The 71,312-nt window shown below is 44.9% G+C and overlaps 4 protein-coding genes across 5 annotated transcripts; 2 read left to right on the forward strand and 2 right to left on the reverse strand.

Annotated features, from left to right (window-relative positions):
* Positions 1-10,417: 10,417 nt before the first annotated feature.
* sftpbb (surfactant protein Bb) lies at positions 10,418-22,110 on the forward strand. Its single transcript, XM_061260478.1, has 11 exons — positions 10,418-10,560; positions 11,557-11,597; positions 12,970-13,044; positions 14,899-15,024; positions 15,194-15,328; positions 15,745-15,825; positions 16,233-16,416; positions 17,157-17,299; positions 18,173-18,253; positions 19,053-19,169; positions 19,691-22,110. Exons 1-11 carry the CDS (start codon positions 10,509-10,511, stop codon positions 19,724-19,726), a joined length of 1,071 nt encoding a protein of 356 aa, XP_061116462.1. The 5' UTR covers positions 10,418-10,508; the 3' UTR covers positions 19,727-22,110.
* On the reverse strand, positions 22,096-39,100 carry usp39 (ubiquitin specific peptidase 39). Its single transcript, XM_061260477.1, has 13 exons — positions 38,859-39,100; positions 38,321-38,399; positions 38,109-38,203; positions 37,493-37,629; positions 36,633-36,785; positions 35,287-35,512; positions 34,433-34,507; positions 34,265-34,332; positions 29,595-29,783; positions 25,304-25,446; positions 24,965-25,100; positions 23,090-23,176; positions 22,096-22,893 (listed from the first exon to the last, which is right to left on the reverse strand). The coding sequence occupies exons 1-13, from the start codon at positions 38,908-38,910 to the stop codon at positions 22,843-22,845; spliced, it is 1,491 nt and encodes a 496-aa protein (XP_061116461.1). The 5' UTR covers positions 38,911-39,100; the 3' UTR covers positions 22,096-22,842.
* A 926-nt stretch (positions 39,101-40,026) lies between these two features.
* On the forward strand, positions 40,027-42,898 carry c11h2orf68 (chromosome 11 C2orf68 homolog). The gene is made up of 4 exons (XM_061261390.1): positions 40,027-40,285; positions 40,710-40,825; positions 41,272-41,417; positions 41,736-42,898. The coding sequence occupies exons 1-4, from the start codon at positions 40,176-40,178 to the stop codon at positions 41,856-41,858; spliced, it is 495 nt and encodes a 164-aa protein (XP_061117374.1). The 5' UTR covers positions 40,027-40,175; the 3' UTR covers positions 41,859-42,898.
* Positions 42,899-50,326: 7,428 nt separating this feature from the next.
* mat2ab (methionine adenosyltransferase 2Ab) lies at positions 50,327-58,917 on the reverse strand. 2 transcript variants are annotated; one of them, XM_061260675.1, is made up of 9 exons: positions 58,661-58,917; positions 56,958-57,035; positions 56,600-56,722; positions 56,130-56,242; positions 55,701-55,844; positions 54,444-54,662; positions 53,821-54,003; positions 53,502-53,635; positions 50,327-52,699 (listed from the first exon to the last, which is right to left on the reverse strand). In XM_061260675.1, exons 1-9 carry the CDS (start codon positions 58,749-58,751, stop codon positions 52,597-52,599), a joined length of 1,188 nt encoding a protein of 395 aa, XP_061116659.1. In that variant the 5' UTR covers positions 58,752-58,917; the 3' UTR covers positions 50,327-52,596. The 2 variants fall into 2 exon arrangements, with proteins under 2 accessions (XP_061116659.1, XP_061116660.1); XM_061260676.1 differs by having other exon boundaries at positions 50,327-53,635; positions 58,661-58,915.
* Positions 58,918-71,312: the final 12,395 nt, after the last annotated feature.

A 71,312-nucleotide genomic window follows, 5' to 3' on the forward strand; every position in this document is an offset into this window, starting at 1 on the left:
GTTCATTAGGACTGACCTTGTATTGGCAAAAAAAAAAATACATTATACCTAATTCGCTAATATTTTAAACCTATAACCTATGTTCACTAACAGTGGTTTGAGAGCTCAAAATTGGTGTGTCATTGATCTTTCAATGTTTTCTTTCATTTACCATTTGATGTGACTAAAATGAGAAAAACAACACATCGGGTCAACTGGTAAATACAACTGAGAGAAAAAAAAATCAGTTTTAATCACTAAGCAGTGGCGAAGATTTCCCCTGACTTTCCTTCAGTATCAATACGATTAATTCAGTTCAAATATCTAGTGCCATCAGGTATAGCTAGTTCTCCCTAATTAGGCAGTTTAGTAGTCTATGCCTTATGCATTAATTTGTATTTGCATTATGAAATTGTGAAGATTGTATGCATAGACTTCACACTCACGCTCAAAATATACTGAAGTGGAAAAGATCTGCAATGTACAGATTGAAAACTATTTGAAGTGCAAGTTTTGTTATTGATGGTTATTCAGAAAGCTAACGCAGAACGAAGTTCTTCTTTGATGTGTTCACTTGGCTATTTAGCGGTTAAAGCGGATTTTAATGGATACATTGAATGTATAGTTTAATACGAAGAAGCTGTTACTTGCCAATTGATGTCATATCATTGGCACGCTTGTTAATACAGAAAAATGAATGAAAACGGCTTGAGAATAATTATTAATTTAAAGGAACGTTTTGGGACCCACCAAATTTGAGTTCAAGAGACGCCACTGTGTCCACGCCTGTGAAATTCACAAATTACGAAAACGGTGATCTCCCATCACAGACGGAATTCACACATAGTTTAGTGCGATCGACTTCCTGGACAACAGATGCTGCTTGGTTTTGCAATCATGGCCACATTGCAACAGTGGCTCCATTCCTGGTCTTACCTTTACAGAGCAATATCCCTGAAGGTTCTCTCTTCTCAAATCATTTTAGACCAAACTGATGTGAGGAGTTATGTGAAATATAACTATTGGACAAACCAAACACATTATTAACCTCCTTTAGCTGTGAAAACATACCATCTACTGCTAGACTGACCATAATTCTACCAGAGTCAAAAGGCCATTGGAGTGAAGGATGGATTGGATGAGGGCACTCATATGATTGGAAAAAAACGTCCAATTAACCTTCATATAATCTTTGGGGTCAATTTGACCCCATTCAATGTTCTAAAAAAAACAAACAGTTAACCTTCTTGTCATCTTGATACTGTCTGATTTTTCTAATTTTCTAAATTGGCGGGATTAAACAATAAACATGCTATAAACATCATGCTATATTTTCAGAAGTCCTGTACCAACTGTCGTGTGGGATTATTTTGACCCTCTGTACCTGTATAAAATGTAAGAAAATATACTATATAGATATATATATATATTTTTTTTTAATGTTTAGAAAATATTAGTAAATGTAAAAAAATAAATTAAAAAAATGTATACATTGATTAATTGTTTCCTGCATTTAGTTAAATGATTATATGTTCGGCTAAATGTTAAAAAGCACAAATTCATAAAACAATTAGCTTATATATCATTTATGGATAGCACATTTAATGGTACATGCATTATTTCAAAGAACATAACTGTTGGGAAAAGTGATTTTTTTTTTTTCATTAAAAGATAACACCAGTTAGATATTTTGATTAAATGTAGGAAACAAATGCATGGTAAAATAATAGCATTTAATGTCACATTCAGTGCCCCACAGAACCCCGCTGTGATGTGGCATGAGTGAAATAAATGAAGATTTTATATACGAGTGAGTCTCAGAGAAACAGGAAACAGACTGAAATACAGAGCTGTCCCTGGCGCCTCATTTATAAACTGATCTTATAATCATAACATATTAAATAGTGACTTACTGTATGCAGAAAATCTAAACAAAAAGTAGTTATTTATAGTTATTTATAGTTCTTTGCATAAAGTTTACACTGGACATAAGTCAAAGTTACTTAGACAAAATTTGAGAATGTACATTCGGTTTAAAGATTATGAAATACATACAGTATGTTGTTAGACTTTGGGAAAATGGAAAATAGAAAATAAGATACCCCGTCGGCTTTTGGCAATATTACCGAGAATGTTTCTGTCGATAATATCACCAGATCAATGAGACAGTTGTGCAACAGAGATGTCTGTCAGAGATTGTATACGAGTTAAAATACTTTGTGTGTTGGGAAAAGGAAACTAGGTCTGGTAAACAGAAATTGCGTTCCTACTGATTGATCTGCGGCTTCTCCAGAGGACTGCTCCCATACACTATGTACAGCATGAGGAAACTGGAGTAATTACATAGTTGTATAAAAATAATAGAAATAGAAATATATACAACAATTTAGTTTTTTTTCTCTGATTTCTTTGCGGATGATTCTGGTGATACTTTCCCACAAAGCTTACTGTACCTGAGCCTCTAAAATGAGATGTTTCTTGCAGATTTTTCATATTTATGGATAAAAGGCTAGTCATTTGGGAAACAATAAGAAGGCAACACACTGCACGTCAAAATGTTTATTATTATATAATAATATTTTTGTGTTTTTTTCTGTTGGGCTCAATCTGACCCCAAATGTAAAACCGGTCATGAAATCTGAACATAATAGGAGGGTTAACTGTATTTCTGGGATAAAAAGAGAGTCAGAAAATTTTTCAGAAAATATTAACAATTATATTAACAATTATTATTGTTTTCCCTTTGAATTCTTGCAGTAATTACAGTTTGTCTGGATGGATGCTGGATAATGAAAATGCATTAATCCTCACACACTCACAGTTGCTGCTTGCCATTATTTATTGGCAGACATTAATAACATTAATTACATTAGATTACATTATATTACAGTCTAATTGATTACATTAATTACATGATATTATGTTAGATTACAGTCTAATTGATTACATTAGATTACATTAGATTACAGTCTAATTGATTACATTTGATTGTTTTCAGGAAAATGAAATGATAGTTCCATCTGCTGTATCAAAAGCATCTTTTTCCCTCAGCTCTACATTTCATTAATCATGACATTTATACATGATGTTGGAGAAATATTTCATGCACCATCGTAATATAGACTCACCATTCTACCGAAATAAACGTTTGAAACTCATGAATATTACATTTGATTTTTGATACTCAAAATCTCAAGGTTACATGGCCCTTTATTACCTATGACATATGCACAAGAATTCAAATATTTTCAAATGAATTCAACTATTTGTGAATTAGCCATTGGCAATTTCCCTATCCTTTAATTGCACATTATGTCACATAATATAATATCTATAATATATTATAGGATATCTATCATATATTTAAAAAGGCTTTCAGGCTAAATGATCCTTGCAGGTTCCTGGTAACATTCATGAATCGTACTCATTATGTCATGTAACCTTTTCTTTATCAGTTGGGTAAACAAAATGTCAAGAAGAAACTTCAGGAATTTGGGCTATGAAACAACGAAAAGAGCCGTAAGGAAGTGGAGTTCTGAGTTCTGAGATATGCCCCACCAATACATAACTTGGCAGAATAAACAGTTTCCTCCATGACCTTTGGGACAAAGACCCAAGGTCATTATATTTCCATTTGCCACAATTTTACATTTGGAATCATACAATTAACGTGTGGTTAAAGTGCACATTCTCAGATTTTATTAAAGGGTATTTTTATACATTTTGGTTTCACCACGTAGCAATTACAGCGGTGCTTATACATAGTCTCCCCCCCCCCCATTTCAGGGCACCATAATGTTTGGGACACATGACTTCACAGATTTCTCAGGTGTGTGTATTTGCCGCCTTAATGCAGGTATAAGAGAGCTCTCAGCACCTAGTCTTTCCTCTAGTCTTTCCATGACCAAAGTTGTGCCAACGAAAGTCAAAGAAGGCATTATGAGACTGAGAGACATACTGCTAAAGCAACAAAGGAGTTTTTCAAAGCTAAAAAGTAGTTGATTTTTGAGTGGCCAAGTTAATCACCAAATCTGAACCCAATTGAGCATGCCTTTTATATGCTGAAGAGAAAACTTACGGGGATAACCCCCACAACGAGCGTCAATACAGGACTGGAGGACCAGATACAGGACCAGAGAAGACAACCCGAAACTGGCGGTGTCCATGAATTGCAGTCAATACATTCAAAGGATATGAAAAAATATATATACTAAACATGACTACTTGCATTTACATAAATGCTGTGTACCAAACATTATGGTGCCCTGAAACGGGGGGGGACTATGTACCTAAAAACACTGTGAGCATGTCCTTGATTAAAATCTGACACTTTAATCACACGTCATTTTTTTTATTAGAAATCTCAAATTGTGGCGTACGGAGCAAAATAAGTAAAAACATTATGGAAGGTACATTAACTGCCATTAGAGTCTGTGAAAATAAGAATTTTCTCACTGGCGATGGCCTATATTCGTCACTAGAGGGAGCGCTCATATTTGTCACTTGCTAAAAACGTCTTCGGACAGCAGGAATGTATTTTGCAATAATGATCGATTATACGTACCTCAGTGTTTCAATGTTTTTTGTATTAATTGTATAAAAGAGGTAACAAAGAAAATATGCAATGCAATGGATTTTTCATGAGCAATCTAGGAACAATTGTTCAGGTACCAGCATAAGCAAAAAGAAAAATTGTATAAATTCCATTTCATAGATTGTTTAATATGTATTTTCTGTGCTTATTTTGTAATGTGTGTTCATGCAGCAGCAAGATGGTATATTAACGTATACATAAAATATATATCCCGAAAAGACTGGTTATTCTTTTGTCAGTTAATGTGTAGTGAGTGAATTCAAGAAACCATATTCCTAAAAACTCTGATATCACAAACATACTTCATCATTTTCTACTCTTAATTCCACCAAATATATTATTGAGCCTAGACTAACCCTAACCCTGACCTAACCAAACCGTAATCCTAACCCTAATTCTATTTCTTTAAAGATACTGACAAACATGCACTTTTACACAAAAACAGCCTCCACCCTAAACACATTTCCAAGGGCCTGATCAAATCACAATTGCTCAGGTTCGACAGGATTTGCACACAGAATATAGATTTTGAAGAGGGCTACCTCTTCAATGCATTTAAACCAAGGGGGTATTCCAGATCTTTCCTTAGACAGGTAACACTGAAAAAACACTGGATTCTGAAACTTTAGTACTAGTACTTTATTTCCAAGAGGACTGAACAAACGCACATAAAACTCCAACACAAGAGGGACCAATTTCTTCCTACTTTAAAGGCTCCAGCAGTCTGGCCAGCGCAAAGTTTTCTTTCCCAAGGGGCCTGCATAAGGGACAACTTGGGAAAGAAAGATTTTTTTTACTAACCTAACCTTAATCCTACCCTAACCCTAACCCTAACCCTAGCCCTTAGGGTTGAAGATGGAATACAGTAAACATTGAATACAGTCCCCTCCAAAAATATTGGAACAGCAAGGCCAATTATCTTGTTTTTGCAATACACTGAATACATTTGGGGTTGAGATAAAAAGATGAACACGAGACAAGAGTTCAGAATTTCAGCTTTTATTTCCTGGTGTTTACATCAAGATGTGCTAAATGATATAGAAAATAGCACCTTTGGTATCAGACCACCCAATTTTTTTTTTTTTTTGTAAATTAAAGTACATAACTCTCTTCCATACTCTTCCTATACAACATACGGAGAATCCGCCCCTTTCTCACCCCCTACTCGACCCAGCTCCTGGTCCAAGCGATGGTTCTGTCCCGCCTGGACTACTGCAATTCCCTCTTGGCTGGCCTCCCAGCGTCCGCCATCAGACCCCTCCAACTCATCCAGAATGCAGCAGCTCGTCTGGTCTTCAACCTTCCCAAATACTCACACGTCACCCCCCTGCTTACTTCCCTCCACTGGCTGCCTGTCATGGCTCACATCAAATTCAAAACATTGGTGCTAGCCTTCCAAGCAGTTAAAGGGTCTTCCCCAGCTTATCTGCAAAAAATCATCAGACCCTACACCCCTGCCAGACCTCTTCGTTCAGCCTCCACAGGCCGCTTGGCACCTCCCCCTCTCAGAACCTCCACCTCACGCTCACGACTACTGTCTGTTCTGGCTCCATGGTGGTGGAACGAACTCCCCGTTGAGGTCAGAACTATAGAATCTCTCCCCACCTTCAAGCGCAAGCTGAAGACGCACCTCTTCAAGCAGCACCTCTCCCCATCCCTCCCTACCTCCCTGTGAACCTTAATTGTTGTCTCTGTGACTTGCTTTGTGTATCGGTATTTTTAGTTGGCTAGGTAAGCAGTGTTTGGATAGTTAACTTTGGTGACTTTTGCTCTGTTTGTTTGTTTGTTTGTTTGTTTGTTTGTTTGTTCAAAAAAAAAAAAAAGGCCCTTGTCCTTTTCTTTGTTGTACAGGTAGCAGTTGAAATTGTACTTACCTCTAGGGTCTTTCAGCAAACTTATCCCTGGTTATGGGTATGCACTTTGTTGTACGTCGCTCTGGATAAGAGCGTCTGCCAAATGCCAATAATGTAATGTAATGTAATAACACTTAATATTACTGCATCAATTACTGCATCAAGCGTTTCTTGCTCTTTTGTGATGCTTTTCCAGGCTTTTACTGCAGTTTACTACTGCTTTCCTTCCCTTCAATCTCCTCTTCAGGAGGTAAAATGCAATCTGGGGATTGACTTGGCCAGTCTAAAACCTTCCACTTTTTCTCCCTAATTAAGTCCTTTGTTGTGTTGGCAGTGTGTTTTGGGTCATTGTCTTGCAGTTTCTCCCAATTAGTTTGGACGCATTTTTCCTTAAGTTGGCAGGCAGAATGTTTTTGTAGACTTCTGAATCAATCCTGCTGCTACCATCATGAGTTACACCATCAATAAAGATTTGTGAGTCCACTCCTGAAGTAGCCATGCAAGCCCAAGCCATGGCACGTCCTCCGCCGTGCTTCACAGATGAGCTTGTGTGTTTTGGATCATGAGTAGATCCCTTCTTTCTCCACACTTTGGCCTTTCCATCACTTTGGTAGAGGTTAATCTTGGTCTCATCAGTCTATGAAACTTTGTTCCAGAACCTTTGTGGCTCATCTCTATACTTCTTTGCAAATTGCAATCTCACCTTCCTATTCGTACAACGAGTGGTTTGCATCTTGTGGTACCGCCTCTGTATTGATATGACTCTTCTTCTAATGGTTCATTGAGAAACCTTCACCCCTGCCCTGTGGAGATTGTTTGTGATGTCACTGAGTAGGGGTTTTCTTCACAGCTTTCACAATGTTTCTGTTGTTTTTCTTGGTCGATCTGTTTGATGTTCGTTGCTCAGTACACCAGTGGTTTCTTTCTTTTTCAGGACATTCCAAGTTGTTGTACATGCTTGTGCAATGGCTCTGATTTCCCCTCTTTTCTTAGTTTCAAATTGGCTTGCTTTTCTCTGGTCTTCATGTTCATTTATCTTTTCTAACACAAATGCAGTCTTCACAGGCAACCCACAAGGCTAAAACCAAGAGTAAACATTCAGAACTATTTATTGTTTAACCAATCAATCTAACAGGACACATCTGGGTAACAAGAAACATGTCCCAAAACTTTTGCTCGCCAAGAAAATGGGTGGAAGCATCTAGAATAAATTTTTGACATATTTTTTACTGCATTTCATTCTCAGTAGGTATTTGTTCACAATACAACTTCAGTACAATCTATCTTTTTTTCAAATGAAAGATGCCATTCATTCAAAACTTTGCACAGGCAAAACCTCATTTATTTCACTATTTTTGACACAAGGCTTTTGTTTTTTGTTGTTTTTGCACTGAAATAGACAATTTCAACTGAAATTGTTTCTGATAATAACATTCCCATTTGTTTATTTCATTTATTTTTGTGCTTTTTAATGAAATAAAGACATTCTTACAATTTATATTATTTTCTTTTCAATATTTCCATTCATTTCTCTTCACTGCAGTTGTTGAATAAATTTTCATCTGAATGAAAAAAAAAACATACTTTGAACATAAGACTTAAGATATTCTTTATGCTTTTTTTTCAGTGAAACAGATTCTTCTAAATTATTTCTATTATAAATTTTATTATTAATCTGCATCCATCTGAAGGAATAAATTACACATTTCACATTTTTGTATTTTATGTTTTCACAGATCTTTCATCAGAAACTATCAAAAGACAAAATCAAAAGCATTTCCATTTGATTATTTCAGTATGTTTGTGAAACAAAAAACATCCATATGAATAAAAAAATACATATTTAGATTTTTTGCATTTCACATTTTTTGTATCACATGCTTATGTATTTTGATGCAACAGGTTTTTACATGTATGTATTCATCTGTTTATTGATTGTGTATCCATCTGATTGAACAAAGAACCTATTTAGATTTTTTTTAAACTTTTTTCACATTGAAATATTCTTATGCATTTTGCTGTAGTCGCAGGGAAATATATTTTAATCCTAAATGCATTCATAAGCAATTCCATTTATTCATTTCACTGTGCTTGTTGAATGAACATGATTTAGCATCCATTTGAATGAAAAAAAATGATATGGACATAATACTATATACATTCATTCATTCATTCATTCATTATCCTAACCCGCTTATCCTGAACAGGGTCGCAGGGGGGCTGGAGCCTATCCCAGCATACATTGGGCGAAAGGCAGGAATACACCCTGGACAGGTCGCCAGTCCATCGCAGGGCACACACACCATTCACTCACACACTCATACCTACGGGCAATTTATACTCTCCAATCAGCCTAACGTGCATGTCTTTGGACTGTGGGAGGAAACCGGAGTACCCGGAGGAAACCCACACAGACACGGGGAGAACATGCACACTCCACACAGAGAGGCTCCGGCCGACGGGGATTCGAACCCAGGACCTCCTTGCTGTGAGGCGGCAGTGCTACCTACACTGCACCATCCGTGCCGCCCTATAATACTATATATAGCCTTATATATTTTGCTGTTTCTTCACATTTTCATCAGAAATGAATTCAAAAGCATTTGCATTAATTTATTTCACTGCGTTTGAATAAACGTGTTCTTGGCTGTCATCTTAAATTTGCAAGTGCTTACATCCATGACAGGTTAAACATGTAGAAACTGCGTCACTGTCCAAATACTGAGGGAATATATTTCTGTCCGTTTCATTTCTATTTTTTAATCAGAATGTGAATATAAATCTTAGAGAAAATGGCAAACAGGGCCCCCATAACATGGATGGAAAAAGTTATCACTTTACACATTTTCCAAAAACGATTATTGTAGCACTTGGCATTTGATCTGCATTTCAGGTGGACTTTAGCCCAGTAACATGAGCTGGAAGGTGGGAGGTTTAGAATCGATTAGATTACGTCAGTCCAGAGCTTTGCTGTCAGGTGGAGGGTGGCCTGGCCTTCTCTGTGGGGGGTTCCTCCGGGTAGTTCCTCCCACAGCCCAAAGACATGCAGGTTGTGTTTACTAAACAGTCTAAATTTGCCTAGGTATGAGTGTGTGTGTGTGTGTGTGTTTGTGTGTGTGTGTGTGCGTGTGTGTGTGCCCCACGATGGATTGGCAAATGGTCGAGCATGTATGCCCACCTCTTGCCCAGTGCTGCCTTAGGCTCCAGCACCCCTCGCGATCCTGACCTATTGGCTTAGATGATGGATGGATGGATGTCCTCATGAGGAGATTCAATTTTCACAGCGCGGCCAGAAACACAGGTAGGAACACTATACACTATGCATTATACATTACAAACACATGTTGACATAATTTAACATGTCAGGCATAGTGGCAGCCTATTCACAGTAAGGAATGTGGCGTGTCATTGAAAGTGGTGATGGTATGGGGCACAAAATTTGTTCAGATTTGCCAAATTTTCCTAAGAGATATTTGCTCCAGCTTAAACTGACCTGGGAGACCTGCCTTTTTTTCCATTCCGTACGGATGGTTATTGACAAGTAATTTTTGTGATATTAATCACAAATGATTCGACCGAGCACTTTTATGACGGTCCCTTATGGTTTATGGTTTATGGTTGTCCCTTCATAAATAATATCTGGATTTAAATGTCTGTCGAATATCGAATATCCAAAATGAAACTAAACAAAACTTGCTCTCAGATCCTTGTGAATCCTAAAAAGTCGTCTGAATCAGACCAAAGCCATCGGACACGTTGGTTCATATGCCCTTTGCGTTTGACACTAGTCCTGCTCTAACCAACCTTGCTCCGCTACTAGTGATGTAGAGGTACGTCATTTCTCTTTTCACCTTTTTCCCAAACGTTTGTCAATATCGTCCAGTATCGTATAGTGTATCTTATTGGTCTATTGTGAATTGATATCCCGCCCACTTGCAGGGAACTCGGTTTCGTTATTGGCTATCATATGGACAACACTTCCTGAATAAAATACATTTGTTGTTTATGTCGCCGGAAAGCGCAGTGTTTATTTTTTTAACTGGAGGAAGTGCGAGCCGCGAGGACTAACCAACATCCACACGATGACCGCCGTAGGGTTTGTCCTAGTGGCCTTACTCGTATCTCAGAGTGCAGGTAAGGATCGTTTTAAACGCCGTTTAATTTGAAGTCTTGGCCAATGTGAAGACGCTGCGAAAAACACGAAATACCAAGGGCGTGTATAATGAATGATACGCTGTGGAAGACAGGTCATTTCAGAGATAAAGTTGATAAGGATGCTAATGACAATACCAGTGTGCTGCGTTCATCTTTCTCCATCAACGGGTGATACCTTTTGGAAAAAAAAAAATTTCAGTGCATTTCCATTTGAACAGAGTTAATTCCAAATGCATTGCAGAACATTTGGCCTACATATAAATACATCTATGAAATACATTTGGCCCATATGTGCATTTAAAAAAAAAAAATTCCATATTTATTCACTAGCTGTATGTGACACGCATACTGTACATTTTTTGTTATTTTATTTTTAATTTAACAAAGCTGCTTCCTCATCTTTTTCACGATGACAAAAAAAAAAAAATTACAGGGAAAATGGTTTAACTGGCCCCCATTATTCACAACGCACTACCCCCACACGTCCGTGATATTTATATTACATCACTTAGCAGATGGCATTATCCAGAGAGATCTGCAGAAGTGGAGAATGTCAATGTCAGTCTCAGGAATACAAAACATATTGGGTCTATAAAATAGTCTGGTAAGCCAAAGATGCCAACAAATATATTTTAACTACACGTTCAACATGTAAGATTGTCCAGGATAATGTCTTCAAATAAGGATTGTCACATTCTTTTGTAGAATTGAAAAAGTAATTAAATAGGTGATCAGGATTAAGGAAAATGGTGAAGAATCCATTCTTCAGTGGATCTAAAGCTGTTACTTTATCATTTGGCTATTTAGGGCCAAGCTATCTGACTAAATAATAATATTGTGCCGGCAGCTAACTAAACATTTAAGATTTAATGTGCTGACATGTGACACACGTCATCTATATTAAACTGTGTATAAAAAGTGCTTACGAGGAAACGGCAGGTTAATGTTTGCCTTGTCTTGTGCATCTCTCTGCAGTTCTGGCCCGGGTGGAACCAGCTCGTATCGGGCCGTCTGCTGTGAGTTGCTGAACACCTCCGAGGGAAATGCTGATGATGAATTTACTGTGACAGTGGTAGCTCTGGTACTGAAGTCATCCCTGGCGTAAAATCCAGTTTGGCCATCTTGAAATGACCTGCCACCGGCTGTGTCAAAAACACAGCTTGAGCTGGTTGAACCATGTTAAGTATGGAGCTGGTGTGAACTGGTCAACCAGCTGCTTGACATTTTTTTTTTTTAAGCAGGGACTGTAGTTTTGTTAAACTGGAAACACCCTGACCATTGAGGCAATACTATACTACATACTGTCCGAGGGTAATACTATACACTGAAATCAAAGGTCCACCAACCAAAAAATCTGTACTTCTTCAATGTTGCAGTAAAACTCGGGAGTTAAACATTGCCACGTACATGGTGGATACAGACATGGGAACTTATTTCTAGAATGTTCCATTTTAAATGTGTGGCTGCTGAATCTGCATTCGCCAGCTTGCCCTTGGATTAAACGCCGAGATCGTGTCATTGTCTTATTAACAAACAAAAAGTAACAAAAAGGAATTTCAAGCGTACAAGCGATCTTCATGCCTCCGTGTGATGGAACTCATTCGTCTGAATTCATATCCCTCCTTTCATGTCCCTTCAGTCAGTTGGTCTGAGAGAGGGGCAAAAGACCTGTAATACAGCAAAAACTATATTATACATTTTAAATATATATTTCAAGAGATTATAAAAGTAGGTTTTCAAAAGACTGAGAATTGAGAAGTCTCGTGTCTGGGGGGGGTAATAGAAACCATCGGCTCATTCCGCTAGGAGAAACGTTACAGAGGGTTTCTGAAAACACTCAAAACGATTTCACTTCTGCTTCTTCACCTTGACAACAGAACGTTTTTTTTCCACCTGATTAAAGAAAGGCAGTGAAAGTGTGCGGTTTAGCCTACAGTATGCCCAAAAGAAGGCACACCTGCTCACACCTGTTAGAAACCTGCGCTCACTGTACATTTATACAGCTGGATATACTGGGGCAACCTGTGGCCTAGTGGCTAAGTTGCCCAACGGGGATCCAGAAGGTTTCTCCGGCGGGGATTGGCCCCTGCTTAGGCTAATCAGCTGTAAGTCACTTTATTTATATGCGTTAACTATATCCAAATCAGCTGTAATGAAGCAAGTAAGGTCAGTTGTCCCACTTGAACCTGCGGTCTCCGCATTATAGACTCATACGCCCTTGGTTGGTCTGAAAATTGTGTTGCAGCTTTGACAGCATTTTCCCATTATCACAATTAATAACAAGGCCATCAATTTGGTCCTAGGTCACATGAAATTCATAATAATAATTTTAATAAAAATAATATATAATGCTTTTAAACAGGCCATCTGGTTTTTCTCTTTCTACAGACCCAGGGCAGCTGCAAGGACTGCGTTCAGATCCTGCAGCTTTTCACAGAGACGGTCTCCAACCCAGACACTCAGGTACGTTACGCCTGCATGGTGTGATATAAACGCATAAACGCAGAGTCCAGCACTATACCGTTAAAATGGAGTGAATGTAAGGTAACATCAGGGTCCTGTTCAAACATCACCGTGTAAGAGTAGGTTAAGCCTACATCCTGTACCTTACAGGAGAAAAAACAGCACAAACACTAATAATCCCCCTGTGTCAGGTGTGTGTGAGGGGTGTTCATAGAAATAAAATGGGGGCGATTGTTGTCCTTGTGAGGAGACCATACCCCAAGAGTCAAGAGACAGAAATACTTTGTCACGATACCTTTATCTAATTTATTTATTATTAGTGAATGCTAAATTGTTGGCATTTATATCGCGCCTTTATCCAAAGCAATTTATGCTTCTCATTCACCCATTCATACACACACTCACATACACCAACGGCGATTGGCTGCCATGCAAGGCGCCGACCAGCTTGTTAGGAGCATTGTGGGGTTGGGTGTCTTGCTCGGGGACACTTCAACACACCCAGGGCGGGAATCGAACCGGCAACCCTCCGACTGGCGACCGCTCTTACTGCCTGAGCCATTAGGCCATGTCAGTGTAAAAAGTGGCCCAACGAGTTCCTGATGTTGATGCAGCATATTACTAGGCTTAGTCAGCGGTATGAAGCGCAGAAGGTAAACATGACGCATGTTCTGCTGTAAGCACTGATTTCTTCTGATATGACCAAAAGGCATGGAATGTGGTTTCCGGGCCAAGTGCCAGTTTGAAATTCGGGATTGTCGCTTTTGCCTTCTCCACATACAAGAATCTGTAAGAATCTTTCATTTCAAAAAGCAGGGCAAGACCGCCAAGCTGACAGTGTTTCACGTGCCATCGTACACAATACGATGTAGGGCAGTTAAGGTACATGACTGGGACCCAAAAAGGTTGGTGGTTCGATCCCCGGCGTAGCCACAATAAGATCAGCACAGCTGTTGGGCCCTTGGGCAAGGCCCTTAAACCCTGCATTGCTCCAGGGGAGGATTGTCTCCTGCTTAGTCTAATCAACTGTAAGTTGCTCTGGATAAGAGCGTCTTCCAAAATGCCAGTAATGTAATACTGTGCGCATTCATTGCCGCGGGATGCGATCGCCTACAAAAACAGATACAGCGGAGGACACATTAGTTTTGGTTTTAAAGGGACATTTTCACAGTTCTGCTTCGCATAGTGCAATCCGCCCAGCCGTGCAGGTGTGAAATTATTTGCTGGGTGACAAATGCTTCACATGATATCAACCAGGGCAGACCCACATCCCCTTTTTAATCATTGAGCCGTTGGGCCAGCTCACTTCACACACGGTGTGTTAAGAAAAAGCGGAACCAAAACAAACTGAAATAAATGAAACATTTGTCACAGCTGAGCGACAGGAATAAGAAGCTAGCCGTGGTGTCGGTGGGTGCGGCCTTCCACGTGCTGTAGGTCAGCCCAAAAAAAGGAGGCGTTGGCCCGGTCTCTTCTCCTTTCTCACAGGCTGTGTTCTGTGTTTTTCTTCCTGTTGTCCGCTGTGATCTTACCACGGCGAGAAGTGGCCAACATGCAGATGCAGTATGAATCTCACCCGCTGAATTGCTCCATCGTGTCCCACTTCTCATTTTTAATTGCCCGTTATACTGCACGGGACTGCTCGCTATTGCTATCAGTTCCAGCCTCGCACGCGCCAAACGATTTCAACATCTGGGAGTAGCGCGGCGTCAAAGAAAAGGGAACAGGAGTCCGGTGGCCCTTAAACACGCTTTCCTGGTCTTGTGTTTGTAAAACTGTGTGTCTGAAGCCAGGGATGCTGTGGACTCAAATCCAGTCAGCAGTGTGTTCTGATCCCCGTCTGCTCGTTGATAGGAGCTGTTGAGGAACACCTTGGATGACCTTTGCGCAGGTGTGCCCGGAGGAGAAGCCAGGGAAGCCTGCCTGAGTAAAACAAAGCAGTACCTGCCTATAGCCAGCCACTTCCTGGGGAAATTCATGGTAAGTGTCGAGTTACCATGCGTCAGAACTCAACTGAACAGGGGTGGGGAAATGAATATTGAATATATGGTTCCTGGTGGTTCTGTATTATTATTTTTTTATATCAGAAAAGGAAGATTCCAACCTCTCATCTTCCCTCCAATGTTCCTCTCTTGGTTATCGGTTGTAGAAGCCAAGTGAAACGTGTGTGTTCTTCGGCCTGTGTGGCAGCCTATCAGAGGGCAAGGAGGAGGAGCTGTTGACCAATCACATCGCTGATGGTGACATGGCTAGTGTGGCCCCTGTTAGAGGCACCCATCCGGTGGTGAGTATGTGTGAGTGAGTGAGTGTGTGTGTGTGAGTGTGTGTGAGTGTGTTTGAGAGTGTGTGTGTGTGTGTGTGTGTGTGTGTGAGTAAGTGGGGTGCAAATGCTGCAATTTCCAAATAGACTTGATGCAAATTTAGACCAGCCTAACTGGCTCAGAAATGTCCACCCCCTTCAGCAAAGCTAATGTGTCCTGTGCATTCTGACACAAAATGGCTGCCACATATTGGTGGTGGAGGTGAGAGATCATGAGAAACACAATATAACTGAAATCCACTGTCATGTTCATAGCTATTCAGCATTTTCCAGAACCGCGTGACGTCTCCACAGTAGACTCATCGCTGCACAGCTGGACAAAGGTCTCGCCAAGGAATGAAACTCAACTGGTGTCTTCCTGTCGGTCTGTTTGCCCTCAGGTGCAGATCTCCCCTCAGTGTACGTTTTGCATTTTTATCATCAAGAAACTGGAGGAAATGTTGCCGCAGGAGAGGACAGAGGTAGCAGGCATGCCCCCTTTCACCCTCCCATACACACACACACACACACACACACACACACTCCCATACGCTCTCACATTCACGTACACACACACGCACACTCTTGCATTCCTATAAAACCAAGAAATATATGGAGAGAAGACTTGTTACTCTAGTTTCTAGTGAAACATTATCGCATCTTAGTGTGAAGTGGTACTAAACACTAGGAATATTTACCTTATCTTAAAGTGAAGCCTATATCCAGACACATAAAAATCCTAAACTGAGACCAGATTCAAACGTCATATTTTGTTTCTCCAGAATTAGCTAGATTAACCCCCCCCCCAATATCTTTTCTCCTTTTCCATACCGCCTCACATTTGGCTCCCCCCTCCATCGTTCCCCGTCTCTTTCGACCCCCCCCCCAGGAGATCATCGTGAAGGTGCTGGACAAAGTGTGCAGCATCCTGCCCGGCCCTTACAAGGACCAGTGTGAGCACTTCATCGACAAGTACGGCAAACAGCTCATCGAGTTCCTGCTGTCCTCGGCTGCCCCCCACACCATCTGTGTGCTGCTGCACCTCTGCCTGTTCCGGGAGCCGCCTATCCCAGGTGAGTGTGTGCTGCTGCACCTCTGCCTGTTCCGGGAGCCGCCTCTCCTGGGTGAGGACCGTCCAAGCAGGGCCTACACCAGGGATCCAGCGACTCGCGCCCCTCAAGGGCCGAGAACGGCTGCCCTTTACCCGGGAGCCAGGCGTGAGGACAGTCTGGGCAATCAGTAGCGCTAATTAGGCGGCCTGTAGCGTAGTGGTTAAGGTACATGACTGGGACGCACAAGGTCGGTGGTTCGATCCCCGGTGTAGCCGCAATAAGATCCGTACAGCCGTTGGGCCCTTGAGCAAGGCCCTTAACCCTGCATTGCTCCAGGGGAGGACTGTCTCCTGCTTAGTCTAATCAACTGTACGTCTGCCAAATGCCAATAATGTAATGCAATTACCCAGGAGAAAAGAAAGCCTGGATTTGACTTCATGATCCCTGGCCTACACCATCACACAGTCTCTGTATGGCAGTCAGTGCCTCTGTCGTTTTTTTTTTTTTGTTTTTTTTCCTCCTTAGCCTTTTCACACTCTGTTATCATTCCAACTGCTGTAAGACTTGGTTTATAAAACAAAGATTTTTGTATTGAGTTCATGTTAAAATCGGAGCTGCGTGGTTTGCGTTGGTGTCTCTCATCTATGGGGATTTTATGTTGTGTCTGTAACCGCCCTCTTTCCCCTCTCTTCTGTTTCTTTAACCGTTCCTCTCCTTTCTCCCACATCCTCTTGTCCTCCACCCTTCCCTCCATCCCACAGAGACGCCCCCTCCCATGGCATGCGACTCCTGTCTGGCCCTGAGTGCCCTCTCCCGGCTGCACCTGGGCTCCAACCTCACGGACAGCCGCACCGCCTCTTTCCTGGAGTCCGTCTGCCAGCAGTACCCCCTCGCCGTCCCGAAGGTCCGCCCCACGCCACACCCTCCCCCCCCAAATCTCCCACACCGACCCCGCTCACCCTCGTCCCCTTGGGTCTAGGCCGGGGGGGGGCACAAATCCGGCCGATCTGCGTGCGGGTTTTCGTTCCAACCAATTGCCTTGTTTTTAATTTGCTGACAACTCTATAAATTACCCTGGTTCAAGCCTGTACTTGAGCACAGCAAAGTCATTAGGATACACTTGCAGTCTGCAGCTGTAGCCAGTACTCCCACACATGTCAGATAAGATATGATTGAATAATGACTGAGTAATGATTGTCTTAAATACTTAAGACCAGAAGTTTGCACAAAACCCTGAAATGGGTCGGCCCTTGCCCTGGTCTAGGCTCCACACCTCTATCCTAAACAAGCTCCTGTTCACCACTTACAATCCGTGAGCGTACGTGATGAAGGGTCCTTCTCAAGCAGTATGACAGATTACCAAAGGGCCATCTTCACAGATAAATAGTTGGCATTTATATAGTGCCTTTATCCAAAATGCTGTGCTTCTCATTCACCCATTCACACACATACTCACACACCAATGGCGATTGGCTGCCGTGCAAGGCACCAACCAGCTTGTCAGGAGCATTTGGGGGTTAGGTGTCTTGCTCAGGGACACTTCGACACACCCAGGGCAGGATCGAACTGGCAACCCGCCGACTGCTCTCACCTTCTGAGCTAATGTCGCCCACAAGATTAAGATTAAGATAGATTAAGCCTAGTCATAGACTAAATTCAATCCGGAATGGAGATTCTCCTTAACTTAGTCCAGGACCGCTGTTAGTCCACGTCTGTGACACCGGGCCTATCGGCAGAATGTGAAAGTAAAATGGCTTCAATGTTGTACGGCTTTCAGTGCGAGGTCTTCACCCAGCGCTTCGGGCCCAGGCTGCAGAGGATTCTGGGAAAGCAGGGGGATGCCCTGGACATGTGTCAGGTAAGGTGAGCCTACACTGTACACACAATGGCCAAGGATCTGGCGAGGGTCAAACGCGGGTCTCCAGGGAGAGAGGCAGCCGAACTAACCGCTGCCCTAACTATGAATTCAGTTAGTGGAGCAATTTGCTGGCCTCGTGTGCAAAACACTGGATTTATTCATCGCCATTGTTCACCATTATGCACCCGCGGTGCTCAAGGATTATAGTCAGCCAACAGACACGTCAGACCACTGGAAATTCAGCTCGATCAACAAGGGTTTTGGACTTTGGGTCTTTGTCCCATATGATTAAATCACATGTACTGGTCCACTGATTGAATAAGATTGAAAAAATTTGTATTTAATTGCCTTAAGCTTATTATCTTATAGTACTGTACTCATAACCAGCAACAGGCTATTGCTGTATATTGTGTAGCAATTAGCTAGTTTTCCCAGTAAATAGAAAAATAATCTCAAGATGGGAGTGCTTAGGATGAGATGCCATGACGGACACATAAATAAGTTTTAAATAACTTTATGGGGCACTTTTCAAGGCAACCAAGGCCAGAGTGCTTCACAAAACAACTTGAGCGAGGGAAGGCTTATCCTGATGCCACGTTCATTCTATAACGCCATCCCTTGACAAACAAAACGTAACTAAATCAAGGCTGTAATGGGGGTGGCGTTCACGGTCCAGCCGCAGTGACCTCTCTTGTAAACGAACAGTGGCGTCGTTGTTCTGGAGATGAACGACGCCGCCGCGGTCACTCCGACGGTCCTTCTCCTGGATTGACTCACAGCCGGGTGCTCTCGCTTGCAGAAAGAGGAGCTGTGCGTCCCGGCGAAGGAGGAGGAGGCGGGGCTGCTGGGGGCCGACCGCTGCACCTGGGGCAGGGACTACGTGTGCGCCGACATGAGGACGGCTCAGGAGTGTGACGTCAGTGTTCTCGTTCCCCTCCGCTTTACGTTACACTGCATTACATTACATTACATTACACTACATTACACTACATTACATTACATTATTGGCGTTTGGCGGACGCTCTTATCCAGAGCGACGTACAACAAAGCGCATACCCATAACCAGGGCTAAGTGCGCAGAAAGACCCTAGAGGGAAGTACACTTTCAATTGCTACCCGTACAGAACAAAGATAAGGACCAGGGCCTATTTCTTTTTTTTTTCCTTTTTTTTTTAAACAACAAATGAACAAACAAAGCAAAAGTGACCAAACTTAACTATCCAAATACTGCTTACCTAGCCGACTAAAAATACCAAAACACAAAGTAAATCACAAAGACAACCATTAAGGATCACAGGGAGGTAGGGAGGGACGGGGAGAGCTCCCTACCTCCCTGGTTTCAGCTCCATATCTGTGCACGCATCTTCTCAATCCGCCATGTCGAAACGATTCTGAATCGTGCGTTTGAAGCGTTGTATTTATCCCTCTACCCCACAGAGTGTGCCGTTCTGTCAGAAATACATGTGGAACTAGGAACGCCGGAGCCAGGCAAGCGGTCCTGCTCGCCGGCAGACGAGCCCCCCGGATCCGCGCTGTACTTTTGAAGACGCCAGATCCAGGTGCAGCATGGATAAGAATGATTTTGCTTCAGCAACCGTAACCGATTTACCAAAGCTCAACTCCCTGAACCAATGACTGAATAATGAGTGATGCCGGCCAATGAAAATACCAAAATATTTATGAGTTACTTTGTTAAGGATGATTGTCCTTTTAATGCATGATCATGTCGACCAAGTACAACTACCTTAAATTTGATAGCAATGTGTCACAGCACGTCCAAAAGACACGGTCCAAAACGAATTCAACTACTATATTGTGAAATTATATTGAGATTGAAATGAAAGACTTGAACTGATAACATTTCTAGTTCTCGTGAATATCCTTTTAATGAATAATAGTGCTCAACTCATTATTGAATCAGCAGACGCACCTCTGAGGAGGCGGGGGACACACCCAGGGCGTGCTTGGCTGCGCGGAGCCGTACTGAGAATACACACCGCACTGATAATTCTCACCGCGTATTATTCAGGTGTGCCCTTCCAGACCCTTCCAATGCCGTGCGTATTTCCCAGTGACTAAAAGTCGTCGCCATGTTTGGTTTTCTTTGGTTTTCACAAGCAATGCTAATTATGCTCTGCCGATTTGCACAGCGGCCTTACGTAGCCCAGCTGCCTTATTTTAAACTGCCTATTTCTGAAATGCGCACAATAATCAATATTATTGCTACATTACCAGTATGGCTAGTACTGTAAAAATAAATTACCAACGGTCCAGTTTTCCCTGAATAGCTGTAAATTCTAAAACCATGTACTGCATAATTATTCCTGAAAACAGCAGGACTGAGAAAATTCAGGACCAATAGAGTGAGAGTTATTCTCAACTGTGCAGAGCTGGATAGGACAAACTGAAAATAAAATCTCAACTCGGTTGTTTGGAGTGAAATGTACGATTTATTCCTCACTGCAGCGTTGAAAGACCCAAGAAACATGTATGGGCATGCTTTGGGCTTTCACATAGCATTCAAATGTGTGCATTCAAACGTTTATTCCCCTTTGGGAAAGACTTGAGTCGTCTATCCTGCTGATTTTAAATTATTCTGACGACAATATTTGTAATTACTGTGAACAATGTGCTTTTGTTTTTTTAACATTTAAACTGTATAAGTAAAAACCCTCTTCATGAATGTGTTGGGTGTGACCAGACGTACTGCAATAAACAATAATAAGTAATAATAATAATGCGATAATGGAGGCCTGGTGTTCCTCGCAGGTGTCATGAAGTTCCGTGATTTATAGCCGCCCCGTTTTGTGACTTTGTGACTTGTCCCCATTTTTTGCGCGTTTCCTCAGTTGTTTTGCGATTTATGTGTTTTTTTCGGCACTCGGAGCGATATCTCAACCTTAACGTGTTGCCTGCAGTGTGATGTGCATTGGCATGCGCGTGCTGGCATTCTTTAGGCCCAGTGCTGGGAAAGCAGAGAGGAAGAATGGGGTCAGGCTCGTGCCAGACTCAAGACTTCCGTCATTGTGGGTCGCTGCGGTGATGTACGAAGGACCGTCAACTATGTCGGCAAGTGAGCGACAAGAAGCAATCCATCAAAAACTAAAAAGAGCCGTGTGCAACATCGCGCTTACCCACAGCAAGATTTATAGTGAAAACAGACATACGGTATCTATTTTTAATTAATGCACTCCAAGCACGCTCTGTTCCGCCAGTTTAACGCCAACATCACGCCCTTCCTTTCCGCGACGGACCCACTGGGCTGGTCACTGTATTTCACGGTTCCTATAGCAGCTGGTTACTGTTCCTACACCTAGGTGCATGTTTTTGCAATTGTTTACAACTGCGGGGCACGAGATACGCTATATTAATTTAATTGTAAAAATGTTACTATTCACTATTTTCCATGAGAAATACCCAGCCTCAAATATAATCAGAAGCAGAAACATAATAATTACTTGCAGTAGACAATGCAGTTGTTTACAAGGAAGTAGGTTTTACTGGATGGCCTTTTGATCAAACAGTATCTCTGTATGGTTTTTCTGTAATCGAGCCAACATCACGGAAACTATCTTTTTGTAAAAATGGTTATCTGAAAATGAAATCAAAGTCTTTCATTTGTGCCGAATATGAAATGTATGTATTGATGACACCCAAATAAGAGACTGTTTTTCTGCATTTTATGCTACTTTACAGTTGTGCTGTTTATGCTGATGATGCCTTGTGAGCAATTTGAGTTCATACTAACCCAATTTTATTTTGAGATGAAATTCGAATTGAATTTTGAATAGATTTGAATTTCTTTATTGAATCATTTTTGGCTTTTTATTTTTGATTAAAAGTTTTAAAAGTTAAAAGTCTTTTATTTCTGTTTTTCTTTTTTAATATATATATACAAGACAATTTTCTCCATGATCTATACAGGTTAATGTGTTAACGCACCAGAAGACCATTTCTGAAGGGTTTCTGAATTGCCAATCCATTCAAAACATATCCATTTACTTGCTACCTCGGAACTCACTTTAAAACCTGAAATGCAGATCTTCCTACAAGTTAACTTGACAAACAAAATGAACGCGGAGTCTAAAAGGTCTTATTCCGAATTGTATTCACACATTTCCCAAAAACATCCTCTTTAAATGACGTGGACAAAAAGCAACCGTGACTACAGTCGAAAGGCGTTCAGGTCAGATATCACACAACAATTCTGAACACATCACACGCAAAAACATAAGCACCTTACAGATGAAGAAAATTTAATGGTCAGCCTTGTTCATAAAATGTGAGCAGTCCAATGTAAAAAAAAAAAAAAAAAAAAGATAAAACATATGCATAATAAAACATTAAACATCCAGGTGACAGGAACAGGGTTTAGCGGAAGGTGCACCAGCAGCAGCACTACCTGGGTCTAACCTGGCCAAACGTCTGACTCCACTTCTGAGTGCTGACCCAGAGAGGAACAAGGGGGTTTTCCAGAGTTAATCTGGTGCTGGTGGAGGAGCAGAGGGCCTGAGGGCCGGGGGGCCGGGGGGGGGGGGGGGGGGGGTGCGGTGGAGAGAACGCAGTGGCGTTAAAACACAGCGCCTCACTCACGCCCCTGTGTGGTTCTCATTGTCCTCGCTCTCTCTCCTCTTCCAAATCTATAAATAAATAAATAAATAAACATTTTAAAACGGGTAATTAGCCATAGAGGGATCAGGAGTAATATCTCTGGCTAAAAGTGAAAAGAGAGGGACATTTTTGGACTGTAGAGAGCGTTTGCACTTTTAACACATTTACTGCAAATTAGAATTCCAGTGAAAAATGGTCGTTTACCGAATGGAAAGGAAGAGCTACCTGTATATAAGCCTCAGACAGCGTGATCATCTGGGGCAGGATGTCCGTCACCTGCAGATCCTGGAGCTCGTACCACTTCCCAGTTCCCTTTAGTGAAGAAGCACACAGGCACGCGCACACGCACACACACACATACAGGCACCCACATACACACATACGCACACGCGCACACACACGCGCACACACACACGCACGCACACGCACACACACGCACACACACGCACACACACGCACACATACACACAGGCACCCACACACACATACATGCACCCACCCACACACACACACACACACATACACACAGACATACGCGCACACACACACACACCCACACAGGCACGCACACACACAGGCATACAAGCATGCAGGCATACAGGTACACACAAGTATGCACGCACGCATGCACGCACACACATACACACAGGCACGCACACACACAAATACATTGTGTGTTAATGTGCTTCTGAATTTATTTTAGGCAGGGCTGCTAATCCTTGTTCCTGGATAACTACGGTCCAGGAACTGTAGGTTTTAATTTCACACCCCTTTTTTTGGCACACCCGTTTCTCTGAATTAGTAGCTTGACAAGATCCCAAACCACTGAATGAGGTGTGCTTTGCCTGGGTTTGAGTGAGAACAGATATGATGGGTTGGTCAGGTCTGCCTTAAGGCATGAGATCATAAATAATGATGAATTATGAATATATTAGCGCTACTGTTGGATCATGTTAGCTGGGTGTGGTAAAGTTTACATTTGGCTTTATTTTCTGGCATCTGCTCAAAGTGAGGCTAAATGACACTTTTCTCTTGTGTTCTTTGCAAAATATTTATTAGCAACGCCTATTTACTTACTTTAGGAGGAACATATGTCCCTACGGTAAGTAAACGGTAAATGGTTGGCATTTATATACCAACGGCATTTATACACTCACACACCAACGGCGATTGGCTGCCATGCAAGGCACCGACCAGCTCGTCAGGAGCATTTAGGGGTTAGGTGTCTTGCTCAGGGACACTTCGACACAGCCCGGGCGGGCGATCGAACCGGCAACCCTCCGACTGCCAGATGACTGCTCTTACTGCCTGAGTCATGTTGCCCCCAATTAAGTTAACTCAAAATCAAAACAGACACAAGGTCAGTAGAATAACCTACTTTTAAACACAAGCCAAAGATCGGCTAACACCTTAGAAGTGATTTCAGCAACGTTTAGTAGCACAATTAAAAAATAGTTTATCTATTTATAGTTAAAGTGCCTCTTGAGAGGTGTGACTTCTAAAGGTTAAATTAGCATTTATGAATAGTGCAGCCTTTGCTGATCAGTAAAAGCTTGCCCTTGCCTGTTAAACGGAGTTCATGACATTCAGAAGCGTCCTTAGGCAAAACATTCTATGTAATTTAAATGTTACAATGTTGCGTGTGCAGTTCACGTTAGTGAGTTATGTTACATATTTGCTAGTGTAAAGTATCAGCATACGTATGTTCTGTTTTGTATCATTGGTGTTGATTGGGTTACTAACCACACTTTTTTCACGATTTTGGCGTGAAATAGACTAATTGTTCAGCCCTAGTCCTCATTTCTGGTCCTGGAGAGCCACGGGGTGCACTGGTTTATGTTTTTGCTTTTGTCTTAATATCAGCAAGCAATATTAAGACCCAAGAAACCAGGTGAGGTGAGTTAACTGTGCAATCAACAGCTTTATTTTATCAATTAAGTGCGAAGTAACAACAAAAACCAGCACACCCTGCGGCTCTCCAGGACCAGGAGCAAGGACCTCCGGGTCCAAGGAAGAGAAACAATCTGAAATACAAAATTGAATCCAAATGCTCCCATATCTGACCGGCAGTGGGGTCACTTGACGGACTTGTGAGCTTACATGATGGAGAACGTGAATCCTGTAGGCCCCCTCCGTCGGTTTCCCATCATGCACCACGTTGGCCACCAGGTCATAAGTCGTGTTCTTCTCCGTCACCTGCGCCTCTTCTGTCAGGTACTCCCGCAGGTCCACATTCCTGTTCACCAGAATGTTCCAGAATGTCAACACTTTCATGCTCTTGACTGATCGCACAGTATTGTGTTCTCAGCCGTGTAAACATGCAAAGGTGGGGAGAGGATTCTACACATAATTCAGCACGACCACATCTGCCAAACAGGTAGGGTAAGGAGGGTGGAACTGTATCTTTGGAGATAGGCACGCTGCCAGAGGGTGACTTACGTTATGGGAAAGTTGACGATGGTGGGGTTTTTCTCCACAAAGAAGTTGTTTTTAGTGAATCTTTTGATGCAGAAGATGAGGTAAGGGGGAAGCTTAGTTAGCTGGAATCTCTTCAGGAAGTTCTCTTTGTAGGTCTTGTACTCCTGTGGGCAGAAGGGTAAACAGAGAAGACTGAGAAATTGAGAGTGTGGTTGGCAGAGAGAGAAGAAAAGTACATTAGTATACAGGTAACTTTTCTGTTCCAGGAAATAAAAATAATTTTTGAGAAATCGAAGTGGAAATGGCAGCGATGACATTTGCGGTCAGCGCCACTGAACTCCACGACCCGCGGGCCACGGTGATGGCTGGCATTCACTTCAACCGTGCGCCGCACCACGTGATTTCACTAATTATCTCATTATCTGGACCGAGCAGGTAGAACAATTAGTGAAACCATGTGGTGTAGCGCACAATGGGAGCAAATGCCTGCAGACACTGTGGCCCTCAGGACGTGGAGTTGAGCAGCGCTGCCTTAGGGAGATGGGCAGGGAGCACGCAGGACATGGAGTTGAGCAGCGCTGCCTTAGGGAGATGGGCAGGGAGCACGCAGGACATGGAGTTGAGCAGCGCTGCCTTAGGGAGATGGGCAGGGAGCACGCAGGACATGGAGTTGAGCAGCGCTGCTTTAGGGAGATGGGCAGGGAGCACGCAGGATGTGGAGTTGAGCAGGGCTGCTTTAGGGAGATGGGCAGGGAGCACGCAGGACATGGAGTTGAGCAGGGCTGCTTTAGGGAGATGGGCAGGGAGCACACAGGACATGGAGTTGAGCAGCGCTGCTTTAGGGAGATGGGCAGGGAGCACGCAGGACATGGAGTTGAGCAGCGCTGCCTTAGGGAGATGGGCAGGGAACACGCAGGACATGGAGTTGAGCAGCGCTGCCTTAGGGAGATGGGCAGGGAGCATGCAGGACATGGAGTTGAGCAGCGCTGCTTTAGGGAGATGGGCAGGGAGCACGCAGGACATGGAGTTGAGCAGGGCTGCTTTAGGGAGATGGGCAGGGAGCACACAGGATGTGGAGTTGAGCAGCGCTGCTTTAGGGAGATGGGCAGGGAGCACGCAGGACATGGAGTTGAGCAGGGCTGCCTTAGGGAGATGGGCAGGGAGCACGCAGGACATGGAGTTGAGCAGGGCTGCTTTAGGGAGATGGGCAGGGAGCACGCAGGACATGGAGTTGAGCAGGGCTGCCTTAGGGAGATGGGCAGGGAGCACGCAGGACATGGAGTTGAGCAGGGCTGCTTTAGGGAGATGGGCAGGGAGCACGCAGGACATGGAGTTGAGCAGCGCTGCTTTAGGGAGATGGGCAGGGAGCACGCAGGATGTGGAGTTGAGCAGGGCTGCTTTAGGGAGATGGGCAGGGAGCACGCAGGACATGGAGTTGAGCAGGGCTGCCTTAGGGAGATGGGCAGGGAGCACACAGGACATGGAGTTGAGCAGCGCTGCTTTAGGGAGATGGGCAGGGAGCACGCAGGACATGGAGTTGAGCAGCGCTGCTTTAGGGAGATGGGCAGGGAGCACGCAGGACATGGAGTTGAGCAGCGCTGCTTTAGGGAGATGGGCAGGGAGCACGCAGGACATGGAGTTGAGCAGGGCTGCCTTAGGGAGATGGGCAGGGAGCACGCAGGACATGGAGTTGAGCAGGGCTGCTTTAGGGAGATGGGCAGGGAGCACGCAGGACATGGAGTTGAGCAGGGCTGCCTTAGGGAGATGGGCAGGGAGCACGCAGGACGTGGAGTTGAGCAGGGCTGCTTTAGGGAGATGGGCAGGGAGCACGCAGGATGTGGAGTTGAGCAGGGCTGCTTTAGGGAGATGGGCAGGGAGCACGCAGGACATGGAGTTGAGCAGGGCTGCCTTAGGGAGATGGGCAGGGAGCACACAGGACATGGAGTTGAGCAGCGCTGCTTTAGGGAGATGGGCAGGGAGCACGCAGGACATGGAGTTGAGCAGCGCTGCCTTAGGGAGATGGGCAGGGAGCACGCAGGACATGGAGTTGAGCAGCGCTGCCTTAGGGAGATGGGCAGGGAGCATGCAGGACATGGAGTTGAGCAGCGCTGCTTTAGGGAGATGGGCAGGGAGCACGCAGGACGTGGAGTTGAGCAGGGCTGCTTTAGGGAGATGGGCAGGGAGCACACAGGATGTGGAGTTGAGCAGCGCTGCTTTAGGGAGATGGGCAGGGAGCACGCAGGACATGGAGTTGAGCAGCGCTGCCTTAGGGAGATGGGCAGGGAACACGCAGGACATGGAGTTGAGCAGCGCTGCCTTAGGGAGATGGGCAGGGAGCATGCAGGACATGGAGTTGAGCAGGGCTGCCTTAGGGAGATGGGCAGGGAGCACGCAGGACATGGAGTTGAGCAGGGCTGCTTTAGGGAGATGGGCAGGGAGCACGCAGGATGTGGAGTTGAGCAGCGCTGCTTTAGGGAGATGGGCAGGGAGCACGCAGGACATGGAGTTGAGCAGGGCTGCCTTAGGGAGATGGGCAGGGAGCACGCAGGACATGGAGTTGAGCAGGGCTGCTTTAGGGAGATGGGCAGGGAGCACGCAGGACATGGAGTTGAGCAGGGCTGCCTTAGGGAGATGGGCAGGGAGCACGCAGGACATGGAGTTGAGCAGGGCTCCTTTAGGGAGATGGGCAGGGAGCACGCAGGACATGGAGTTGAGCAGCGCTGCTTTAGGGAGATGGGCAGGGAGCACGCAGGATGTGGAGTTGAGCAGGGCTGCTTTAGGGAGATGGGCAGGGAGCACGCAGGACATGGAGTTGAGCAGCGCTGCTTTAGGGAGATGGGCAGGGAGCACGCAGGATGTGGAGTTGAGCAGGGCTGCTTTAGGGAGATGGGCAGGGAGCACGCAGGACATGGAGTTGAGCAGGGCTGCCTTAGGGAGATGGGCAGGGAGCACACAGGACATGGAGTTGAGCAGGGCTGCCTTAGGGAGATGGGCAGGGAGCACGCAGGACATGGAGTTGAGCAGCGCTGCCTTAGGGAGATGGGCAGGGAGCACGCAGGACATGGAGTTGAGCAGCACTGCCTTAGGGAGATGGGCAGGGAGCACGCAGGACATGGAGTTGAGCAGCGCTGCTTTAGGGAGATGGGCAGGGAGCACGCAGGACATGGAGTTCAGCAGGGCTGCTTTAGGGAGATGGGCAGGGAGCACACAGGATGTGGAGTTGAGCAGCGCTGCTTTAGGGAGATGGGCAGGGAGCACGCAGGACATGGAGTTGAGCAGGGCTGCCTTAGGGAGATGGGCAGGGAGCACGCAGGACATGGAGTTGAGCAGGGCTGCTTTAGGGAGATGGGCAGGGAGCACGCAGGACATGGAGTTGAGCAGGGCTGCTTTAGGGAGATGGGCCGGGAGCACGCAGGACATGGAGTTGAGCAGGGCTGCTTTAGGGAGATGGGCAGGGAGCACACAGGATGTGGAGTTGAGCAGCGCTGCTTTAGGGAGATGGGCAGGGAGCACTCAGGACATGGAGTTGAGCAGGGCTGCCTTAGGGAGATGGGCAGGGAGCACGCAGGACATGGAGTTGAGCAGCGCTGCTTTAGAGAGATGGGCAGGGAGCACGCAGGATGTGGAGTTGAGCAGGGCTGCCTTAGGGAGATGGGCAGGGAGCACACAGGACATGGAGTTGAGCAGGGCTGCTTTAGGGAGATGGGCAGGGAGCACGCAGGACATGGAGTTGAGCAGCGCTGCCTTAGGGAGATGGCCAGGGAGCACGCAGGACATGGAGTTGAGCAGTACTGCCTTAGGGAGATGGGCAGGGAGCACGCAGGACATGGAGTTGAGCAGCGCTGCTTTAGGGAGATGGGCAGGGAGCACGCAGGACATGGAGTTGAGCAGGGCTGCTTTAGGGAGATGGGCAGGGAGCACGCAGGACATGGAGTTGAGCAGGGCTGCTTTAGGGAGATGGGCCGGGAGCACGCAGGACATGGAGTTGAGCAGGGCTGCTTTAGGGAGATGGGCAGGGAGCACACAGGATGTGGAGTTGAGCAGCGCTGCTTTAGGGAGATGGGCAGGGAGCACTCAGGACATGGAGTTGAGCAGGGCTGCTTTAGGGAGATGGGCAGGGAGCACGCAGGACATGGAGTTGAGCAGCGCTGCTTTAGGGAGATGGGCAGGGAGCACACAGGATGTGGAGTTGAGCAGCGCTGCCTTAGAGAGATGGGCAGGGAGCACGCAGGACATGGAGTTGAGCAGCACTGCCTTAGGGAGACGTGCAGGGGGTAAGAGGGGAAGGGGGCGAGAGGGGCGCGGACATCACCTTCTCCGTCAGGCCGTTGAACTTGCCCAGGATGCTGAAGAGCGGAACCTGGGGGATGATCAGCTGCTCCTTCTCGTCCTTGTACAGCGGGGCGGTGGGGAGGTCAAGGGTCAGGTACAGGAAGGTGGACTCGGACATCTCCTCCTGGTACTCCTCCTTCAGGAGGAGGGCCTCCTTCTCCTCCGCCGGCTGGAGAGAGGGAGAGAGCAGAAGCTCACTTCAGCTGACCTCCTGTTGCCGTGCATGCTGGGATTCATGTTACATTACACTACATTACATTACATTACATTACATTGGCATTACATGGCAGACACTCTTATCCAGAGCGACGTACAACAAAGTGCATACCCATAACCAAGGATAAGTGCGCTGAAAGACCCTAGAGGGAAGTACAATTTCAACTGCTACCTGTACAACGAAGATAAGGACCAGGGCCTATTTGAATTTTTTTATTTTTTTTAAACGAACAAATAAACAAACAAACAACAAAGCAAAAGTAACCAGACTTAACTATCCAAACACTGCTTACCTAGCCAAATAAAAATACTGATACGCAAAGTAAATCACAAAGACAACAATTAAGGTTCACAGGGAGGTAGGGAGAGACGGGGAGAGGTGCTGCTTGAAGAGGTGCGTCTTCAGTTTGCGCTTGAAGGTGGGGAGAGATTCGACAGTTCTGACCTCAACGGGGAGTTCGTTCCACCACCAGAACAGACAGCAGTCGTGAGCGTGAGGTGGAGGTTCGGAGAGGGGGAGGTGCCAAGCGGCCTGTGGAGGCTGAACGAAGAGGTCTGGCAGGGGTGTAGGGTTTGATGATTTTTTGTAGGTAAGCTGGGGAAGACCCCTTAACTGCTTGGAAGGCTAGCACCAATGTTTTGAATTTGATGCGAGCCATGACAGGCAGCCAGTGGAGGGAAGTAAGCAGGGGGGTGACGCGTGAGTATTTGGGAAGGTTGAAGACCAGACGAGCTGCTGCATTCTGGATGTTCATGGTTGTACAACGGTCCCTTTGTGAATTGCAGCTCACCCAACCTGTTCCACAGTCTGTTCTAATCAACTTCATGTGTACCTTATTTGTATGTCACTTTTGACAAAAGCGTCCGCCAAATCAATAAATCAATCAATCAATCTGTATTTGAATAGCGCTTTTAACAAAGGGCCTTTGTCACAAAGCAGCTTTACAGAGAACCTTGGGAAACAGTGCGGGTGGCAATTCCCTGGCTAACAGGAAGAATGTAATGTAATATTGTTTACAGAAAATAAATGGTATGTATGAAGCACTTCATATCACTTTCTTAAAAGGTAAGACTGGACTAGGCTTTTATCGTGTGGTTTCCCCCAGCAGTGGATCTCTTCCTGGTGATATGAACACAATGTAGTTACAGACAGGCCTCAAGTGATTCCGGAGAGCAGACCAGGGTCAAATGCAAAATTGCCTCGGATTCAAATACCTTTCTACCCTTTACTGAGCTTGTCTGGTGTATCGGAACCTATGAAATGCTCTCAAAAAGTGCCAACCTCACATTCTGTTTTCTCTTGGTTGGCTCAATTGCACCAGGCAAGATCAATCGAGCACAGAAAAGTATTGGAATCCAAATCTTTTAAGGAATTTGACCCAGGTCTGCTGGAGAGTGGACCTCGGCACTGTCCCTTGATCCAGCAGTCAACCCAGAGGCCATCTTTAGCAGCCACAGGTCTGGGGGACTGTTGAGCACTAAGTACAGTAAAATCCAGCTACTCAGTGGGGTCCTAAAATTAAAAAAAGTTAAAGAAAAAATATATTTTTCAGTCAGTCTTCCAGTTACTGTGAAATAAAGGGAGTTAAAGTGTTTTCCCCTCAAACATCATCACCCGCTCAAAATATAACTCAAAATACTTCCTTTAATTCCTTTCCGAATAAGAAAAATATAAGACCGACATTTAAAATGTAGCAATGCTGGGTGAATTATTGAAGCCTCTACTGGAACAATAAACATCTTTGGCGTAACTGGGTAACCCACGCGATTCCTTCAACATTAACAAAGAAAAAGACGCGGAAACAGGAGCCAGGAAGGGAGCCAAGTGACGACAGCGCTATACTCAAATTTGCCGCATTATCGCAGGGTGGTACTGCATTATCTGACTGTCTGACATTTAAATGCAAACAAGTATGACAGTAACACATTCCATTTTGACAGATTATCGAGAAACAAAATGAACGATAGGAGAAATATTCCGACAAGCTCCTGAAGGTGTTTGAGGTCAGAAGATGTACATGAGATGACAGATCCGAATTCCAGCTTTTCATTTCCTGGTATTTTTTTATCTAGATTTGTTAAACAACTTTAACACATCAACTTTTGTATCAGATGGGTGGTCTGATACAAAGGTTGATGTGTTAAGTTTTTTAACAAATCTAGATAAAAAATACCAGGAAATAAAAGCTGGAATTCGGATCTGTCATCTCATTTGTACATGAGACAAAGTATTGGAACATGTGACTGACAGGTGTTTCGTGTTGCCCAGATGTGTCCTGTTAGATTGATTGGTTAAACAATAAATAATTGTCAATGTCTACTGTTAGTTTTAGCCTTGGGTTTTGCCTGTGAAGACTGCATTTGTGTTGGAAAAGATAAACCAACATGAAGACCAGAGAGCTGTCTTTAGGAGAAAATCAAGCCATTTTGAAGCTTAGAAAAGAGGAAAAACCACCAGAGCCATTGCACAAGCATTGGGGATTGCTGGTACAACAACTTGGAATGTCCTAAAAAGAAAGAAACCGCTGGCTTTCTGAGCAACAGAAATTGAACAGATCAACCAAGGAAAACAGCAGCATTTGACAATGACAGAAACATTGTGAGAGCTTTGAACAAAAACCCCAAAACATCAGTCATTGACATCAAACAATCTCCACAGGGCAGGGGTGAAGGTATTGCAATCAACCGTTCTAAGACTTAGTGAGCAGCAATACAGAGGCTATACCTCAAGATGCAGACCATCATCAGTAGTAAGAATCAGAAAGTGAGATTACAATTTGCAAAGATGTACAGACATGAGCCACAAAAGCTCTGGAATAAAGTTTAATGGACTGATAAGACCAAGATTAACCTCTACCAAAGTGATGGAAATCCGAAGTGTGGATCTGCTCATGATCCAAAACATACAAGCTCATCTGTGAAGCACGGTGGAGGACGTGTCATGGCTTGGGCTTGCATGGCTGCTTCTGGAGTGGGCTCACTAATCTTTATTGATGATGTAAACTCATGATGGTTGTAGCAGGATGAATTCAGCAGTCTACAAAAACATTCTGTCTTCCAACTTAGAGAAATGCATCCAAACTAATTCACTAAACTTCATCATGCAGCAAGACAATGACCCAAAACACACTGCCAACACGCACAACAAAGAACTTCATTAGGGAGAAAAAGTGGAAGGTTTTAGACTGGCCAATTCAATCATCAGACCTTAAATGAATACCTAAACATTTTGGGAAATATATTATTTTTTCCGACTTAGATATACCCAAACTTAGACAAAATTGTCGATTTCATTTTTGTGCATTCACTGGCTCTGTTTCTGTTAGCATAACGTGCTAGCTTAGCACAAAGAGTATAGATGTCAGTAGCCTACCTCCTTCAAAGTTAACAAACAACTCAAATACACAAGGTCTCGTGTATTTGAAATGGTAAAAACAAGAGACGTTGTTTTCGGAGAAGTTAGACGGTTGGAACTCTAACCACTGAACACGCATGAATCCTTTGTGTTACAAAAACACCACAAATAAGTCACTCCATAAAAACCACATAAAATATATTTGCAATTAAATGTAACTACTGTGAACCACCCTGGAATAAAGTGTTTTTAGTGACTGTCAACGTTTAGTGACTGCTACCGGAACTACTGCAGATACATGACATCTATAGTCATTTTTTTTTAAGTATCACATATCAAGGGCAAGTGTAACAAGCACCCAGCTTTCAAGCTATCGGTTTCAGCAACTGATATTACGTTGCCACCTAGTGACGCCTATATTAAAAATATTTCCACTCATATATTTATGTTCAATCTGTGCTACATAATCTTTAAGAATTTTTTTTTCCAAGGTCAGACTTCAACCCCTAAGCACAAAGATGTTTTTTTTGTTTTTTTTTACCAATCATGCTGCTTCATTAGGCATGTGACCAAAGACGCAAATGAGAATGTGTAGTGAGTGAAGCTATTACACTTCCTGGTGCCCTGTATAGTGGACCTTTTCCCCACAGCTTTCTAACAGCATCGCCATCTCTACATACTATATACTCTATCTAAGACACCTGATTTAACTGATCAAGGGATTGGTTCGCTCATTAACTGGTTCAGTGCGGGTTCCTGGTTACGTCAAAAACCTTCGGCCAGGCGTCTCGGTGGCGCAGCTTGCAGAGCACTGACCGCATGCTCATTGCGAGCCGCGACGTCGGCGGTTCGAATCCGACCGTCTGACATTTGTCGCATGTCTTTCCCTCTCTCTCGCTCCCGTTCTTCCTGTCTCTCTATACTATACTGTCCAATGAAGATGAAAAAGGCCTAAAAAATATCTTTAAAATTTTTTTTAAAAAAACCTTTGGCCAAGTGGGACCCGCGGACCAGAGTTGAGAAACGCCTCACGGCGGTGTAAGCATGCGGGCAGGGATGCAGGGTCACCTGTCACTCACCAAATCAGGGTGGGGCAGCTTCTTGGAGAAAATGCGCATGGAGCCCTGGAACACCTTGGTGATGCTCGCTGCCATGACAACAAGGGCAGGGATGGATCAGTTTCCAGGGGCAGTAGACAGAGCAGAGCAGAGATTTTACATTACATTGATGGCATTTGGGAGACTCACATGGCTTCTTCTTTGTGCCTCCCAGTGCACCGTGCAGAGCATTCAGGAACCAGGAGAGAAAGTCGACAGCATCCCCTGCAGGACACAGAGTGTATTGCACAGCCCAGACAGCACACAATAAATACAGTGTTAGATTCTACATTTCTCAGGTTAAAATAAAAAAGTAATAAATAGTTGTAATAAGTTGTTCAGCAGTACAAATTTAAAAAAAAGTTTTTAATGGAATAATCATCTTTGTCAAGCTGGCGGGAATGCACAGGTTGGCGAAAAAAAGAAAGAAAATAAATTCACACTGGCACATATGACCACTATGGATGCACTTGACAACACATAAAAAATGTAAAAGCAGCTATTTTTGCCTCAAATGCTTTCCATCAATATGAAAGTCTGAGTGGAGTTCATTCTCATTAAAATCTCCAACAGGCTACGCTAGATGTAACTGCGCTAACCTTCACTGCGCCATCGCAACGCTAACCGTCGCTGCGGCAACCGTCGCTGCGCCAACCGTCACTGTGTCAACCGTCGCTGCGCCATCGCAATGCTAACAGTCGCTACACTAGCCGCCGCAGCGCTAACCATCGCTACGCCAGCCGTCGCTACGCTAACCGTCGCTGCGCCAACCGTCGCTGTGCCAACCCGTCGCTGTGCCAACCGTCGCTGCGCCATCGCAATGCTAACAGTCGCGACACTAGCCGCCGCAATGCTAACCATCGCTACGCCAGCCGTCGCTACGCCAACCGTCGCTACGCTAACCGTCGCTACGCCAGCCGTCGCTGCGCCATATCAATGCTAACATTCGCTACACTAGCCGCCGCAATGCTAACAATGCTAGCCGCCGCGCTAGCCGCACCCACCCTGCTTGGTGATCTGGAAGTTCTTCTTGCTGCACAGCACCACGGCCTGCAGCATCTCGTGGGGGGACACGTGCGCCTTGAAGTTCCGGGGGTTCCACAGCTTGCGCATCAGCTCCCCAAACCGCTGCACCAGCAGGAACATGATGTCCCCCGGTGGCCGGCGGATGCCACGGTAGTTCTCCTCCTCCAGGAAGTAGTTCCGCAACGGGGGCACGTTGGACAGGGCCTGGGGGGGGGGGGGGGGGGGGGGACATTCCAGACTTGAAGACGGGGGAAACGGTGAAGGAGGTGGAACCTGAACAGTAATGGAAAAGTGTATGGAAGGTTCTGGGGGACGTGCTGTGTGTCCAATGAGATGCTTTGTTTTCTGCAATGTCAGAGCATAACCCAAATGCCACTGTACTCACCAGAAACAGGCCCAGTTAAAATGTATGCAGGGCACTTTCCAAAAAAGGAAACCACCTCCAATTCTGAACATATACTTCTCAAGCTTAATAAATCTCACTAATGCATCAGCAGGACCATATCAATTTCCATGTCAAAGATAATAAGCTTAGAAACGAAATTTTTATCACAATCTTGACCTGTACTCAGAAGCATCCTTGTACTCTAGCGGATTACCCACTTGCCACAGCCTAAATAAATAATGAATATGCAATTTAGCTGACGCTTTTATCCAAAGCGACATAGTTGATTACACTAAGCAGGGGACAATCCCCCCTGGAGCAAAGCAGGGTTAAGGGCCTTGCTCAAGGGCCCAACAGCTAAACAGATCTTATCGTGACTACACCAGGGCTTGAACCTCCCACCTACCGGGTCCCAGTCATGCACCTTAACTACTAGGCTACAGGTGGAGCAGAGAATCCTTTTTGCCATACAGACAGGGGGCCGCATACAGGTTGGCACGGTAACGAGCCAATCAGGGGAGTGGACTCTGGAGTCGGGTGCGATTCTGGAATTCCTGATACCCTGCTACTCACATAATGGACATGAAGGGCCAGGAGCTGTGGGTTTTCCACCCTGCCTTTACCTGGGAGACAGGTGTGACGGTCCACCCTGCCTTTACCTGGGAGACAGGTGTGAAGGTCCACCCTGCCTTTACCTGGGAGACAGGTGTGAAGGTCCACCCTGCCTTTACCTGGGAGACAGGTGTGACGGTCCACCCTGCCTTTACCTGGGAGACAGGCGTGACGGTCCACCCTGCCTTTACCTGGGAGACAGGTGTGAAGACAGCCTGGCCAATCAGCAGCAATGAACTGGTCAGTTAATTACCGTCCAGGTCCCAGTCATGTACCTTAGGCACCAGGCACCAGGCCACAGGCTGCCCGACTGCGAATCCACCGTACCTGCAGCACCACGTTGGCGTAGTCGTTGGCCTTGATGTTGTTGAGGCCCACGATGCCGGGCAGGTACGTGGTCCCATCGTACGCGCGGTACAGCTTGCCCTGCTTGTCCAGGCTGGAGATGTGCTGCTTGGTGAACGTGGGCTTCAGAACGTACTGCAGTGGAGACAAACCCGAAGCAGGTTAGCGCGCCGACACGGGGTCCGCCCGCAAGGCAGGCCAACACAACGACCCTCCCCAAGGCAGGCCAACACAACGACCCTCCGCAAGGCAGGCCAACACAACGGCCCTCCGCAAGGCAGGCCAACACAACGGCCCTCCCCAAGGCAGGCCAACACAACGACCCTCCCCAAGGCTGGCCAACACAACGACCCTCCCCAAGGCAGGCCAACACAACGACCCTCCCCAAGGCAGGCCAACACAACGACCCTCCCCAAGGCAGGCCAACACAACGACCCTCTGCAATGCTGGCTAACACAACGACCCTCTGCAATGCTGGCTAACACAACGACCCTCTGCAATGCTGGCTAACACAACGACCCTCTGCAATGCTGGCTAACACAACGACCCTCCGCAATGCTGGCTAACACAACGACCCTCCGCAAGGCGCTCACTTGGACTACTGCACATTAAGACATGCTGCAGCAATTATTCTACTGTCCCCATCCCAAAATGCTGAAATATTTCGCCAAGCATTAAATTGAACACAAGTGACTAAACTAAAAAGAGGTTGAGAAAATGGTTCAGTCATCTTTGCATGTATTCCACTGGTATGATGAAGTAAAACACGCTCAGGTTAAACCCCACTGCCGTGCTTTGGCACTAAAAGAATGCTGAGCCTGCGTGCTTCCATTCACTCTCACCGTAATGTCCTCCAAGGAGGAATCAATGATCTCATAGTTGTCAGGCAAGCAGTAGAACTTCAGAGTGTGCAGGTTGAGGAAAACGTGATGGGTGAACTGCACACTGTGGGTATAGGCATGGGATTTGAGTCCTCTACCTGGAAAACACACAAACACACACACACACACACACACACATATGGTTGAACAGGAGGTCCTTTCCTCCAATTGTATAGAGGGATGCATGTATGGTTAGATTTGCTGCATAAAACAGAAAACATACTTTGTTCTCAGGACCTGTTTCAGGTTTTATTATCAATTAGACTTCATTGGCTAACAACTTCATACCACACTGCTTCGATGCACCACAATTAATCTAATCGTTTAATAAACTATAAATCTATAGTGAGACAAACAAATATTAACAGAATTGAACTATTTCAACTTAATCCCATTTAATACACAAAAATCCTTTTATGGGCTGAAAATTCTAATATTAGATTGAGCATCGTCATTTCTTATTGGTCGTGGATTCTTTTGAATTTGTATTATGTTTCTCCCCAACTCTTAATGTGGTTCCTCTCTAATAACAAAAGACCATAGCCAAGCAAAACGTTTACATGAAAATACAGATTACCTTGGAAATATTTTCCACAGATGAGGCAAGCGTAGACATTGATATGCGAGAGGGAGATGGAACACAACTTCTCAAAATCAAAATCCAGCACGCTCCTGTAAAAATAAATGTCATAATTAGCATGCTAGCAGGGACAATAGGAGATCATGGGAAAGTATGCTGCTTCTTGCATGTACTGTAACGTTATATGGTACAACTTGTGCGGGTCCCACCTGTTAATTGTGTCCAAATAAGGACAGTGGCGGCTCCTGCGGTCTTCTGTATCGTGAGAGCGACCAACTTTCACTGGCACTGAGGAGAAATTAAAACAAATAGCCAGTTATTGATTGCCAATACGCATTAGTTGGGCAATTGAACAGTAATTGAACATTTTATGGTGTTAGAAAGCGAACATTACCATTTGAAAAGGAGTTCGCTAATAGCTATGCCAGCTAGCAACCACTTTCCATTATTTACAAATAATACATAGCAATACATTTTGCAATCTTGGAAGTTAACCTAGCCAACTACAGTAAATTGCTAATTGACGACATCTGCCTGGCTAACTGTTAACTAAACAGACAAACAAGCAAGCGAAAACACGTTTACAGCACTAAATATATGGCTGATTACGGTTTTACACTCCTAGATTATAAGTGAGAAAATTATTATAGCGAGCTACTCGTATTATCATTAGCTACCGAGCTAGCTAGTCTAGTTACGTTTGGTCACGTTAACTGAGCTAGTCAAGAATAGCTAACTATCACTCACCCTCATCATCGTCTTCCACCTCGATCTCTCTTTCTCTTTTCAAAGACACCATGTTGGTAGCTATTCGGTTTGATTAGCTAGCTAGTTAGTTAGTTAGCTGTGTACTATGGCCCACAACCAGAGGATGGCTGTACTCCGAAATAAATAAATATATTTAATTGTAGCAAACTATTTCAGATTGTTTTAAACTCCGAATCTCCCGGTCAGTCAACAAACTCCTATACAATCTTGCTGGTGGCCGACAACACACTAACACGGGGTGAAACCTTCGACTATTGCATAGAAGGTATAGTTGGTACGCCAACCTTTTAATTATTTCTCTGCTGCCCTCTACTGTGCTGGAGGTAATATCGTGAATACTAAACGTTATCCCCTCTTAAATGTTTAGCGTAATCAGAAGTTACACGGTGAACTTAACAGTATTCATGACTGAATTGTTGTATTTGATCAGGCTATATTGTGTGGCGTAATATACCATACCATATCAATGGCTAGCGATAATAATAAAACAAACCTGAACTAGACTGTTGAATGACAATATAACTAGTCAGAAATTTTATTTTCGAATTAAGTTCATAAGAATGAGTAGACTGTATGCTAATAAACTGTTTGCTTGAGGCAGTGGTTCCCAAACTCGGTCATGGGCCCCCCTGTGTATGCTGGTTTTTGTTCCAACCACAATTGCAATCCCAGAAGCTTTAATAATTATTTGTTAGGTGCTTTTCATGTTTAGACCGAGGTGAATCTATAGGCTCCTAATTGGCGAACGTGTGGACACATGCCCACTAAAACCATCCGGAAGATAATGAAGAATTCATAGGCAAAACAATTGATAACGAGAAATAGGGAAAAAAAAATTTTTTTTTTAAACACATAGAATAAACCTCAGTACTTCATGCCCCACGTGCCCCCCAGCATTTGTTGAAAAAAAAAAAAAAACCTCTTAATGTATCTGTTTGAAATTTTGCACAATATGAACGCGGGATGTTATTCTTCATGACATGTAAAGCTATTTTTGACAAAACGTGAATTCAAGGGGTATATAGGTATATAATCCCGCTACATATGAAAAGCATCAAATTAAGAATCAGAAGCTTGTTAAAATTCTGGGATTGCAATTGTCATAGTCGTGGCTCTGCTATGGACTTCTATGGGCGACTGCTGGGATTCAACTCCGTGTGTGACCTGTGTTGGCCAGTAACCTATTTATGTAGCTAGCTTGATTAACGTAGCTAACGATGCTGTCTGGTAGGACGATGTACATTTAAAGAAAGGTGTTACATTTCCGTATTTATGTTTGGTAGCTAGCATTAAACGATGGAGATTTTGCGAGACAACGAGGAACAACAAATTAAGTATAAACCCGGAGGTCGTTTGGACATGAGCCACGGTTTTTTACACCATATTCGTCGTAACCAGATTGCCAGGTTTGTCCGGGATGTATGTAGGGTTACGGGCATTTACTTTTAATCAGTGCTTATGTGCACACTAATATAGACTAACTTCACACACAAATATTGGCAGCTAAATTTGGGCGTCTGTGAAATCTGTAAAATGGTAAGGCTACTCCTCCCGACCCTTTACAGAGCATGCGCGTTTGATCATGTTGGAGAGCTGTTTTGGGTTGGTAGTTTATGTACCGTGGAGCCAATGGAAGATAAATGGCAAGAAATATTCACCTTCGGGTTATTCGAACACTACATGCGTTCGGTCGGTACGTGGTAGTTGCCAACCAAACCAGAGGAGACCACCTTCAAAGAAGTGTGTTAATCTTAGGAGGAGTGTAAGGCTTGCTCACGTTATGTAGCTAAAGTTGGTGATATCAAACTACAGTAATGTACACTCTTTTAGAGATGACTACGACAAGGAGGTGAAGCAGGCAAAGGAACGGCAGCGGCTCCGATCCACAGCCACCCCAAGACGACCGCGTCGGCCTGACATTCAAGTGTACCACCCTCGCCGCCGGAGTAAGAGGAATTTGCCCCCTCCCCCAAACCCCAAAATAACAGAAACTGATATTCACAGTCACTAACTCAACACGTTAACAAGCTTAACTGAATGTATCCAGTAAAGGAAAACACTATCATAGTGCCATAATTGACTAGAACCTTTGAGCTGATGCATGTCTTGCAAAATAAATTATTATGGCTCAAAAGTATGACTGTGTTATTTAATTGGCAGATTCAAATCCACATCTCTGGCAAAACTATACTCCAAACTGTTGTAGGGTTACTCTGCTGCCAATACAAATGCCTAGGTCCTCTTAATGCAGTGAACGATAGTGTGAAATAGGTGTGTATGTCCACTAAAATCGCTGTTGTACATTGAATATTAAAGAACCAGGTCAAACGCAAGACGCATGCGCTTTCTGGTGTTGGGTATGAGGTATTCAGTTGGTGGTGTGTGTCTGCAGACGGATCAGAACCGGGCGCTGGCGTGGAAGCAGAAGAGTGGAACGAAAGCGGGTCGAGCACAGAGCCTGAGACCCCGGGCACGGAGCTGTTCTGGCTGGACTACCAGGCCGACAGCGGCCGCCTCACCTCCTTCATCGTTCACAGGGTGAGAGGCATGCTGGGAGTTTCTCCTTGCTTGTGACGGTGTGTTCTGGGTAATGGAGTCTCCTGATCAGTAGGGCAGCCTGTAGCGTAGTGGTTAAGGTAGATGACTGGGACACATAAGGTTGGTGGTTCGATCCCCGGTGTAGCCACAATAAGATCTGCACAGCCGTTGGGCCCTTGAGCAAGGCCCTTAACCCTGCATTGCTCCAGGGGAGGATTGTCTCCTGCTTTGCCTAAATTAACTGTACATCGCTCTGGATAAGAGCGTCTGCCAAATGCCATTAATGTAATGTAAGTTATGTGCCCCCCCCCCCATCAGGAGGACAAGCCGGAGGGCGTGGTGGAGAGGGTGGCGGAGGAGAACGTTCTGGACCCCGGCATGAGGATGGTGCTGCAGGCCCGCGTTAAAGAGGAGATGGACAAGAGGCGGGACAAGCGCTGAGCCAAGGCCCTCACTGGAGGAACGAGACCTGGGGGAGGCTGGGATGGGGGAGAGTGAGGGAGGAATGGCTGGGGGAGAAAGTGAGAGACTGAGAGACGCCCCATTTCTGGTTCTTTAGCCTCACGCTGTGCGCAGTGGTGCGACAGCCCACCGGGAAGAGTGCACATGCATGGATGGAAACATCAGGGCAGGCGTCCCTGTCAGGGAACACAAGCCCCATGTGCTTTTTTTTTTCTTTCTTTATTTCTTCCTCTTTCTCTCCTTCCCTCCCTCCCTGGCACTGCTGTCCTTGATGGGCGGGTCGGATCACACAGTGTGGTGGTGAGGGGGAGGATCGGAGCTGCTCAGGTCCTGGGTAGAGGAGCTGGGGATACCCTGTGAGGTGATCCATCTGTCTTCAGACGTCCGCGGGGCGTGGAGATTCCGTCCTGCCAGCTCCCACCACAGGGGGTGCCCTTATGCACCCTGCACTGAAAAAGTCCCAGGATGCAGACCCTTTCCAAACCGTACAAGACCCAACGGCCATCTTGTCTCTTTGGGTCTGTAAACCTTACAGCCATCGGAAGTATTAGCTAGGCATTTCAATAGTTTTTCTTTTTCTTTTTTTTAATGAGACATTGGTTTTTGATTATGTACTTTTTTCTTGTTGTATTTAGCTTTATCACACAGAACTGCTTTATAGTTTGGATACATTTTGCATAAAAACAAATAATGTTATTGAAAATCTATTCAGATTTTCTCCAAAAAGGGGGACATTACATGTCTCCTGTTATGGGATGAAAGGGATGTTGGAACTTCTGTTTGTGGATAGACCAGGACGAAGTTGGTCAGGTGAATTCATTTCAGTCTGGGATATCAGAGGATGAAGCAAAGTGGTAAATACAACTTCGATCTAGTCTCCTAGGAAATGTGAACGGTTTATTTTTTTTCATATGTTTAACTTCGATTAGTATATTTACTGACCAAGAGCACTGACATGTTGCTCTTTGTCTAAAATGCCCCCTGAACAGAGATGATACGTGATTAAAAGATTTTTGTTATCTTGTGTGCTTCGTGTGTGATTCAAGAAGACGCTGATGACGCAAGACTGTACGCTTGTGTACAAAAGGGCGCATATTATTTCTCTGCTGCAGTGAATTTGAGCCATCAGCCAGCAGGTGACAGTATTCACATTCACACGAGATGAATAGGCTAAAGTGAACGAAATGCAGTACGTCTGTTCACCAGTAATGCAGACAGGTTAAGTCTCTGAGCAGTACTACAGCGTACCAGCTTCCTACTCCAATCCGATTTGTGGATTTACACTATGTTTGATGCTTTAAGAATTAATATGATTTTTCAAGACTTACTTGTTTTAATGTCACCGAAAATGTCCAATTCCATTGAAACGGGCATACTGTACTTTGAAGTGACCTACTTTTTCAGACCCAATAATTTCGGCACGTCTGTGGATGGCCATACAATATTGATGACCAATGACTTTCTGGACTGTGGTAATTGACATCACAAGACATGACAATGCAGTTGCAACCAACACAGCAGGAGTTTAAACTTCTGAACTGCAGGTGAAGTGGAACAGAGGCTCCTAATTGGCATAATAATAATCATAATTGGTATTATATGCCAATTGTATTGCAGTTCTGTGGTTAAAAGGTTTTACACTGTTGCTATGTTGGTTGCAATTGTCCTGCCATGCAACTGAGTAAGTGTGATTTTATGAAAGCTGGACGTATTTTGTCTGGAATAAAATAAACTTTTTTAATGTTTGGGAGGGTTTTCATAAAACAAAATACAACTTCCGGTTATTTTATCCCATTGCGTCTAAGAGTTCTTGAACAGTTTGAATTTTCAGCATGCATGGTGGCCTGGTGTATTCACGCAATCTTGGGAAACAGACGATATGATCAAGGTAGGAAACAATAGGAAAATTCCAAATGCCCAAGAAGTTCAATCAGTACCCAATGACCTGTGGTACTTAAAGAATTAAGAGATTACCAAAAAAATATCAGGGCTAAGAAAAGAATGAGTGATTATGTAAATACCACAAACAAGGACTAAGGCTGGTCCAAGATGGTCACCAGCCTTCATTCAGTCTGAGAAGCCAGTCAAAATGGGGACAGGGTTATTTTCCTCCAGTGTTTGTGTATGAAACTGAAATAATGACATGCCCTGTATATCCACCGAGAACAGGTAACTATCCTGGAGAGTTTGTTTTCGGAAACCCCGCGTGTGCAGTATTTGTATTACGAGTAAGAAAACGTTCATCAGTTCTCGGTTTTTCAAAATGAGAAATAACGAATTGCTGAAGCTTGCTCACCCATGTACATTTTCCACTGGGTTTTTTTTTTACATTTTACATTCCATTGATTTGCATAATTATAGTTGGTGTTATTGAGCACATACAAATCAACAAATGATAAATGCACATGGGGAGAACAATTGCAAGGTATCCAACAATTGCAAGAAATGAGCACAGCTGACAGACAGTCAGAATCTTGTCCTTCAAAGTGGCAAAAACAAAATCCTACTACAAGGGGCGCGGGGGCTGGCTATGCAAATTCTAAAATACTGATTTAAAGTATAGCAGAAACGCGACTGTACTATGTAAACCTATATCTACCAAGACACGAGCTGGGAAGTGGTCTATAAATACAGGTACGAAGGACGCACTGAATTAGGCGGTCAGTATGTATGCGTCGGTCAGTCGGGGGAGAAGATGAGACGCGCAGACCTCATTGATTCGTTTAACCGCATTGGCCAGTGCTTGTTACCCTAAAATGAGTTAACACTCAAGAGGAGTAAACGGCAACTGTGAGCGCTGTTGCTGTTTACTGCGAGATAAAGCTGTCACTACGATTAATCCGTACGTATCTTATTTCATTTTATCGCAGATTTCAGATGGGCACACATCTTCCGCTACCTGCCCCTCGCTCTCCAGTAACGTTTTGTATGCAAAAGGTTGCCTCCCCAATGTCATTGACATTAAAACAGTAGCCTTGGCGTTTATCAGCAACACGTAATTGCTGGACCTGGACCTGGACGCATTTTATTCCGAAGGCATCGGCGGATTCTAATCAAATGGAAGTAATCTTCCCACGTGACAGAAAGCAGGAGAAGCAGGAGTTCGGTAGAATAATCATACGATACGTGTAGAATGTAGCATACATTGAAACGAAGTCACTATCAAACTGAAATGTTCGTAAATCAGTTTGGAAACGGTAATAAAGCTCGCTCTCTGTCAGATCCCACGGCAAAAAGAGGCACATACGAACCAGTCCCCGAGGCCTGTTATTGTTGCTATGGTATTGCCCAATCGTTATGCATCATCTTTTACAATATTACGTTAAATCTAGTGTTAATCTTTTAAATCTAAATTATGACTTGACTTGCATGGTGAGGAGTGCTATTGTAGGTCATTCTGGAAATATGAAACATTAAGCACGTGTGTTTCCACTGGTGTAAGTGTCCCCTCCCAATGCATGGTCAGGTCAGAATAGATCCGACTCGGGCATCTGGTCATCAGTATCAAGTCTCTCTCTGCTATTTGTGACCAGACCCTGAGATAGCAGATGCCTCCTCCACATTTGAGGCCATTATATTTCAAATTATCTGTTATCTAAATCTTGACGAAAGTACTGTAGAAATCCCTTAGTCTAAGATCCAAAACCTGTTGCATGCTCATTCTTGAATACTGACACAGCGAGAGGTGTGGCCTTAGGGGGGTTGGTTACATTCTTTTGGTCCCGATTGGCTTAATCAGCCAACTCCTCCATAGTCAGAATGACTTGCTTGTACCTTTGTTTATCAGTGTTCCTGGGAAACCAAATACTTGACAGAGTGTCAGACTTTAACTTGAACTGGTCTGGTTGTGCAGTACATAACCTGCCTAATATACAAATATATAACAAGCTTGGGCTATTTCACAACAAATGCAAAAACACAATCATGAGGTTTATTGTGTAATCATATACCTACCAGCTGTAATAGATTTACCCTCTCTGCAATGGTGGATAAATTGTAGTCTTACTTGCATTTATTTATTTTCTAAAGGGATGCCTTTATTTGGATTTACAGTGCCTCCATTTCTGCAGTCCTGTTTTACAGTAACTCTAACCTTGTGGGACTGTACCATCCGCACTGCTCGATCAGGGCCTTGCCAACCTGGAATAACCTCTCTACTCTCTGCACCGGGCTCCAAATACCCTCCGTAGTGCCCCTCACGTTACATGGCCCCGGCTGGCCAAGAACACAGTGTGATGAATCAGATCTTACTGGGGCCCACGTCAATCGTTCCTCATCAGGGCGAAAACTCATATGCCCTCTCAAGGTGAGCTCACGCAGTCTCTCTCCTTCCCTTTAATGTAGTGCTCATATATAGCACCTTTATACAACGCGCTGGACAAATGATGCTTCTCATTCACCCATTCATACACACACTCACTGGCTGCCATGCAAGGCACCAACCAGCATTATGTGCCTGTGACTGCATTTCTGCCCAGAGAATTCTATGAATTCCTCCTGTAACAATTTTTTGTTTGAATCCCAGCCTCTCACTCGCCCAAGGATTTGTAAGGCCGAGGCATTACCAGTCAGCTACAACGTTATTTAGAATTTGAGAATTTGTTACGTACACAAGGAGTGTTGTCACAGGAACCTAACAATGACTCTGTGCTTCCATGCGCTTCAACGTGCTTTTCCTAACAAACTAGTCGACCTAACACTGGTACACACCTACTTAAGCCTTAGCTCTAATCATTAATCCTGTTATTCCTCCACAATGTGCAGGTAGTCTGAGGTCATATCTGGGTTGGTCATAGACAAACATGTTTTACCACCTATCGTGCCTACCCCTGATAGAAGCCAGTACCTTCTACATGCGTGCTTGTGTTACAAGATCTCTTCTTTCATATGAAAGTAACAAATGTATTCAGCACAGGTCAGGTGCTAGTGTTGACTACTTTCATTTGTAACCAGCTAATACAAGCCAAAATAAGTGCTGTTAATGTTCTCATAAAAAAGCATGCTTATAATTATCTTCATTAGCCAAATGTCATTTTTATCTGGGCAGTATACAGTACTACTATATCAAGGGAATGATTATAGTATGACGAACATAATGAGGGAATATTCATGTGCTTAAGAGTATTGCAACTGTTAGCTTTCTAGGGTCAAGAATGTTTTTCTTTTTTTAACTTGTCAATAAGTCAAAAAGTTTAGTAATATCTTGGCACAGTAAGTGGGGCAACATTCCAGTGCGGCTTCCAAAATCAATATCAAGTGAATGATTTTCTGAATTTCTCAAGCAGTTTGGAGAGCAATTACTTGAATCTTGAAATGGGATATTGTGCTCTTTTCAGAATCGGATATAGTGTGGCATGTCTCTGAAAATGGGTGAAGAAGGTTAGTACTTTACTCAGCCAGGTAGTGGCTGCCCTGCTCCCATGAAGAGGGGCCTCTTGCCTGCCCCTTTGGCCTTACTAAATAGAAAAAACGAGCAAGGGAGCAAGGAAGCTTAGAAGCTTGACCCTTGGGGGATTCATGTATCACCACACCGGTTATTCCCATCGTAGTTAAAGGGCAAGGAATGTTTGGGATTTCTCCCTGCTTGCAGGTGAATAGTTTGAATCTCAGTGGGTGTTGAAACCAGGGCGGTCAAACCCTGCTTATGGAGATCTGCCTTAAGGTCTTCTTTTCAACCCTAACTTGACATGATTCTCCTAATTATCGGCTCAACAAGATTTCCAGGAATTTATATATGAGGTGTGCAGATGGCAGATGTCCAGGAATAGGGTTGGGCAGCCCAAATGTAACATACTTACAATCTGTACAAACTGTGCCTATCTCCTGCTTGCGTCACTATTTCAGATAAGAGCAAAACTGTAGCGCAAAATATATACATTTGGAAAAGCACTATTACAGAGGCCTGTCACAGAAATGAAATTGTGGAATTGGTAATAGCACACAAAGTCTTCGCTGAAACATTGCATCCACATAGCCAAAGACACCACGCCACAGCCGGCACACAACGTCCCCCTGATAACACAGACAACGTCTGAATAAAAAGTATTACCGAACGACTGTTCATAAGCTCAGGAAGATCCAGAGGTTAGGGTTTATCTCTCATGAGAACAAGGGTCTCAGCAGAATATATTGCGAAGGAAATTAACAGTGCCAAGCCGTAGTGTGTGATACTGGTTTGAACCAATGTTAGAACTGAACTACAACGGCATAGCAACGCTTTGCAACGTACATACATTTTGTTCGATGGACAGCACAGGCAGTGACAGGGAACAATACAGGTTCAAATGTTAAACTATAGTATAACAGTTCATATGTCCCATAAGCAGGTTGACACATCTATTATGATTTATTACTTCATTACTGATAAAGTCCACAGACCATGGGGGAGGGGCTGGGTCCCACTCCACAGTATTTTCGGGGGATTATACCAGCGTATTTCTTGGGCAGGGAGCTGAATCCAAGACTGCCGGACATTCAGAAGATTTCAGATGTCTGATAAAAATACAAATAAACCATGAATTGACGTGTTTGTGAATATGTGTGCTTGTGGTGGCTAGCGTCGCCACTAGCTAACGTTTAGCTAAAGTTAGCTAACTAAATACAAACCGGAGCAATGTCGAGCTAAATTGCCTGAGTGAAAAGCAACTACTAAAGCAAATTTTGCAAATCATTTGAGACCGTGGTTTCTTGGCTCATTGCTATCGCTGCACAAGGTCGCCTGCATCGGACATGCGTAGTTGTGAATGGGGTGTAGAAGTTATTTTGTTTGTAAACAGAGGAGCCATAAATTCAGCATTCTCTGACTTTAAACTCTTTCTTTACCCATCCTGTCATCGGCATCACAGTAAAGACTCAAAATGATATTCATATAGTTCGGTGCCTTTGTGAGAAGATCTGTATTGGAGTAACATCCACTTAAGGAACGAATCGTGGGACACAGAAGCTTCATCGGAAGCCAGACATTTTAAAGAGGCCTTCACAACTTCAACTTATTTTACTTCCCTGTTATTGAACAGGACACTGAACCATAGAGGTGACCCTAGGTATTGTAAATGTGCACCTTAAATGGAGATTCCACCATTTAACATTTGTATATATTGTTGTCATTTACGTTACAATATAAAAAATATTTTATAAGAAAATATGCGGTCTTATAACACAACGGCTACATATATCGGCGAGAAAAGTTACTATACACTAGTGCTTTGGGAGCCATTCTCGTCAGGCCATCCTCCCAATGTTAGCCTTTTTTTGCATTATACATTAGGTCTTTGTTCCACGAGGCAAGATTAGTTAGCCGCACAAGTTAACTGTACGAAGGAAAACCTGGAACAGCCATTTTTGCTTCAGTCCATACTCCAGGTTTAGGCGGGGTCCGGGTTTTACTCGGTGCACTCGTCCGGCTAACTTGTGGAACAGGCCCCGGATGTCACTGGCCTACTACCGACATTAACGCAACAACACTGCGAATGGATTTAGGCTACGACTTCACTCTGTCAGGAGCTGCGTTTGTATCTGAGATGTATGCTTTCTTATCTTACGTATGCTTAATCCCCAAAATGGTGTGATGAAATATGACAACCAAAATGGCGTTCGTTCCAGTTCATGAAAAGGGAGGGAGCAATTACATTCCCTTCGCACCCTCGTTTTCCTACCGCCAAGATAATGAAAACCTCCCAATAGAATCCAAATAGGTCACGCCCCATGCATACAGGGTAGTGTCCTTCCTTGAGGAAGACCCTAAGTTCACTTATCCACGTCACAGATTTCGTCAGGGATGGGTCGGAATCACAGATGCTGATATGTGGAAAGTGTGTCCGACAAAATGGCTAGCTAACAAAATAACTCCCATCTGTTCCCTCCCTCCATTGCCACTCCGTACAACAGGCTGGCTCTCAAGTGCCCCCATAAACGATAATGCATGCCTTTCCTCTGTTCCTGCGGTTCAGGAATATCGCCTCCAACTCGACTCGCCACCGCAGCATGCATGTTCTTTCCTACGTCTATGCTAGACTCTCACGGAGGACAGTAGCATAGGATAGCTTCGGTGTCTTCGGGTTGTTTTTTTGCCTGCATTACCTGCCAGTCTGATGTGAGCTGCTTGTATGGAACCAAGAAAATGTCACGGGCTGTGTGCGTTTACAAAAAACACTCTTTGAAAAGTACTTAATTGATCTACAGCCCATGTCCAATCTGGACTGACCACATGATTTATAGCCGAAGTCATGAATCCATGAAACCATGAATCTCTTATTTAAATGTGTAAAATACTCTGTGGGCCTTTAAACAAACGCAAAGGAGCAGAATGCCATCGCAGTTTCAAACCAGGCAACTCAGCCACCATGAAACGGGCACTGCCAGCTGCCGAATGTGCAACAGGACATCAGTTATGTTACTGAAAGTCGTGAACAGCCACCTTTACCGCAAAAGCCAGACAGACACAAAAGTATGATTCAGCATTTTTATTCAGATCTTTGACATGAGGATTCGTGTTCAATTCTGGAAGTTTAGGACTGCAGGGAAACATATGCAAGTTACCGGTTCTTCATGACTGGAAGAAGGCAAGGGGAGGGAGGGGGGGAAAAAAGAAAAGCAATTTGGGAAGGGAGAGGGGGGTGATTGGGCGGGGGGGGGGGGGGGGGGGGGTTGGTTTGCAAAGGCACTTTTACAGTAACCAGAAGACAACTGACCACCAACCTCTAAAATTGTACAAAGGAAAAACAAATCCCAAATCAGAAATCATCCGCCACAAACAAGACGGCGTGTAAACGAGGCCGGCTTCTCTGTACAACACCAGCCAAACTTTGCTCGTCTTGATTGTAGGCGGGCGAAATAGACGGGCGACGGATGCGCATGGTCAATACAATCACCCGGTCCGGAGCCACTCGAGAATACCACCGACAGTAGCGCTGTGGCTAGAATCCAAAGCTTTTCTGTAGGACACTTTGGACCACAGGCTAACACTGGACACAACCTGTCAATTATGGCATTCGGGCAGTAACTTAAAAAATAAGCGTGTTTTTTTTATTTAAAAAAAGCTGCCTTCTGAAGCTCCAGTTTCTCTGTATCGACACGGAGCTTCAGAGCACAATAAATAGGAATACTTTAAAGATTTGATTCCGTTTGTCTTCAAGTATCAACGAGTTTTATTTGTGGTTAAGACAGTCCATCTTCAGGGTAATGATAGAGGCAGGTTTCTCTGTAGCTACACCTGCCATCAAACCCTAAAGATGGGGAGTGCCTTTGTCTTAAACCCTTTAAAACCTTGGGAGAAAAAAGGGAGGAAAAAAAAGAAAAGAAAAAGACAAACGGGAAACAGAACCACCTTTAAAAACAGGTTTCGTAGCACGTGGAATTTCTTACTGAAGGAACACAGCAATGTAAAAAGTGTAATAAAAACTAAAATCAAGTATTACTGACAGCCCAACAGACCATATAGGGATGGGAAGAGGAGATAGCAGCTTCTGACTTTTCTGTAGTACGTCAGAAAACGGCAATGGTCTATGCAGGGAGGGAAGGGTGCTTTTATTTTTACGCGCTTTAAATGTTAAGCAACCTTGGTTTGGCAAAAGTGCGTCCGCCCGTAATGCATAGCGGTCTAAAAAAAGCAAACATTATCCTTGTGCCATCAATACATCCTCCAGCAACAGACAAGGAATAGTGGAAGGGGGGGGGGGGGGGTGGAGGAATGGGGGGGGGGGGGGGGTTGTGAAGCAGCGCTTTAAATGACAACTACCAAGAAATTTAAGATGGAGTCCAGCAGTTTCTGGGTCACCACCACCATGAACTGTTGCGTTCATCTCAACTAATTTAAAATTCGCAACCGGTCCAATCACAGTCAGCATACAGGAGTAAGCTACCGTCATCAAGCACGAAGTAGCACTTCATGGCAGTGCCAACTACAACAAACACTAGGGCCCTAAACTCAAGCAAACTCATTCAATTCTGCCTTCGTGTAGGTCAAGGGGGTGGAAAAACCCTGGTCCTGGAGAGCCACAAGCGGTGCCGTTTGTTTGTAAAAAAAGAAAAATCGGCACCCGATTCAGACATGTAACCAGATGAAGAGGGTCAACTAATCTGCGATGATTAAGTGCAGATTAACAACGAAAACCAGGAGAGACTGTGGCACTCCAGGACCAGGGTGGCAGATGCCTGGTGTAGAGGGAGCTACAATGGAAGGATCTCTTCCCCATTGGTCATAGACTTTTAAAGTAACACAATAAAGAGGAAAAAGATACTGGGAGGGTGCATGAACAAGAAGCCAACTAAGATTGTACACTTAAAACATAAGGCAGCATGCCCTTGTACCATGACAAACAGCTTCTAAATTTGGCTCGTTTAAAAAAAAAAAAACAAAAAAAAAAATAAAAGTACCTCCTCCGTCCAAACTAGCAAAAGCCAACCCTATATACGATCCCAGACAGTACAAGTTCCCTGGGTTCCACAGAAAACTCCTCTAATGGTCCCAGACACACCCAGAAGTAGGCCTGAAGCAAGTGGACAATGACGGCACACACTGCTCTGGAGGAAAGAAGTGGCAGAAGGGTGGGGGTGGGGGGTGAAGACACAAGGGTTCAGAGAGGGGGGGGGGGGGGGGGGCTATCACTTAGCAACTAGGAAGCAGGATGGTTTTTTTGGAGGCCTTTTCCCCCCTAAGGCCATGCAGGCTTTTCTGTAGTACACACCAACAGGCCTGGGGAAAAAAAGCTTGACACATTTAGTATTTGAGCTTTTTGGGCACCTCCCAAGGGAAGGAATCACGACCAAAGTGGCCGTAAGCTGCGGTCCTCTGATAAATGGGTTTCTTCAGGTCCAATTCCCTGGAATACACAATTTACTTCTTTAGCAGCCATCACAAGCAGGAGACCCAACACACCCAACACCCACAGAGGACTACCATCCCTAGACTGGTGAAATACCCGTGTGTGACAATTGCATCATTTACAAAAAATGGTAAAAACAGCAGAGATGAGAACAGGGAGGACTTCCAAAAGGAGGACTTACCCTTTTCCAGCACCCCGGAAAAATGGGGGGTAAAAACTCCAGAGATGGAAAGTATTCCGCTAAGCTACTGGGAACAAGCTAGCATCTCAAACCCAACACCAACTACAGACTGGTGCCCAAGTCTTTAATCCTCATCGAGCACCAGCCTCTACTGCCGGGACAATCAAATCATGACGTGAACCTGATTTCACCAATTATCCTACCTGCTTGGTTCAGATAAGCCAACGGGTGAAATCAGGTGGTGTAGTGCACGACTGAAGCAAACGCCTGCAGACACTGGCCTGCAGGACGTGGAGAGGAGCAGAGCTACAGTGCAGCACAGGTCAGCCTCATCTACACGGACACAACTCCGCAGATTCCAAGCAGCGTGCGAGTTTCAGCGCGTACTGGCGCACACAGAATTAGGGGGAAGCGATGAGCGCGCACACACACGGCTGCAGAGTACTACTGCTTCTGCCAGGGTTTACTCTGCGGCAAGATTACATTGAAATCTACGGGGCTGTGTCAAGCGAAGAGGCTTGAGAGTGTAAGGAGTGTTGGTCACTTTCTGCACAGAAAGCGCATGATGGGACAAGAAGCAACCAGACTGCCACTTCCTGGGCAGGGGCATGCCTTTACCTGACAATGACCCCGGGTCGGAGGTCAAAGTTCTTCTTCACGATCTCCAGCAGCTCCCTCTCGCTCTTCTGGGACGTCCCATAGTGGAATATGGAGATGGACAAGGGGTGGGACACTCCGATGGCGTACGACACCTGACACGGCAAGATTTCAGAAAGTTTAGCCAGTTTAGCGGCCACACACACAAGAGACCAGACTTCCCAGCTCACGGATTGGGGGGCTCATGCCGGTACCGCAACCAGAGAGCGGGCCCAGCCTCCGAGACCGGGATCGAACCCGGCTAATTGGCGGACCCCAGGACCGAGCCACACCCGCTCACCTGGACCAGAACCCGTTTGCAGAGTTCTGCCTTCACCAGGGACTTGGCCACCCAGCGCGCGGCGTACGCGGCGGAGCGGTCCACCTTGGTGTAGTCCTTCCCCGAGAAGGCGCCCCCACCGTGGGCCCCCCAGCCCCCGTACGTGTCCACAATGATCTTACGACCGGTCAAGCCTGCATCACCCTGGAGGGAGAGACAAGAAAAAAAAAAAAAATAAAAATAAAAAAAAGAAACGCACACATGATCACTTGGGCGTTACACCAAGCACACCAAGCAGGATTACCGGGCTAGCCGGATAACTGCAGTTAAGAAAAAATAAAAAAAAAATAAACAGAATTTGTTTCCTTCAGTCCAAGTCCCAGGTGTGGGTGTTTGTTTGTTTTACTTAGTGCTGCAATCTCCACTCAACTCTGCGATCTTGCGTCGCGGAGCAGGGCTCCGTACAGGGACGAACAAACCGAGGCGCAGTAAGAAAGCGACACCATCTGAAACCCAATCCCTTCAGGGCTTCCCCCCCTCTCTGGCGGAGCACTACACCGAGAGGGTGACTGCCAGGACCCCCCGGCCGCGGAGGGAGGTGCGGGCGCGGGACGCGGGGGGACGCGCGGGGGGGGGACGCTCACCTGGGGCCCTCCGATGACGAAGCGCCCGCTGGGCTGCAGGTGGTAGATGGTGTCGTCGTCCAGGTAGACGCAGGGCACCACAGCCTTGATGACCTTCTCCTTCAGCGCGTCGCGCATCTCGTCCAGGCACACGTCCTCGTCGTGCTGCACCGACACCACCACGGTGTGCACGCGCACGGGCAGCATGGCCCCTCGGTCCTGCCGGTACTGCACCGTCACCTGGGAGACGCGCGGCAACACACACACACAGCTCAGCCAACTCCGCCACAACAAGACCACGTGGGATCCCAAGCCGGGCCAACAACATGGGGGGACGGGTTTGGTATTTTTAAAAATCCAGCCCTGGGACGGGTCGTATCTTGCAGTCACCGCACCGTGGGTGCCAAATCAGCACGGGGGTAATTTCCCCAGCGGTGCCAGCAGTGAAGGCACTGCTCGTCTTTTTTTAGGTTTTGTTTTTTTTATTTTTTATTATAATGACTTCCCACCCGACCTGCAAACAAGGCAAGCCAGCACGCCTTGTTTACAGGTTGGGCGAGAAGCCATTTAAAAAGGAATAGGCACCGTTTGATGCGCCAATTTAAATGGTGAAAACCACACCCACCCGGTGCAGCCGGTTTGCTAGCCGGTGGGGTTTTGGAACAGACCCCGTGTGTTCACTGCAATCACACGAGGGCCTGAATGTTTTGGAGAGCTTAATTAAAAAGTAGTTAAGCAGTCATTTTCTTCCATTAGCAGCTTTTGAGTCGCAGCAGGTGACTGGTAAATTCTAGTATGGGTTTTGAGCAAGTTTCAGTGCGCTGGTACAGCGAGCAAGTCAGTCCCCACTGAATTGCATGATCAATTCTCATTGTGGATTCTACCTTGTTATATTCACAATTTAAATAGCAATACATGACAGACAATATGCACAGGGTAGGCCAATTGGTTTTGCACATCCAAGAGGGCACCACTCCGGTTGTAGAGGGCAGGTATGCATACTAGTTTTTGTTCCAACCAATTCCCCAGTTTTTAATTTGCAGACAGCTCTACAAATTATCCTGGTTCAAGCCTGTACTTGAGCACACCAATATCATTAGGATACACTTGCAGTCTGCAGCCGGCCAGATAATTATTTAATTGACTCAATCATATCTTAAGACGAGATGTTGGCACAAAATCCTGAAACGGATCGGCCCTTGTTGTGCGCCCCTGCTCACGCCCCTCAGTCAGAGGGAGTGCTGAAGAGCCGGAGGGCCAGAGCTGGCCGATGCTCACCTGGGTCTTGGAGTCGGGCCGCAGCCAGGGCAGAGTGCCGTTGCGCCTCAGTTCGGCCATCTTGGCGTTGAGCTTGTGGGCGAGGACGATGGTGAGGGGCATGCACTCCTCGGTCTCATTGGTGGCGTAGCCGAACATGAGGCCCTGAGGAGAGCAACGCGTTTTACCCAGAATGCACCACAACGCAAAAAACACGGCAATACCCACCGCGCTCCGTCCCCATCAGACCCCCGTTCTTACACACGCCGAAAGATGCAAACACATAAGTTTTCTTTTTTAGGTCAGTACATCAATAGCGGTACATACCCACTCATTTTGATTTTGATTTAATATCTTCATTTCAAAATAGTATCAAAACAGAGGGGAGAAAAAAAAAAAAAAAAAAGGAATTTTAATTGTTTTTATTTTATTTATTTTTTTCTGCATTACCTGGTCCCCGGCCCCCACATCCTCCTGGCTGCGGTCCAGGTGCACGCTCTGGGCAATGTCAGGAGACTGCTGCTCAAGGGCCACCAGCACGTTGCAGGTCTTGTAGTCAAAGCCTGAGAACACCGTTCACAATCTTAAAAAAGTGTTGCAGAAACACCAAACCAGCGGTTCACCCTCTAAAAGGTGAAAGGCCGAATCATGTCCTTAACTGAGCTGATGCTAATGTGCCGATCAATACTGGTAACGAAGCAACGGAGCTCAAATAACCTACTGTCCAAAGAACCAAGCAAAACCAACCGCCAATCAACTAGGATTAACTAGGACGAGAGCATTGTGAAAATGCAAACAAAAATGTACTATAGCTGGAGCAAACGTTCAGAACAAATACCACACAGTTTTGAAACATTCCGCAAGAAAAAAAAAAGAAAGAAAAAGAAAAAGGGAACCGTTTGAGAAGTCGGCTCGCACACCTTTGGAGGAGTCGTCGTAACCGATGTGCTTAATGGTCTCGCGTACCACCTTCTGGTAGTCCACAGACGCGTGGGACGTCACCTCCCCTGCCAACAGGATCATCCCCGTCTTGGCGACGGTCTCTGCAGGACGGACAGCACGGCGGGAGGGAAAGTTAATGCAGCAGCTTTCATAAGCCTCCTCTAAAACTGTACAGCCCACAGCTCCGAAAGGCCCGCTACCGCAACTCAATTCCCCTACAATAATGCTCGATTCAATTCGAATTCAAACAGGGAGTGTTACAGACCCGTTTTAGAGCAGAGTTAACGGGGACTTAAGTGAACGGGATAAAATAAAATAAATTAAAAAAGTCCTTACCACATGCTACTTTGGCATCAGGGTCCTGTTTGAGATGGGCGTCGAGCACAGCGTCACTGATTTGGTCGCAAATCTTATCTGTCGGAAGGAGAGAGCTGATCTTAACATCAAATTTGCTTTAAGATCGCAAAAATATCGCAACATTACCCTTCATACAACAGTCTCCAAGCTTTGCGCAAAAATGAAACATTAACCAGACCCAATTTAAATATTCCCTATTCGCTACACCCAACAAAATCCACTAAGCGCATTGGAGGGCTGCTTAAATGTAGGCACCATAAAAGGTTACGTGGTGCCGAATGCGAATATCCTGACAAAGCCCAATCACAGAGCCCAATCACAGAGCCAGGCCCAAACAACTGCAACGCTCCCACGTGGTGGCCGCAGTGGGTTATAGCCAATAGCCAGCCGTGAGCCGAACATAAACCGCAGGCGACTGGAACAATGCGTAGGGTTCTTGGCTACATTTCCAGAAACATAACAGCTTTTAAAAGGTACCCGAACGTAAACTGGCAACCGATCCGAAGAACGCAGTTCGTGTAGCACTGCATGCGTGTGATTGTCTTTTCCCGGATTTGGTTACGCAAAGAAAAGGTTAAGACTTCGCAACACCGTGCCTCCCACATGGCACACATTGACTAACGTTACTGAATAAGTGGCACATTTATTCTACACAAAAAAAAATCGCAACATAACGGCGGGAAAGTATAGGCTCACCAACACTGGCAGCATGACAAGCACATTTACAGTACAGTAATATTAACAAGAATGGCGGTTGTGGGAGGGATTCTTGCTACTGGCTTTTACAGGCAATACTGGATCAAGCGGGAGGTCCGCCATGACGGCTTGCGATTGTCACTCCAAGTCTATCAAGCTACTCACTAACAATTTAAGATGTGCGGTTGATCTGGAAGCATGACAAATTAAACGAGCCACGACCTAGTGGACAAACAAACACGTAATACGCTTCGCATTTCTGCATTCATTTGGCTAGCCATCTGATCGAGTGAAAAACGAAATTGCCCGACACAAAAGGGAGATTTCACACGAGTCACAAGCATATGACGCCTCGTGTAATGGTATTGTGTCGCAGCCACGTTAAGCAGGAAAAAAAACGGGTTAATTAAGAAGTTTATTTTATTAAAGTCGTGACCGCCCGCCGTGGCCTGCTTGTCTAGTCTGAAATGCACGCGCACTGACCGAATCTTCAGGAAAGATGATGCTCGTGCTGGGTCATCTGCGCATAAGCGCCGAAGACATTTACAAATAAAATGTCTACATAAAGAAACAAAATCGTACGTGTTATATAAACAATACATCTACATTTTAAAACCATTTCCACCAGCCAAACAAGGTTTGGTTTAAAAAAAAAGTTTGATGAAACATGTGCGATCATGCGAAGACTAATATGGGTGGCCTAGTTAGCTACCTGGCTAATGTTAGCGGCAAGACGCCTCGCGTGATTCCACCGGAATTCCAAGAGAACCAGCTATTTACCAAACGCGCAGACGAGTTGGGACATTAGCACATTCCAATAATTAAACTTAGCTAGCCGTCTAAATAGGTAATTTAGCTAGCGAACATCAGTAAGAATATCCGTAAACGTGACCTTGTTTGAAACTACGTTAACCCGGCCTAAATATATAAGCACATCAGCTTGCTGGTCAGTGCTAGCGGTTACGTCTTTTATTGGATGGGCTTACCTGGATGTCCTTCTCCAACAGACTCTGATGTAAAGAGAAAGCAGTCTTCCTCGATGAGCGAGTTATGGAACCCGTTGATTTGTCCGTTCATAATTGCGTATTTTTTTCGGTTTTCACAATGTAATCAAGGGTTAAACGTCTATACCTGCTTTTCGGCAGTAAGAAGCGAACAAATTAAGCCTGCCTCAGGGAAACCGTAGCCTATGTTGTCACGCTACTTTCTGCCTCCGTGAAATGCACCGGCAATATTGCAGCAGACGCCAGTATTTATGTAACTTCGCGAGACATCTGACGTAACTAGGCGCGCCCCCGACTCCACCAGCGGGTGGAACCATGTTACAATGAACTGGGGGATTATTTTTCGTTCCGCACCACCATCATAAAATATATATATATATATATATTATTTGATCTATAATGCATTACAAACTATCATACACGAACCCAAATTCAATTAACTTTCGACGTTTCCCTCAATAGTATAAACTTGAACGTTGTCACTCAGACACTAAACCTGTTAATCTGTCGGTTGAACGATTCAGTGACATGATTCGTCTGTTACACTTGGCTTCTGGCGACCGTGAGTTACTTATTATAGTTTGCGTAAATGTAATAATTATGTTTTTATACAGGTATCAACGAATTTGTTCATTTTAAACAGTTTAATTGTTGCAGCCACACCACACATGTACGAATTATGATGTATGCACAACACTAGTTTGTTATATGTTACCAGATGTACACTAAAAGTACCATCCAACAGATCTTGGTTGAAATACCCCATTGGTCTCCACTTCCAGTAGCATGGCTGCGGGAATTATAGATTGTGTAACCTGGCTTGCTAGAAAAGGGAGTTATCGACAAATACCTGTAAATAAATATATGCGACGAAGCATTTCTTAATTGAAAGTAAATGCATATCTATTGTAGCACAAGTCAACGATATTGCTATGGTATAAAATGATTAAATGCTCAAACGTGACATTTTTATTTGCCGGTACAACACCATTATGCATTCGGAGTGAATATACCGCAGAACATTCCGGCTAGGTTTTGAAACAGCTGGTAGCAGCTGGTTGACCAGTTAGACCAGCCCTGTACTGAACATGGTGTGACCAGCTCAGGCTATGCTTTGAAACAGCTGGGTTTTACACCAGGGTGGTGCCAAAGGAAGAAGGAAGAAAAAAAAGTGTTGAGTCCACCGCTATCTAACTCAAACACCACAATCAGAGATCCCCGAGATCCCCTTTGACCTTAACTGTTAGAGCCTTATTTATGAATAACAGGATTCATTATGTTCAATAGTCTGGTGTATTAGCGCAAATATTACTTGGAATGGCCATACACATGGTCTTAGTAGTAGCCTGGGTGCCCCCCCCCCCCCCCCCCAGTTAGACCAGTTGACCAGTTAGACCAGCTCTATACTCAACATGGTTTGACCAGTTCAAGCTATGACTGATAGCTGGTATTTCAAGCTGGTCAAAGCTGGATTTTACACCAGGGTGTATTTGTAGGTGTTTCCAGACATGATTTCACAACATGATTCTACAACTTGTTTTGAAGAGCATATCAACCCGTCAGAGCCTAATCTATTGTAGGTCTGAATGGATTTCTCTCAGTCATTAACCTGTGTTTCTTTAATAAACAAAAGTTATGAGAAGGTAGATAAAGTTGTTGAACTTGAAGCATGTTGAAAATAGAAAATAGCCTGCTAATCAGATTATGGTGCGTCTACAGGTAAGGCGGTTTTCCTTATTGACATTGGCATTCCTAAAAACAAAGAAGCTAAAAGTAAATAAAAAGTACGTCAGAGCTTCTGGCACGTACTGTGGACGCTGTGCACAGTCCATTTGTTCCACACCTTTCTCTCGTACTCAAGATGTCCGAAGTAAAAGGAGATTAAATCTCCCAGAATATCTCTGATGTGATGGCAGAATGGCTAAGGACCTGAAAGGCCTGGACATGCTAATAATGACCAGCATGGATACCGTTTCCAGTCTTTTAAGTCAAAGTTGATACACCGACCCATCCAAATGGCTTGCAACAATTCATTAAAATCAATTACCGCATTTATTTCAATAGGCAGAGATGTTTTCCCGTACGTGTGTAAATGTAAACAAGGGGTTAAGCTGACAGCCTTTTGCGTTTTTTTCTTTGAAAGCCACTGGCCCACACAATGAGGACGTTCTCATGGAAACCAGATGGTGTCTTGCTTAAGTTACAGTTGGCTTCAAAACAGACCTCACGTGCAGCACACAGACAAACTTATCTGCATTGCTATCATGAACATTACCTTCTGAAAAAGGTACATTTTTCATTGTCAGAGTTTTTATTGAGTTATCAAAATGGATGTTCTGAGCAAATTGATCTAGCCTCCAGGGAAAGGTAAGAGACTTAGCTTTTTGCGAAAACTGAAATTCAGTTATGCAAGAGATAAAATAAACAGTCCAGGTTATTATTTCTGGAACGTCCATTATCCATTGTCGATAATTGATTTTTCAAGTAAATGGTGAATAGTTGTTCTGTTATTAGGATCGCTCAAATATATGTCTGTAAAAGAGGTGGTTCATGATGAAAATAATAAAATAATAATTTAACCCCACATCAGCTCTCTCTAGGAGAATGCATTTTTCCATTTCTATAACACTGCATAACTCCGCCCATCCCTCATCTTCGACGCATAACTCCAATGACACTGGCATTCATGACCTCCCATCTCTATTACCGCAATGGCCTTTTCCGCCGTCTCCCAGACGAAACACTCCAAACGCTGCGATATGTCCAGACATCGTCTGGTACACACCAGGGAATCGGCTGCATCGCCACCACCCTCTACTAGCCACCCATTACCTGAAGTGTGCACTACGCAGGTTTCTCACCCCTTACACGGCCCTTAGTGGCCCTTCCAAACTCACTGAACTACTCCTCCCCTGCACCCCTGCATGCACCCTCAGCCCCTCTCACGCTGGATCTCTCGTGTTCCCCAAAACCAGACCGCGTCCTATGGAGGATAGGTCATTCAGTGTAAGCTCTGGAATACATTATCTTAACAACTCCATGACTGTAGCAATATTTCCCGCATTCAAATCCAACTAGTAAACATTCAAATCTCTTCACCCAACAATATTTCCCTCCCTCTGCACCCTAGGCTCACTCCTGCTTCTCCTACCCTTGGTCTGGCTTGTTCATTTGTTTTTTTAGTCCTTCCTGTCTTGTATCCATGTATGTTTTCTGTTAAATCTTGGTTTGATCCTTTGTAAAGTGTTCTTGGGTTTGCAGTACATATATAAAATGGTTTATTTTTGTTGTTTTTGTCCAGAATGGTTGGTCAGACTCAGACTCGGCTACTCAAACAAGGGTGAGCGTGATCAATAAATAATTGAATCTCCACTCCTTGCTTGCTAGGGAGGGGGAGACCTGTTCTGTAGATAAGACTGCTTATCAACGTACTGCACAAAACAAAATCACCAATGTAGAGTGACCATGTTCTGTGCTCTCTGACCTTCCAACTCACAAACGAGCTGAGCTGTTCAACCTTGGGGAGAGGACACGATGACCGTCACGGCGTTATTCCTGTCAGTGAGCAGTAATGAACAAAATGCCACAAAACGACAGCGTGTCCCAATATGAAGATTGGAAAAGAAGCACCAGTGGTTAATGGACTGAGAGCAAAGAGAGAAAATGCATTTCATAATACTGTGCCAAGAAACTTCTGCTTTCTGTGTAATCGGTGATGGTGGGTAGGTCTGTTAACTCCTCCCGAGAAGCAGCTGAGGAGAAATGTACATTGAAAAGTGACGCAAGGTGTGCAGAGCAGAAGCAAGTCACAATAGTCCTGGTTGTAAACAGTGTCACCCAGTCCTATACACATGCAAGGGCCCCTTCTTAGCTTATAACCACAGTTTGAAATTTGGAGAGGTCATCAGTCTTTACCTGGAACAACTATCAAAAACTTCCAAAGCTAAATAATAATTGTGTATATACTGCAATAGTGATCATAAAACCATTATTATTATTATTATTATTATTATTATTATTATTCATAGTAGTAGTAGTAGTAGTAGGTTGAAATATAACTATGAGAATGGTTTGTTCAGTAACATGAAAGCCTTTGATTGGTTGCATCCAGCCACCTGGACCAGCCACCTTTAATCCACATTTAAAGCCTGCCAGAGACACTCGGAAAGCACACCAGGTGCCAGAGAGTGCACCCCTGCATCTGTTGTTTGGCCTAGATAGCGGCTCGTGCGCGGACACGCTACCCTACGCTGGCTGTTTCTCGGGGGGGGGGGGACCGACCGCCCGCAGGCAGCGTCACGACGGGGGGCCTCTCCCGCGACTCCTGTCCTGGCCATAAATTAAGCCCTGCGTCCGTCGAGCAATGTCGCGGGGGAAAGAGACACCAGGAAAGAGATATCAAGTGTGTCAGGAGGGGGGGAAACCTAGCAGGCATGCTAACTACAGACTACTTTAAACCCGCCCCCCGCCCCCGCCCCCCCCACTCCCCCACCCCCCCGTTTCCCATTCTTCTTCCGGCTGACGCAATCAAGTCAGAGATTGCAGGGTGGGGGGAATCCCGGGGCCCTTTACCACAATAACATCCCTTTTAATTGGAGGGAGGAGAGTCAAGGCCAGTAGCACAGGTTCAGCGGACAGTTGATCGAATGCATAATCGTGCCATCACATTCTGAGCAGTTAAATGCAAATCCTTTTAATGGATAAGTGCTCACAGTGACTTGCCTAACCCGAGTCACAAACTTGAGTTCACCAATCCAAGTCAGTACCACAGGTCAAAATTAAATCGAACCAATGTCTGTCATATGCCCAGTAACAGTACAGTCCTGTCAGCACGACTGGCAATTAAACTCTTAGACCAGGAGCGACCTTATATGTAGAGAGGTAATGAGGAAAAAAACGATATATATATATATAAATAATTAGAATAGGCTGCTGTAGCCTATCCACTTATAGGTTTGAGGCGTTGTGTGTTCAGAGATGCTCTTCTGCGTGTTGCTGTCACCTCCCTGTCAGCTGTGGCCAGTCTGGCCCTTCTCCTCTGACCGCTCTCATTAACAACGTGTTTCTGCTCACAGAACCGCTGCTTGCTGGATGTTTTTTGTTTTCCGGACCATTCTCTGCGAGCTCGAGAAACCGTTTTTGAAAATCCCAGGTGATCAGCAGTACACGGCAGAGAAAAATGAGACACGAGTGTACATAAACTTTGCAACTGGATATTATATGCAGCGCATATTGCACATATTGTAATAATGCATATTATTACAACATTATCACAGAGGTCCACGAATATATTGCTTTGATATGAATATGAGTGAGCCAGTGCATGAGAGATACTGGGTGTCTGAGGTGGGGAGAATACCTGATCTTTAAGGTGTGGGTCTGGAGCACCTGTATGGCCTGCAGGGCAGGTAGAAGCTGGAACCTGTTGTGTGCGGCCTGTAGCGTAGTGGTTAAGGTAAATGACTGGGACACACAAGGTCGGTGGTTCTAATCCCAGTGTAGCCACAATAAGATCCGCACAGCCGTTGGGCCCTTGAGCAAGGCCCTTAACCCTGCATTGCTCCAGGGGAGGATTGTCTCCTGCTTAGTCTTAATCAACTGTACGTCGCTCTGCATAAGAGCGTGTGCCGAATGCCAATAATGTAATGTGATGTAATGTCTGATGCCCTGACTCTGACTCGTCTGCGATAAGGCAGGTGTTGACCGGGGAGGCTGAACCTGTGATGAGTTTCATCGCTCATGTCACCCCGCTCCTCATTCGCCTCCACTGGCTTCCTATCGCCGCACGCATCCGATTCAAGGCCCTAGTGTCGGCATCGCAGGCTGCCAAGGGGACTGTCCCACCTTACATCCAATCCTTAATCACTCCCTAGTCCCCAGCTAGACCACTCCGGTCTGCCAGCTCTGGTCGCCTTACGGTTCCCTCACCACGAGCACCTGGCGGTCGAGCTGCACGTTGACGCCTGTTTTCCGTTCTGGTTCCTCAGCGGTGGAATGACTTGCCTACCACTGTCAGGACAGCAGAATCCCTCCCCCTATTTCGACGCAGACTAAAAACACAACTTTTCAAACTGTACCTTAGTCCTACCTCCTGATCCCCCCCCCCCCCTTTCCGATATCCCTATCCCTCTTGTCTAACCCAAAAAAAAAGGAAAAAAAGAAAATTGAATTGCACTTATGATGACTGTATGTTTACAACAGCACTTCAAGTGTATTTTACTAGTTATGGATGTGTTGCTTCAACTTCTGGAAGAACCTACGCACTTGTAAATTGCTTTGGATTAAAAGCGTCTGCCAAATGTAAATGTAAATGTCATCTCCCGGAGTAGATGTTCAGTACACCTGGTAGCTCACTCCCAGCGCCCTGCTGTGAAATCCAGTCATACCCGCTTGCCCGGCTTGAAAACGGAGCTGGTCGAGCTAATCATAGCTAATCATAACCTTGAGCTTGGGTCAAATGACAATTACGGCTCAATGCATTTAGACTGGTTTAACGAATAAGCGAATGGTTTTAGTCACTCATTTTAATGTCCCCGAATGTTAACGTGAGTCCTGGTCCACGGACAGTCCCAAGGCCAGGACACTGCTTCAGGGGAAACGGGCAGGACTAGTTTTAATCTCATGGGCCAGTGGTCGGCCCCACGGGGGGGTCGGGTAGGGGTGGGGGGTGACAGGTGTAAGCTGTTAGTCGCCACCTAAGCGCTTTCCAGGCTTTTCTGTGCGGCAGCTAAGCAGCTCTACTTGCCGCTCTCATAATTAAAAGGTCTTGTGCAGGGTCGCTTCACGGACAGCTCGTCTCTCTCTACGCCATGCCCAACTCAGAATTCCCACAAATAAACAGTCGCCGCTGATAGATAAGCATGTGCTTAAGCTTGCCCAGTACATACAATTCCTTCAGTGAATCTGTAACTTCGACATAAAAACTCCCAGTACCCTCCAACCTCCCTCTTTGTCATATTTATGCTGGCTTCTATGTGCCAAAACAGCTTAAGCTGTTAGATACATGGATGATAATTTATTGAGAGAATAGAAGTATTTTGTATTTTTAACAATGGTTTTGGGGTGCGGGATGCGGCTAGGAGCTCAATATCATTCCTTCTTTTTGCTCATTGTTACTGTGAAATATGGATGGAGAGAAAAACAATCCATACACATTCCTGAAATTCTGATTGCTGGATTTCCTCAAAGGGGACTGACACAGCTCTTTTATTGTACTACAGCATTTGGTTCTCTTGTTTTATTATCTTTGGACACCGCAGCATCAACACTCACCATGATCCCAATACCTGCCCCAGATTGCATCAGCCAGCAGTGAGTTGGCAGTCTCCACACACACTCTGGCCACAATCTGCAAACAGGACACTTTCTCAAACAATGGTGCGAGGCAGGTGCTAGACACTTGCACTATTGACTCTGCTGTCAACACGCCCGGCTCCGTGCTCACATGATGCTAGTATGTTTGTTATGTAAAGTCATGTTTTTGTCGAGCCCAGTCTGGGATTAGGACTCTGGGTGTTAGCGGGGTCCGTGTTGTTCACTCTGGGACGCGCGTGTGGCGTTGTGACACGGTGACGGTGTGGTAGTCTGAACAGGAGCTGGGCTGTCTGTCTGATAAGAGCCACAGAATTTGACGAGCCGTGGGTTCATGCGAGATTGGCGGGGGAGCTGTGGAACAGTTTTTTTTCTGTCCGTAGAAGGTCAGTCATTAACCTCTTCAGACCTGAACTGTGTTCCAGGGATGGGAAAAATACAACTATGCATTTTCCCCATCCCAAATACATCCGGAAATGAGATGCAATTTAAAAAAATCCTATTTATTGCAAATCTTAATTTGTTTTTGTTTTACATTCCAGTGGACGCTAGGTCTAAACAGTTGTAAAATGTAACATGTAAGATTCAATGGACTAGTATTGTTTTTTTCTGATAGATTAATGTGGTGAAAAATGTCACAAAGCATTTTAAAATTAGAGTGAAATAACCGTCTCTGGGTGTATGCCTCCGCGAACCAGTAACCAGTAACCAGTAACCAGTCAAGCTGCAGTTTCCATCCCTGTCTGTCCAGCAATAACTAACTTCTAAACTTGATGAACCCACAACATCCTGGAGTCCAAGTGGAGGTTTGCGTAAAATTTGAAGAAATTCCCTCAAGGCATTCCTGAGATATCGCGTTCACGAGAATGACATGAGGTCACAGTGACCTTGACCTTTGCCCTTTGACCATCAAAATCAAACAACCCAAAAACTGTCGCCGACGCATAAAAAGGGAGAAGACGAGGTGTACACTGTAATATGCACAGGGTCTGAAAGGGTTAATCAACAGTTCCGGCGGGAAAGCAGGACAAAGGACTGTGATACAGGCATGACTTGCTCAACTGTGGTTTACGATTGTGTGTGTTTCTTCCTCTGACCATTAAAGCAGGAATGTGTGTTTGCTTTGCGATTATCATTTCAGGAACTGCACACACACTGCGGCCGATACTGGGACGTAAGCAAGCCACCACCAAAATCACCGCCCAGCACGAAGAACGGACCCAATAGCCGTATAGCAACACTTGCACTTTACACTTTGTACTTTAACTTCGCGATTGACTGAGGGCACTGGAGCAACAGGGACAGTGTTGAGTGACGGTGGTCTGATCTCAGCCATGTCTAAGGCACGCTCGGCCCCTGGCCCCTGGCGCGATGGCCAGTGGGTTTGCGGTCTCGCCGATGAACTCCACAAAATGTTTACAAATTGCCCCATATATCCCCGGTCCCCAGAGCCCGGGGCCTGTATAGGGCCTGAGCAAGTATACAGTAGCAGCACTGAGGCAACAGGTCAGAGGGCAAGGACAGGGGGCTGGTCCAGAGATACACAGCGGGGCCCGAAAGTCTGAGACCAGATCCAAACTTTTTAAATTACTAATAATATTATCAGCATAAAAATTTTGAGTGAAAAGCTTTGAAAAGATTAATTTCAGAATTTCTTCTGTCTTTGGTATGTCCACCGTTTGCTTTTAATCGTCAACGTTTGTTTTTTTAAATCATCGATGATCCATTTTGTTCCAGCATTATTTGACAATGTTCCAAAGAGCATATTGTGATGTTACTGAATGCGTGGCTTTTGGCAGTCTTCAAGTGCCCCCAATAAATGTTCAGTGGGGATGAGGTCAGTTGATTGTGGAATGTGCAGCACTCCTTGCTCTTCTTTGGTCTTCGAGTAGTTCTTGCAAAGCTTTGAAGTGACTTTAATTTGTTAAAAAAATTTCTAAATCCTAAAACTTTCTGTTTATTTTACTACATGAAAAAAAAAAAAAAAAAGATTTTCAATGTGGTCTCAGACTTTTGGACCCCCCTGTACATGTGACATATTTGTACACCGCTGAGCTGATCCTGGGTGTAATACCCCAAGGGTTACATAAACCCCATGCTTTACTCCCCATTAAGAACTTGCTTCTGACAAAATTCTTCCCATTCTATGATTTTCCCATTTGATTATTTATTTAAATATGTGACGGCTTTAATGTCACCTCCTTTCCAAGCTGTGGTTCTCGAACCTCCAGAGCACATAACCCACTTAACGAAACAATACGCCTGTTGTGCGGCCTGCATTTGTTGATTTATTAATACAGAGTAATTACTGCTGCTCGAGGCCACATTGGCTCACACCCACTAAAACCGGGAGAGCAGGCTGAAAATCACAGGGACCCCGAGAGCAAGCCCAGAGAGCAAGCTCTGGGCCAGATCTGCGCCCAGGACGGCCCAAAGTCCGCTGGAACCGGCTACAGATCCGGCCCGGAGTTGTTTGCTATCTCGGAGAGAAAATGGACACACACTGTCTTCAGGCAGCGATGGAGTAGAGTGAGGGTGGCATGGGTGTGGGGCACACATATGAGCCCCTGTGTACCAAAACATAGACAACAACTCCGGCCTAGTTCATAGAAAAACATTGTATAACAAATGTTTACAAGTAACACTGTATACCGTTTGCATTTGTAAAAACACCAACAACAACAACAACAATAATAATAAAATCAGAGTTGACGTTGAAACATATTTTATCTTTAAAATTGACTTTTTCTTTTCCTTGTTCAATGGGGAGGGGGAGGGGTCTCATCATGCCTTGCACCCCTGTGATTGACAGGCTGGAACATCCCGGTTATCTCCCCGTCTATACTGTCTCGGGACTCTATCGAACGCAGGTCTTGTGACATCCGAGCCTGCCTGGAATGCCAGACTGTCCTGTTGTCCCGGCGTGCGTTGAAGCATCAATGCGGCTGAAATAACCGCACGGTTCGTGTCGCACGCCGCACGCTTTCCTCACAAACACCTGAAGGCAGGAAGAGCGGTTAGCGGTTAGAGCGAGGGCGAGATCCTCTACCTCAGGGCCGGTGTGTCTGCAGATTACCCTGGCTAAACGAGCTATAAACTGGCTGTACACACCAACACGAGGTTCACTCATAGATTAGATCACAGAAAAAAACGGTTTAATGCAGGGACACAAGAACAATTTTCGGCTGTCATTCATGCGCTTATCATTTATTGGCATTTTAGCATTTCGGCAGACGCTCTTATCCAGAAACCTGAGGTGGCATAATGTTAGGGCTGATTAAGTAATTAAAGTCATCAGTGTGCATGAAAACCAGAAACAGATATGGCCCTTGTTGCCCACCTCTACTCTACCTGTTTCTTCTGTTTTTAGTGCTCATGCGTTCAAGATGGAAATGGCAAAATCATGTTATGGGGAAGAAAGGCCTATATACTGAGAGCTAAAGTTGGAAACTAATACTGTAGATGAGTTAATACAGTATATCACACAGGCATATGCATGTAGGCATATTAGAGACCAGTATTAGTAATTTTGTTGTGAAATTACCACAAATTGGACCACAATACTTGATAAAAACAAACAGAAATATCAAAGTTTATAACTGCATCAAAGTATTGAGGTATTAAAGGTACAATAGGTAACATTTTAAAATATTGTTACAAAATCATTGTAAATCCCTTCCTATCATTGAAAAAGGCTCACTGACATGCTGACTCACCCTCTACCTGTATTTACAGTTCTTAAATTTGAGTTTCAAAATATGCAGTTGATGGGCCGGCACTCTACCAAAACATCGTATAGCTATATAATAATTCAAGCTCATTGGTTGAAAATTGGTTCTAACTGCCACAGCCAAAGGCGTTTCAACTTCAGTGCGTTCAGAGAAGGGGGTGGGATAAACAGTGTTGTGGTTTGAGTGTATTTGTTGCTGCAATTCCTCTCTTGACTGCTAAAAGTCAGAAATTACCTATTGCACTTTCAATTAACCTGGTGCCCTTTTCCATTAGCCATTCTTCCACAACGCTCCTGCAACTGCTTAAAATAACTACATTACATTACATTCATGGCATTTGGCAGATGCTCTTATCCAGAGCGACATATAGTTGATTAGACTAAGCAGGAGACAATCCTCCCCTGGAGCAATGCAGGGTTCAGGGCCTTGCTCAAGGGCCCAACGGCTGTGCGGATCTTATTGTGGCTACACCGGAGATCGAACGGCTGACCTTGCAGATCCCAGTCACGTACCTTAACCACGACGCTACAGGCTGCCCCGTAATAACATCCGTGTGAAGTACAGTAGTCACAGAGAGAAGGGTGCTACTTACGGTCAGTGGGCACTGCGTGATGTCTTTGGAGCCGTGTCCCGTCAGCGGTGGCCGGGTCAGGGCAGGTCTCCGCTGAGGCCCCGGGTGGGCGTGGGGGGGGAAATCGCCCCTGTGAGGCGGCCATATTTAGCCTCTGTGACACTTGATCTGTGGTTGAAGCCCCCCCCCCACCCCTCTGACGCCGACAGCACCAGTACTGCAGTGCCCAGTGCTCCCAGCAGGGTCACATGGGCCGGAGGCCTGAGCTCATACCTATTAAAAACCACTGACTGATGATGTAGAACATGGGCTTTTATGGCATATCAGATAGCCTGTTGTGAATGACACCACAAACATATACACACACACAGGCATGGAGATACACACACATAATCTCTGTCTCTTCTCTTTCTCACACACACACACGCACACACGCACGCACGTACGCACACACGGAGATACACACAATCTCCCTCTCTCTCTCACACACACACACACACACTCTCTCTCTCTTTCTCTCACACACATACACACACTTCTCTCTCTCTCACACACACAGACACACACACACACACCCTCTCTCTCACACACATACACACACATGCATGGAGATACACACACATAATCTCTCACATACACACGTACATATACTCCCTCTCTTTCTCTCTCACACACAATCACACACACACTTGTAACAATTACCAGTAATTTTGTCATTACATTACATTAATGGCATTTGGCAGAAGCTCTTATCCAGAGCGACGTGCAACAAAGTGCATACCCATAACCAGGGATAAGTGCGCTGAAAGACCCTAGAGGGAAGTACAATTTCAACTGCTACCTGTACAACAAAGAATCAGTCATCAGTCCATGTGCTTTCCAAGTTTCAGAAGCTATAAATATCTCCAAAAGCCCCTGCTATTTGACTCTCTCACTTTGAGGTACTTACAGATCAGGCGGAAAGTTAGAAACAAAAATGGGTGGACCTGTGCCTTTCACATCCTCTGGTCTGTGATTCTGG

Source organism: Conger conger, chromosome 11 (assembly GCF_963514075.1).
Source record: "Conger conger chromosome 11, fConCon1.1, whole genome shotgun sequence".
Classification (NCBI taxonomy): Eukaryota; Metazoa; Chordata; class Actinopteri; order Anguilliformes; family Congridae; genus Conger; species Conger conger.

What these genes read in the sequence shown, in the direction of transcription:
- sftpbb (XM_061260478.1), top strand. Translation starts at nt 10,509, where the DNA reads ATGACCGCCGTAGGGTTTGTCCTAGTGGCCTTACTCGTATCTCAGAGT. An exon ending in CTCGTATCGGGCCGTCTGCT is followed by an intron (nt 11,598 to 12,969) that starts GTGAGTTGCTGA and finishes CTCTTTCTACAG; the next exon opens with ACCCAGGGCAGCTGCAAGGA. An exon ending in ACTTCCTGGGGAAATTCATG is followed by an intron (nt 15,025 to 15,193) that starts GTAAGTGTCGAG and finishes TATCGGTTGTAG; the next exon opens with AAGCCAAGTGAAACGTGTGT.
- usp39 (XM_061260477.1), bottom strand. Translation starts at nt 38,910, where the DNA reads ATGGTGTCTTTGAAAAGAGAAAGAGAGATCGAGGTGGAAGACGATGAT. An exon ending in CTGTGGAAAATATTTCCAAG is followed by an intron (nt 37,630 to 38,108) that starts GTAATCTGTATT and finishes TGTGTTTTCCAG; the next exon opens with GTAGAGGACTCAAATCCCAT. An exon ending in CTTCCAGATCACCAAGCAGG is followed by an intron (nt 34,508 to 35,286) that starts GTGGGTGCGGCT and finishes TGTGTCCTGCAG; the next exon opens with GGGATGCTGTCGACTTTCTC.
- c11h2orf68 (XM_061261390.1), top strand. Translation starts at nt 40,176, where the DNA reads ATGGAGATTTTGCGAGACAACGAGGAACAACAAATTAAGTATAAACCC. An exon ending in GTACCACCCTCGCCGCCGGA is followed by an intron (nt 40,826 to 41,271) that starts GTAAGAGGAATT and finishes GTGTGTCTGCAG; the next exon opens with ACGGATCAGAACCGGGCGCT. An exon ending in CCTCCTTCATCGTTCACAGG is followed by an intron (nt 41,418 to 41,735) that starts GTGAGAGGCATG and finishes CCCCCCCATCAG; the next exon opens with GAGGACAAGCCGGAGGGCGT.
- mat2ab (XM_061260675.1), bottom strand. Translation starts at nt 58,751, where the DNA reads ATGAACGGACAAATCAACGGGTTCCATAACTCGCTCATCGAGGAAGAC. An exon ending in ATGTGGGGGCCGGGGACCAG is followed by an intron (nt 55,845 to 56,129) that starts GTAATGCAGAAA and finishes TGCTCTCCTCAG; the next exon opens with GGCCTCATGTTCGGCTACGC. An exon ending in CGACCCGGGGTCATTGTCAG is followed by an intron (nt 52,700 to 53,501) that starts GTAAAGGCATGC and finishes TGTGTATTCCAG; the next exon opens with GGAATTGGACCTGAAGAAAC.